The sequence below is a fragment of the Rhipicephalus microplus genome, chromosome 6 (assembly GCF_043290135.1).
Source record: "Rhipicephalus microplus isolate Deutch F79 chromosome 6, USDA_Rmic, whole genome shotgun sequence".
NCBI lineage: Eukaryota > Metazoa > Arthropoda > Arachnida > Ixodida > Ixodidae > Rhipicephalus > Rhipicephalus microplus.
In genome coordinates, this window is record NC_134705.1 from 68,146,301 (window position 1) to 68,218,389 (window position 72,089).

The window sequence follows — 72,089 nt, forward strand, 5'->3', positions numbered from 1 at the left end:
TTAGTTCGAAGGTTGGGCCTCACCTGGTGAGGTAAGGCCTTGAGACCTGAGGACTCCGGAGTCTCCGGTCTCTGTTTGGGAATAGGCGGTGTAGCCTGGACTACAGCCGCCTTGGGGGCAGATGCCACAGCCGCCGGCTCGGTATGCGCGGGCCGAAGGAGTGGCGAGGGCTGGAGCGGCGGTGCCCCCTGAATAGAATGTATGAGGCCATACATTTGAAACCCTCGTCGTTGCTTCCAATACCTCTGGTATTGGAAGCAACTACGAGGGTTTTGAATGTACGGCCTCATAGATGTCTTCGTGTACCCTGTTTGAATAGATTGTGGTAGTTTACTAGATGCAAACGTGAGTATTAAGTGTTTCGTCGGTGTTTCATTATTATCTCTTTTGATGATAATTCTCTGTACATTAGTGACATTTTGGCTCTTCCACCCCTCCAAAAGTTCAATTTTGGTCAGGTCAAGTAAGTCTGCGTCAGATACCACTCCGCGAGTTATGTTCATAGATCTGTGTGGTGTTACGGTGATTGGAACGTCACCAAACGTTGAGAGGCTGTATAGCTCTACAAATTGTTCTTTGTCACGAATTTCGAGGAGAAGGCCTCCTCTAGCCATTTTGGTTGTTTTGTATCCAGCCCCGAGAGTTTCAGTAAGACACCTGGCAACTACGAATGGTGATTCGGTCATGGCTTGCTTTCCAGTTTTCTCACACTGAATGACGTGGAAGTGGGGAAATGTTTCTTTTGACTGGTAGAAAAAATTTATATCATTGGTGCGTACCCGCTTTGAGTCGGTTTGATCAGACAGTAGGGGGAACGCTCCATGCATGCCTGTCTTATTTTGTTCAGCAGCGTTGGCGCCCACCCACCACGGAGCCCAACGAGGGGACGCTTCAAGTTTGTGGATGCTGAAACCTGCTGACGCCAGCCGTACAACGCCACTATAACCCAATGCGCCTGGGCCAAGGTAGGCTATCTTCACAGGGTTAACCCTAGCCGCCAGGAAGTTTTGAAGTAAATGGAAGTGACTAGAGGACAGGACAGATAAAAAGTGAGAGATAAAAACGAAGATGTAGTGAGAGAGAGATAGGAAACGGCGACTGCCGATTTCCCCTGGGTGGGTCAGCCCAGGGGTGTCGTCTACGTGAAGCCGTGGACAAAGGGTGTGTTGCCTCTGCCGGGAGGCCTTAAAGGTCCAATCACAAAGCGTCGGCTCAACCCCCCGAATCCCCTTTTCCCCGGACACGGCAAAGCCACGCACGGCTAGGAGTGGAAGGGAGTCAAACCCCCCCCCCCCGTTAGCTCGGGTACGTGGTGTCGCTACACAACAAGCGCCTACTTGCGCAGGCACCCCTGCGGGGACAATAAGGTCAGAGCATAATGACAAAATATCAGAGGTACATGTCAAACTGTGTGGGCGAGACAACAGCAGCAGGAAGCGATTATCTGAACGAATGCACTTGGCATTCCTAAAGTAACATACCTGCGTAAAAAGCAGAAAACGGTTCAGCATTCTGCCTGCGCTGCTGTGAACTTGCCCACTGAAGAAGGCAGGCGTCGACGTTGTCTTTTTATGCCTTGCCGACAATGTCACTGAGCCAGGCTGGTGAACGACTGAAGCAACTAGGTTGTCGTCATCATAGATGATGGCACGTAGAACACCAGCTGACGAGGCAACAAACAGGTCAGGAATATCTCTGGCGAGGCTGATAGGGGCGTCCACGCCACCAGGACCAGAGTTTCGCACGTGGCGAAACTCGGTCGAAGAACGGTAGCTCATGGTATTGCTTCCCAGGCAAAAAAATTCGGACGAGTCGGTGATAGGATCAGTGAGGCAGGCCAAACACTGCGTAAAAAGCAGAAAACGGTTCAGCATTCTGCCAGCGCTTCTGTGGACTCGCCCACTATATATATATATATATATATATATATATATATATATATATATATATATGGGAAAGAAGTGTATACCTAAGGGCTTGTTTTTCTGTGTTTTGACACAATATTAATGAGATCTAACACACAGTAATGTCGAGGATTGTACAGGGGAAGCTATTAGAACCAATGGAATGTAAATAAGAAGAAAGAAAAGTGGGTGAAAAAATAACCAGCCGTGAGCAGGAACGTACCTGCTCACGGCTGGTTATTTTTTCACCCACTTTTCTTTCTTCTTATTTACATTCCATTGGTTTGATTACCTTCCCCTCTACATTTCTTGGCATTACTGTCTGTTAGATCTCATATATATATATATATATATATATATATATATATATATATATATATATATATATATATATACATATTATGAGACCACGTCCGCTACGGCAGCAACCAGGTTATCCTTTTTTAATCCAGACGAACGAGCCAGAGAGCCAGCCCGCGTGACATACGATGATGATCACTACAATGGTTTGGTCATACAGATGAAGATGAAGTACATAGTCAGCGCTCACACTATTTTTCCCCCTTCGCGAAAGAGGGCAGCAAGTTAGAAAGGGTTGGGACGCCGAATATATCGTTTCAGTCGAGAGACGTGGGCGATCTCGGTGTGGCGGCGACGACGATCAGAAGCCGCGTTGACAGGAGCAACGCGATAGTTGACTTCAGATGTTCGTTCTAGGACGGTCTATGGACCGAGATACCGGTGAAGGAATTTTTCGCAGAGCCCAGGTACACGAACAGGTGTCCACAAAAGGACTTCGTCGCCTGGGCGGAACACAACAACTCGACGCTTCACATCAAGGTCGTTTTTTCTCTTGTCCTGAATGGTAGTAGTGTTGGCACGTGCGATTTTACGGCAGCGGGCGACGCGAACGGCGAACTCTTCCGGGAGACATGAAGATGGATTGGAAGATGTGGACAAAAAGGTGGTGTCCAGAACAAAAGTCGGTACACGGCCATACACGAGAAAAAAAAGGGCTGAAATTTGTTGTACGCTGTATGGCAGTGTTATATGCGAACGTGACAAAAGGAAGTATTTTGTCCCAGTTTTTGTGATCTAGTTGCACGTACATAGAGATCATGTCGGACAAAGGTCGGTGAAAACGCTCAGTCAGACCATTAGTTTCTGGATGATACGCTGATGTGGTCTTGTGAATAGTGTTAGAGGCCTTTAAAACTTCAGCAAGGACATGTGAAAGAAATTTCTTGCCACGGTCACTAAGGAGCACACGCGGTGCGCCATGTCGTAAAATAATGGCGCGAAGGAAAAAATCGGCTACTTCAGAGGTAGCACCAGATGAAAGAGCTGCCGTCTCCGCGTAGCGAGTAAGGTGGTCTACGGCAGTAACAATCCAGCGGTGACTGGCTGACGTAAGCGGAAGAGGTCCGTATAAGTCTATGCCCACAAATTTAAAGGGAGTGGACGGGCACGGCAGTGGTTGCAGTGGCCCTGCGGGAAGAGACGTGGTACGTTTTCGGTGCTGGCATGACGCGCAGGAAGCGACGTACTTGGCGACAGAAGTGGAGAGGCCAGGCCAAAAGCAGCGAGTCCTGAGGTGGTCGTAGGTCTTGTGGAACCCTAAGTGGCCAGTTGTCGCATCGTCATGAAACGCTTGTAGAACTTCCAGACGAAGTGAGCGAGGAATGACGGGAACCCATTGGTTACCGAGAGGATGGTAAATTTGCCGACATAATGTTCCCCCTTGAAGCTTGAAACGGGCAAGTTGTCGTCTTAGGCGGCTGTTTGGAGCACGCGATAAGCCAGTGAGCCGATCGATGATTGTGCGGCAGTAGGTATCGGCATGTTGGAGCGAGGCGATATCTGTGGACGAAAGAAGGTCCGCCGAGGCAACTAACTGTTTCGAAGGAGCAGCCGTTTGTTTGGTCACTTTGGCGGGCGGTGACGAACAGATGGAAGGTGACACTTCGGCGCTCTGCGAGAGCGGGCAACGGGACAAAGCGTCAGCATCTTGGTGCTCTCGGCCCGACCTATATGTGACGCTGTAGTCATACCCTTGCAATCGTAGTACCCAACGGCCAAGGCGTCCCGACAAATTTTTGAGAGACGATAACCAACACAGAGCATGATGGTCAGTCACTATTGTGAAATGCCGACCGTATAAGTAAGGACGAAACTTTTGTATGGACCACACGATGGCGAGACATTCTTGCTCAGTGATGCTGTAGTTTCACTCAGCATGTGACAGAGTACGGCTCGCGTAGGCCACGACTTGTTCTTCGGAAGCGTGGTTCCGCTGAAGAAGGACACCACCGATGCCAAGTCCACTTGCGTCAGTGTGTAGCACAGTAGGTGCTTCAGGGTCGAAATGGCGAAGCACTGGCCGTGATGTGAGGCATCGCTTGAGGGTGTGAAAAGCAGCTTCGCAGTCATCCGACCAGACAAAGGGTGCGCTCGTGGTCCGAAGTTTGTGCAGAGGAGCCGCAATAGTAGCGAAATCACGTACAAAGCGGCGGAAATACGACGCTAAGCCAAGGAAGCTGCGGAGGTCTTTCTGTGTGGTTGGTGTAGGAAAGTGCAGCACCGCGGCAACCTTGTCGGGATCGGGCTCAACGCCATGTTTACTGACGACGTGACCTAATACCTTGATGCTGTGACTGGCAAACCGACACTTCTTAGTGTTGAGCTGGAGACCGGCCTTGGCTAAACACGTGAGGACTTCGTCTAGCCGTTCCAGGTGCTGTGAGAAGCTCGACGAAAAAATGACAATGTCGTCCAGGTAGCAAAGGCAGGTCTTTAATTTTAATCCCCGCAGTACCGTGTCTATCATCCGTTCGAATGTGGCTGGGGCATTGCACAGGCCGAAAGGCATTACATTGAATTCAAAGAGCCCATCTGGCGTAGCAAACGCAGTCTTCTCTTTATCAGACTCGTGCATTGGAATCTGCCAATAACCGGAGCGCAAGTCAAGACTTGAAAAGTACTCGGCACCTTGTAAAGTATCAAGAGCGTCGTCAATGCGAGGCATTGGGTAGACGTCCTTACGAGTGATTTCGTTGAGTGACCTGTAATCAATGCAAAACCGTACCGAGCCATCCTTTTTTTTCACTAGTACGACAGGAGAAGACCATGCGCTTGTCGAAGGCCTGATGACGTTGCGCGCGAGCATGTCGTTGACTTGTTCTTCTATAAGCTTGCGCTCAGAAGCCGACACACGGTAAGGGCGGCGGCGAATCACACGGGATCCGTCGGTGTCGATACGATGGGCGGTCACTGTTGTTTGACCCAGACCTTCGGAAACAAACGTCAAAGCAAGTTTTGTGCTTCATTAATAAAGCTAGCAAGGCATCCGTTTGCGTTGGGTTGAGATGTTCACACAAAGTGGCCTTGAGAGCAGGAAATGCATCTTCCGCTGGCATACACTTTGAGGATGACGAAGAAGATGAACCAGTGATGACACAAAGTGGTGCTTCTTCTGTAATGCTGGCAACAGTGGTCCCCTCAGGCAAAATAAGTGGTTCTGGCGTCGTGTTGCAGGCCGTGGTGCTTGCATAACCACGGGAGAACCGCACTAAACAAGATGCGATGGTGATCCCTCGAAAAATGCAGCGCTGGCAAGGAGCAACCACAGCGTCACCATCTAGAATGTCACGTGACTTGATCGTAAGGACACGTTCTCGTCCGGGAGGCAGTAGGAAATCCGCAGCTGTCACAAGGTTGGACGACGAAAGGTCGGCAGCAGAAGAAAGCTCAGTGTCCGTAATACGAATGAGCGTAGTAGGTTTTGGGAACTCAGCGACTGCATGAAGTTTTGAAGGGTCGGGTAGAAGACCATGCTTGGACACGATGTGCCCTAAGATGAAGAGCGCTCGCGTGGTGAAGCGGCACTTTTGAAGGTTCAATTGGAGCCCAGCGTTAGTTAAACACGTTGAACCAGTTGGAGCCGAAGCAGATTGGTTGGTTGCGAAACTTTATTGAGGTCCTGCAAGGCGCGCGTCAGCGCGCAGCGGGCGTCTCCCACGTCGGGACCGTTAGGCCAAGCCTATCGGCCGCTCCGCGGGCCTGCTGGACGGCCCAAAGTTGGTCGGCCAGGAGGGAGCTGCGAAGGGCCGCCTCCCACCTGACCGATGTAGTGTTGGGGTTAGTGTACATTGCCTTGCACTCCCAGAGCATGTGTGCCAGCGTGGATACATCCCCACATTCGGGGCAAGCGTCATTGGGGAACACGTCAGGATAAATAGCGTGAAGGGATCTCAGGTTAGGGTACGTGTCGGTCTGCAGTAGTCTGAGCGTAAGGGCTTGTGGCCTATTAAGATTTGGATGAGGGAGTGGATATAGTCTCCGCGCGAGGTAAAAATATTTTGTTATTTCGTTGTACGTGGCAGGCGCGTCCCTGTTTTCCGCAACCCCGTTGGCCCCGAATCGTTGCCCGGAACCCGCGTGGTCGGTAAGTGCGCGCGCGGCCTCGTGGGCAGACTCGCTGAGGTTGGGGGGAGCGCCTTGGACCTCTCCAACATGTGCAGGAAACCAAATCAGTACGTGGTGCTTGATGCCGTCGCGGCCACCACTTTGGAGCACGCGCAGGGCTTTCTTGGAGATTACACCGCGCTCGAAAGCGCGAATAGCTGACCTAGAGTCACTATAGATGACCTCCCTCTCACCTTCCAGGATGGCCAGGGCGATGGCCACTTGCTCGGCAACCGCCGGATCGTCAGTGTGAACCGATGCGCAGTTGGTGATTTGTTGTTTGGAGTCGACGACGACGACTGCGGAGAAGGCGCGGCTCCCACGGTACGCGGCCGCATCGACAAAGCTGACGCCGTGCTCCTCACTGTGAATCTGCTTGAGAAGAGTGGCAGCTCTAGCCCGTCGCCTACCACGATTGTGCTCGGGATGGACATTCCTCGGTATCGGTGCCACGGTGATGAGGTCACGAATCTCACGGGGTACCTGTCTCATCTTCTCGTCCACTTCAGCCGGAGAGTGACCGAGCTCTCGGAGTATATGTCTGCCGGTCTGGGAGCTCGAAAGGCGCGCGAGCAGGGCCCGCTCCTGCGCTTCGGCAATCTCCTCCAACGTATTGTGTACTCCGAGCTGGAGCAGTCGCTCGGTGCGCGTCCTGATCGGGATACCGAGGGCCCGCTTGGTAATCTTTCTGAGCAAGACGTTGATCTTGTCACGCTCGGCACGCTGCCAATTGTGCATGGCCGCGACATATGAAAAGTGGCAGAGCACAAAGGCATTGACCAGGCGGATTAGGTTGTCTTCCTTGAGGCCTTGGTAGCGGTTGGCCAACCGCCGAACCAGCCGAACCGCGTTATCCGTCTTGGCGGCGAGCTTGAGTATAGTCTTGCCGTTGGAACCATTGAACCGAAGCAGATGTGTGGAAAAATTGGGACAGAAAACGACAATGTCGTCGAGGTAGCATAGACACACATACTACTTCAGTCCACGCAATGTGTTGTCCATGAGTCGTTTAAACGTGGCAGGAGCATTGCAAAGCTAAAAAGGCATTACGTTAAATTCTTACAAGCCATCTGGTGTAATGAACGTAGTTTTCTGGCGATCACCTTTTGCCATAGGAAACCGCCAGTATCCAGATCGTAAGTCTAAGGAGGATAAGAATTCGGCCTTGTCGATGCGCGGTAATGAATAGACGTGTTTCCGCGTCAGCTTTTTTAATCGCCAATGGTCGACGCAAAAACGAATTGACCCATCCTTAATTTGAACTAGAATGACACGAGATGCCCGAGGACTGTGCGATGGTTCATTAACGTGACGACGTAGCATCTCTTTGACCTAGTCGTTGATGACGTGACGTTCTGCAGTAGAGACATGGTACGCTCTTTGACGCAATGGCCGGTGCGAACCTTTGTCAAAGTAGTGGTGCCACTGCGGAAGTGCGACCCTATTGCGGCTGAGAAACGTCGAATGAATTCACGATGTGCTGGAGGAGATTAAGAAGCTCGGCGCGTTTTCTTGAGCACTTAAGGTGTCGGCGATGGAAATCGAGAATATTTCACTCAACCAGCACTCGAGGGAAAGGGCATGCAGTTCGGTCAAGGCGCTACTGCACGATTTGTCTGGCATGTTAAGGAAGAAGGAAGAAACAAGCTACTCCACTTGACCGAGACATTTACTTGACCGAGAGCGTAAGTGGTGCAGAAAGAAGGTTGTGGACGAAAATATTGCTTTGGTCAGCAGTGACGTCAAGTGTAGTGAAAGGCAAGAAAACGGCTCTGTGGCTCATGAATATGTCGGAAGGTGTACACATTACCGTAGCATCGTTATGGTCATCGTAGCAAACAGGGACAACGGCAAGAGAGACTGGCGTAATTTCAGTGTCCGCACGCACGACGAGTTTTGGCGACCGCTCAAGAGTTGCTTGCAAAGGTTCGTCACACAGGTGCGAAAATTTAACTTTAGCACGTGCGCCGTTGATGACGGCATAATCATGGGACAGAAAAACACATCCGAGCATAACGTCATGCGAGCACACCGAAAGGACAATGAACTCAACATTGCACATAGAGCCTTGGATGAATATGCGGGCTGTACAGGTGCCGAGAGGTCGAACTAGTTGTGCGCTAGCCATACGAAGCGATAATACAGAGAGCGGCGTGGTCACTTTGCGTAGGGAGTGGCAGAGCTGGGCGGCTATAACAGAAACGGCAGCACCTGTGTCGACGAGGGCAAAGGTAGAAACACCATCAAAAGATATGGCGACGACGTTTGCAGGTGAAGTGCGAGGACTTGGCCATTTGGACAACGGCGCCATTCTTACCTGTGTAACTACGGCGTTAAGTTTTTCCGGTTGAAGAAAATGGGTCGGAGACGCATTGGGGACAGTGATCGCCTGCGGGGAGACGGGGAGCGGGAAGAGTGAGTCTGAGATAGGAGTGGGGTGACTGAGACTCGGGAAGGTTGTGTAGCCGACGGTGGTGAGTGATAGGGAGCAGGTAGGTTCATGGGCTGTGGAACTTACGGGAATGGCCGAATAGCGTCGTGGAGTGGTTGGAAGCGATTACGACAATATCATTCCACGTGTCCTGGAGTACCGCAGCTGTAGCAGATCGGTCTATTGTCAGGAGTGCGCTGGAAATTGCTGACTCGTGGTGCCAACCAAGGTCTCGAAAGAGGGGCGGAGTGGGGAGCAACTGAAGCCAGGGGTGGCAAATGCTGCTGTCGTGGTCTGCTGCGTACCACCAGGGCATACGTAAGAGGTGTGGCCGTGGGCTGCATAGCCGGCACATAGGGAAAAGGCATAGCCACAAGCTGCTGGTGGGTAGCGACGGGAACAGCCTGAGCTAGCTCTTCGAAAATAACGTCACGGAGTGATGAGCGCAGACGAGAGGACGACGGTCGCTGCGTGGAGGGAGTCAACAGCAGTTACCGAGCTACTTCTTCACGCACAAAGTCTTTAATATCTTGCAGGGTCGAGTGATAGGCAACAGAAGTACGGCTGGTGAGCGAGTTGGCACGTGAGAAAAATGGCCGAGTCAGAGCGCGCTGCTTCCTCAACTCGTCGAAACTTTGACATAAAGTGACAAGTTCCGCAACGGGGGCAGGATTATGGGTCAGGAGCATCTGAAATGCGCCGTCATTTGTCTCATTGAGGATATGCTGACTCTTATCAGACTCAGTCTTATCATCTTATCAGACTCAATTTTTTCAGACTCAGTTCACAGACACAGCGGTGTTCACATGGTTACAAAGATCAACAACATCTTCGATGTAACTAGTAAACGATTCGATGGCTTCTGTGCGTGAGTCCGCAAGCGTTTTTCGGCCCTGGACTTGCGGTCAGCCGTTTCGCAAAAAACCTCAGCAAAGGACGTTTTGAAGACAGACCACGTCGTAATGTCATTTTTGCGGTTGTTGTACCACATTTCGGCGATGTCAGCGACGTAAAAGATGACGTTAGTCAATTAGTCCACGTCAACCCACTTGATCTTTGCGCTCACCAGTTCGTAATGGGTGAACCAGTCTTCTACGTCGGTCTCATCAGCTCCGCTAAATACCTTGGGCTCTCACATGTCAAGCATGCCGTGGGTTCAGGAGGATAGAGTGGAAGAGCCAGGTTGTGCGTTATTGGTAGCCATGCTGCTTGCCAACGATGCGTTTTCTTCTTCGCAATATATATATATATACATATATATATATATATATACATTGCACCTAGAAAACATAGCCGAGAAAGCCTTAAAAAAATTATTCTTCCTTAAGCGGACGCTGCGCCACGCTGACCGCGACACTAAGCTTCTAGCATACGTCACACTTGTCAGACCAATCTTGGAGTATGCGAGCATAATCTGGTTTCCATTCACGGATAGTGGTATCAGCACGCTTGAAAGAGTCCAGCGCAAAGCGATTAGATTTATTTTTAACCGGTATCGTCGCCTCGACTCCCCAACACAATTACTACGCCACGCAGATTTGCCGACACTCGAAAGTCGAGCAAAAATTCATCGCCTAAAGTTCTTATACCTGTTATTGCACAACTGTCTTAAAATAGACCACGCTAAATACGTGAAAACCAAGACAACAAGGCAAACACGTCACACACATGATCACACACTCCAAGAGTACTCTTGCAACAATAACACATTCTATTATTCTTTTTTTCCTAGATGCATTCGAGAATGGAATGCTCTTGACCGACTTATAGCCGAACAGCGTACAGTTGATGACTTTCTAGCAATGTTGCAAAATACACATAGCACTTAATCAAAACGCTGATTACATAGTATGTATTGTATTTTCATTTCCTTGTGTACTTCCTTGAATTGACTTGCTTGCCAACATTTGTATTTGCACCAACTTTTACAGCTATGATTTATTATCCTTCTTTTCTTTTCATCGGGTGTAAAATATGTATAATGCGCCCACTACCACTTTAACTCGTTCATGCAGCCTCCTTAATTTGAACTTGTTGAGAAAGGCTACTCGGTCCAAAATTGATTGTTACTATTGATGTGAATGTTTCTGTTTTTCTTTGTTCCCCTTCGCTCCCACTCCTGTAATAACCCTGCAAAGGGTTAACAGTATGTGAAAATAAATAATAAAATAAATATATTTATATATATATATACATATAAATGAAATAGATGACAAGAGTTTCTTCCTGCTACCATAATAAAAGTTGTAAATTTCAAAGAATAGTGCAGTATAGGAAGCAAAACAATAAAATATTTATTTATTCCTAACGATTTCGGCTGGTGGACCAGCCTTCTTCCGAGGATCTAATCGTAATGAGAGAAGACAGACAGACAGAGCTTAGATCTTCCGAAGAAGTGGGATCCACCAGCAGGAACTGTAAGGAATAAATAAATATTTTATTGTTTTGTTTCCTATACTCCTGTACTGCACTATTCTCGATATTTATAACTATATATATATATATATATATATATATATATATATATATATATATATATATATATATATATATATATATATATTTGCAGCAGGGAAGTAACGCTGGCCCCGGTAGAATAAGGAAAGATAGAGTACGACGCACGTTGGTTTTGCGCGGTATATTCTGACTGACCTTTCGGCTGGTGGACAAGCCGAAACGTCAGTCAGAATAGACCGAGCAAAACCAACTGCCTCGTACTCTATCTTTCCTATATATACTTATATACATATATATATATACACATATATATATATATATTATATATATGTATATATACATATAAATATATATATATATATATATATATATATATATATATATATATATTTTATATATATATATATTTTATATATATATATATATATTTATATATATATATATTTTATATATATATATATATATATATATATATATATATATATATATATATATATACTAAGATAAAGAAGTGTATACCGAAGCACTCGTTTTTCTGTGTTCTGGCACATATCAAGAGATTCAAGAGACAATAATTCCACGGAAAGTATAGGGAAAGAAGTTGTTAGACCAAATGGCACTGTATATGTAAAGAAAGAAAAGTTGGTGAAAGGTTAACTTGACATGTGCCGGAACCAATCCTGCGATATTCGAATAAAACGTTCGATGCTCTACCACTAAGCTACCACGGTGGCTATCCCTCCCGGCCAATATATTGGGAATATACGTGAATTTGAACATGGGAGTGTCAGTCAGCGCCACCAGTAGCCATGGTGGTGAGTGGGGCACACTCTTTATGAGCTTGTTTGGCATCAAATAGCACGTGAACTTATTACGAGATGTCAGCTGACAATACGTGAGACTATTGGTCAGCTGCCAACTAGCCGCAGTTTGGCGGCAGTGCGCAACGACTTCACATCGCCTGATACTGTGTATTTTAAAGACAGTAGTCTTTCTTGGGGACCTTTGACGCAAAAATTCTGGTCTGTCTGTCTGTCTGTATGTATGTATGTATGTATGTATGTATGTATGTATGTATGTGTATGTATGTATGTATGTATGTACATTTGTCTGTTTGTCCACTCTTAACAGCATCGGGTATTTCAAATGGTCGACCCCATCCGCAGCGCCCACCTATGTTGCTCAAAGTTCAGCGTTCATACTTGTGCAATTATCAAATAAAAAGCAATTATAGAGCATGTCTTGTGAACCATAACAACACGTATATATTCTGCATGTGCGCTTTTACTAGAAAAGGCATACATAAGTAGTTTTAAGGACCGTAGCGCTTATAACGCTGCGCTAACCATCCAACGCTTGCGCGGAAAGGCGAGTGTTTTCAACGCTTTGCTAAAACGAGATGGTGGTGGCCCCTACCCGTCGCCTTGCGTTCTACAGCTTATCACCTCTGAGGCGGGCGCGCATACCCGTCTCAGAGCCACGTGCTTTGTTTTTGAAAAAACAGCCAGATGGCGCTCCACTCTCACGTGTGACGTGACTTGATGCGCTTGTTCACCTCCGCTGCACGCTCGAAGCACTCTAACGCAGCGCCTCCAGAATACCATTCACCTATTTTATTGAACAGAACATCAAATAATGTTTTGTTACCCCTCTCCACCCGCAAGACTATCGTCTTTCGACGACATTTGCAGATTGAATGCAGAAGCGGGGTCAATTTTTTTCACCCAGCTTGACTGAGGTGTTCACTACGAAACTGCACTTTGAAGCGAAAAAACGATAGCATTCGTCGGTTGCCTGCTGCATCAGCCGCTGCGGGGTGGTGGAGGCAGAGACACTCTTCTTGCGCATGTCACGCGGCTTCTGGACCCTGCATATATAAACGGACCACCCACCAGGTGATCTTCAAGTTTGGCGGCAGTGTGCAACGACTTCACATCGCCTTATACTGTATATTTTGAAGCGCAGCTTGATTGAGGTGCTCACCGTGAAACGGTCTTATCAGAGTGCAGACTGGTGGAGGTGACTGACACTTGGCATCTGCTCAGGAATGAGGAAAACACACATGGGCAATTTAACGCGCGAGTGTTAAGAAATACGCGACGTCGGTAGCGTCGACCCGATAGTCCCAGCTGGAGTGGAACCCAAGCATTCTGGGTTCCCATAAAGCATTTTACCACGGAGCTACGCCAGGTCTTGGAACTACTTTTCGAGTAGACGCTAACTTTTATGAAACGTTAAATAGTGGTTTCCGCTCTCTAAATAAATTCTATAAATATTGTCACGATGAGTCACAAGTAATAGGGAAATTATTGAACCACCGGGTAGCTAGCTCTAGGACGATGCGTCAGTCGTGGCTGGCTCTCGAGCAGAGAAGATGCACGCGATCTTCTTTTTCCTCAAGATTGAGAGCCGCTCTTGCTGTCGACCCACTGCGTGCTGGCGGCATTATCCCCCCTTCCGAAAAGAAAAAAAAAACAATCCCAAAAAGAGGAAAGAAAAGTACATAGCAGCACCGCGATGCTACTACATAGGCACGTGAAAAAATGGAAATTCGGATAAAGTGAAAGTAGGAATTGAAGAGCGTGCCAATATAAGAAACGTCAATGAACGAGAAAGCGAGTTCACAAAAATAAACAAAAAACACAAAGAATCCTGTACGGTAAAGCTAAAGTTACGAGCAACGCACAATAAATGGTTTCATGCGCAACACATGAACGACGTCCGGCCTCAGTCGTGTCCTGCTCCGTGCATGGGGTGTTGAGTCCGGAAACACTTCGTAGTTCATGTCACTGACGCGGCGTAACACTTTATAAGGGCCAAACTACCGGCTCAGTAACTTTTTACCAAGGCCACGGCGGCAGACGGGCGTCCACACCCAAACTTGATCTCCGGGGTTGTAAAACACTTCTCTGTGGCGGGTGTTATAGCGTCGTGCGTCTGCCTGCTGTTGCTGGCCGATGTACAGTCACGCGAGCTGCCGGGCTTCCTCAGAAGGCTCTGCGAATTTTTCGGCGTCAGTTGCCAACTCGTCTTCGTCTTGACACGGTAGCATAGAGTCTAGCATGGTCTGCACATCGCAGCCGTAAAGAAGCCGAAATGGCGTGATTTGCGTGGTCTCTTGCACGGCGGTATTATACGCGAAGGTCACGTAAGGTAAGATCCGGTCCCATGTTTTGTGCTGTACGTCGATGTACACTGAGATCATGTCTGCGAGGGTCTTATTCAGTCGCTCGGTAAGTCCGTTGGTTTGCGGTTGGTACGCAGTTGTCCTGCGGTGTCTGGTGTTGCTCAGTTTGAAAACTTCGTCCGTAAGCTGCGCCGTCAATGCCGTCCCTCTGTCTGTTATTATACTGGAAGGAGCACCATGCCGTAACACGATGTGGCGCATGAAAAATTGTGCTACCTAAGAAGCCGTGGCTCGTGGGATCGCCTGCGTCTCAGTGTAGCGTGTCAAGTAGTCGGTCGCAACGATCACCTATTTGTTGTCCGCAGACAGGGAAATGGCCCGACAATGTCCATGCCGACTCGGCCGAACGGCGTGCAGGGTGCTTCGATGGGCTGAAGCAAACCAGCTGGTTTAACAGATGGTCGCTTTCGGCGCTGACATTTCCGACAGCTCTTGACGTACTTCTTGATGCTTGCTGAAAGTCCTGGCCAATAGTACCTCTCGCTCACTCTGACATGTGTCCTTGAGTAGCCCAGATGACCAGATGTGGGTTTGTCAAGGCAAGAGAAGAGGACGTCGTCTCGCATGTCTCAAGGAACCACCAGGAGGTAAGCACGGTTGTTCGAACGGGCGTTCTTCTTGTACAGCACACCGTCTCGCAGGCAGAATGACGTCAATGAGCGGGATAAATGACGTGGTGTGATAGCGCCCTGGCCCTCTTAATGATCAATGATTGGACGAATCTCTGCGTCATCTCGCTGCCGTTTGCTCAAGTCTCATGCGCTAACGGCGCCCAGGAAGCCTTTGTCTTCCTCTGCTTCCTGACTGACGACACAAAGGGGTGCGCGTGACAGTGTGTCAGTGTCTTCATGCTTGCGGCCGGACTTATGGACGATGGTGACATCAAATTCCTGCAGCCGCAAGCTCCTCCGTGCTAGCCGTCCTGAAGAGTCGCGCAGGCTTGCCAACCAACAGAGCGCGTGATGGTCTGTCACTATCTTCAAGGGACGACCATAAAGGTACGGGCGAAACTTGGTGATTGTCTACACGACTGCGAGCCACTCTTTCACCGTAGTAGAACAATTCGCCTCGGCACGGGATAGAGAGCGGCTGGCGTAGGCTATCACTCTTTCGGTGTCCTCTTGACGCTGAACGAGCACTGCACAAAGACCAATGTTACTAGCGTCGGTATGGACCTCCGTGTCAGCATCATCGTCGAAATGAGCGAGAACGGGCGCTGATTGCATGCGCTGTCGCAGCTCACCAAAAGCTGCTTGTTGCTCGTTTTCCCAGACCAACGGCGTGTCGTCCTTTGTGAGACGAGTCAGAGGTTCTGCTATCTGTGAAAAGCCATGAATAAACCGGCGATTGTAGGCGCACAAACCAAGGAAGCGCCGGACGGCTTTCTTATCCACAGGAGCTGGTACTTCGACAACAGCAGCAAGCTTGTCCGGATCGGGCCGAAATCCTTTGGCGCTAACTACATGTCAAAGAAATTTTAGTTCTTTATAGCCGAAGTGGCACTTCTGTGGCTTTAGTGTGAGGTCCGCCCATCGGATAGCCTCCAGCATGCTGCGCAGGCGGTGAAGGTGCTGCTAGAACGTGGTAGAGAAGACCACCACATCATCAAGGTAGACAAGACAAGTCTGCCACCTGAGCCGTGTGAGGATAGTGTCCATCATTCGCTGGAAAGTTGCTGGCGCTGAACACAAGCCCAAAGGGAGCACTCGAAATTGGTATAGGCCGTCTGGAGTCACGAAGGCTGTTTTCTCATGGTCTCGTTGGTCTACCTCGACTTGCCAATATCCGCTTTTGAGATCGAGAGAAGTGAAATAATGAGCACGACGAAGTCTATCCAGTGAATCGTCGATACGTGGAGCGGAGTGACATCCTTTTTGATCACGTTGTTAAGTTTTCGGTAGTCGACGCAAAAGCGTAGCGACCCGTCCTTTTTTTTGGACAAGTACGGCTGGAGACGACCATGGGCTGTTAGATGGTTCAATAACGCCATCACCAAGCATCTCGCTGACTTGCGTACGTATCGCCTCACGTTCTTTACCGACACGTGGTAGGGGTTCTGGTGTATCGGGCGTGCGTCCTCGTACGTGATGATCCTGTGTTGAGTGATAGAAGTCTGGCGGATCTTTGAGCAACTTGGAAAGCAAGACCTGAACTCGAACAAGAGCGCTCGTAGCGCAATCTGGTTAACGGTGGACAGATCAGGATTGATGTCAATATTACTCATTGACGTGTCGATGGTATCCACTAGTTCTGACGTGAGACAGTTGGTGACGTTTGCTACTTCGTGGGCAAACGCTATCAAGTGCCATACGAACAGATGTCGATATTCGTTGCTATAGTTGGTTACGAGCAATTCAGATCGGCCATCACGAAGGTGTAGTAAACTTCTAGCTATACGAATGCCTTGCTGCAGGAGGTGTTCTAAATTTGTCTCGGCCACCACATCGCCATCGCCCAAACCACAGCATGTTACGTCGACTAGAACATTGATTGATATGTGGGGTTTAACGTCCCAAAACCACTATATGCGTCGACTAGAACACTTCCTAGTGGAGGAAGCGTCACGCTCTGTTCAGATATATGGAGTACGTCGACACGCCTTCCGTCATCCTGCACGTTGATTGCTCGCTTGGCTGAGAACGTGACGTGGCGCTCTTGCAGATCAATAATAGCTCCATTTTCCTGTAGAAAGTCAACTCACAAAATGACGTCACGGGAGCATTCGCGTAGAACAAGGCAGCTTGCTACGAATGTATACCCTTGAATCTGTAGTCTAGTTGTGCAGGCACCCAGTTGAGTAACGACGTGGCCACCAGCTGTCCAAATCTGCGAGTTATGCTACGGCGTGATGAATTTTTCAGTTGCGTTGTAAGTTTCCCGCTCAGTATCGAACAGTCGGCGCCGGTGTCCACTAACGCATTAACCGCACAACCATCAATTGTAACAGTTATGTCGAGTAAAAGTCGGTCATCTTTTGCAGCAGTATGTGATGTCAGACCGGTTTCTGTACGGTTCTGCGTCAATAGGAGGTCTTCAGCGCTTCGACGTTCAGCGACGCCGCCCGCAGAGGTCGCTTGAGATAGTTTTCCCGACGGGGGCTGGGAGACCGTGTGGTAGAATACCGCTGGGGCGTTGATGAAAATCGCCTCGGTGATAGAGAGCGCAACTGGCGCCCGGCAGACGGTGGTGCATGCTGCTGGGAGAGGTAGTTTTCGATTTCACGCGGTCTCTGGCCGTAACGGGGCGGCGATGAGTACGCAGAGAAGCCGCGAAGCCCAAGACGGCAATATGGGCACTGGCGGTACAAGGGATCAGCTTCTTCGCAGTGAAAGCACACGGGTCGCCGATCAGGTGTGTGCCAAACCTCAGACTTCGGAGGAGACGTGCGCCTATCGTCGATGTACTGAACTGGTGGCACTGAACGATGGGCGACAAAAGCGCCAGGGACAAAAGATAAGGACGTTGGCGTGTACGTGCCTTCATAGTACGGTATGTGCTGCGCTGACTGGAGTGAAACAGCAGGAACAGGATGGACCAATAATGGCGGCGATGCAGCAGGGCGGTTCAAGGCTTCAGCGTAGGTTGTCTCATGGCGGTATTCAGCAGGTGCTGTCCCAGCTGTATCAGGAGACAAGGTTTTCCGGAGAGCCTGGTGCAGCTCATCCTTAATCACAGTTGCAATAGAGCTAACCGTAGGATGAGGTGTTACACCAGCTTTTTGCAACTCTTCACGTTCTATATCACGGGTTAGTTCACGGAGACAGTCGTTGCTGGTTCTAGTGGCGGTGAAAATGTCGGCAGTAGACATGCCACTGACTTGCCTGTCCCGTTAGTTGTATCGCTGCTGCAGCATTTTTTCCATTGTCACGGCCTCGGACAAGAACTCCGCGACCGTCTTCGGAGGGCTGCGCATGAGGCCGGCAAAAAGCTGGTCCTTGACACGGCGCATCAAGTGACGCAACTTCTTGTCCTCCGTCATTCTTGAATCGGCCTGTCAGAAGAGGCGCATCATGTCTTCAACGTACGTGGTGACAGTTTCGTTTGGCAACAGGACGTGGGCCAGAATGGCTCGTTCAGGTCGTTCTTGGCGATCAGCACTGGCATAGGTCTGCAGAAGTCTACGAGAGAATTCGGGCTACGTCGTCAGCTGCTCCTCTCGGTTTTGATACCATGTACGTGCCCCGTCTTCGAGATAGAAATAGACACGACCCAGTTTCGCCGCGTCGTCCTACTGATTCAAGGTGGCTACACGCTCGAAGTCCGCCAACCAGTCCTCAACGTCCTCGTGCTCCGTGCCGTAGAACGTCGCCGGTGCCCGTGGGCTTTCCAACGTATAGCGGTTCGACGTCGTGCTTCCCGTGCTGGTTTACGAGGTCTGCACCGAAGCGCTGGTCATGTTTGTCGACGTGGTTGGAGCAGTATCGTCAACTTCAAGAGGCAATGCCCTGATTCGGCGGCTGGTCCGATGCACGGGAGTATTTACTGGCACTAGACTCGTATCACGGCTTCCTTGGGGGGTTGGCAGCGTCCGTGAGACTACCCAGTAGTTCCACCAGTTTGTCACGATGAGTCACAAGTACTGGGAGGATTTATTGAACCACCGGGTAGCTAGCTCTAGGACGTTGCGTCAGTCGTGGCTGGCTCTCGAGTAGAGAAGACGCACGCAATCTTCTTTTTTCTCTAGATTGAGAGCCGCTCTTGCTGTCGACCAACTACGTGCTGCTGGTGGCAATATTACCTTTGTACTATTTTGATTTAGCCATCACGTCGGGTTAACGTCAGATGTGGTTAGTTGCCATGCGCTGACGTTGATTTATGTAGCAGCGTTTAGGGCAAGCATCTTCGCGAGCATCAGCGTTTCATATCAGCTTCTGGTGTTGCTAATACGCATGTTACAGTTAGCTTCGTTGCACACATGCAAACAACTGGTTGAATAAGCATATGCAACTCTTACATATGTCGGTGTGTGTGACATTCGAACAATAATTTAGCGTAATTTTATGATTGATTGACATGTGGTTTCTAACGTTCCAAAACCATCATTTGATTATGAGAAACGCCGTAGTGGAGGGCTCCGGAAATTTCGACCACTTGGGGTTCTTTAACGTGCACCCATATCTGAGCACATGGGCCTCCAACATTTCCGCCTCCATCGGAATGCAACCACCACAGCCAGGATTCAATCCGGCAACCTGTGGGTCAGCATCCGAGTACCTTAGCCACTAGACCACCACGGCGGAGCCATCATTTTATGACGTGTCGCTCAATTAAAAAATTGCAACATGGTCAAGTTTCTTCCGCATGCTTCGCATAACGAGGATTCCCAGGTACGTGGGATCCGCCGAATTTTTCTTTTTTAACGCAGCTTGATTGAGGTTCTCACCGCGAAACTGAATTTGATGCGATAAAAACGATAGGATCTGTCGGTCGCCGGCTGCATCAGCCACAGCAGACTGGTGGAGGCAAGGACACTGCTCGTGGGCATGTCACGCGGCTTCTGGACCCTGCATACATAGACGGACCACCCACCGGGTGATCTTCCAGTTTGGCGGCAGTGTGCAACGAATTCAAATTGCCTGATACTGTATATCTTTAAGCGCAGCTTGATTGAGGTGCTCGCCGCGAAACTGCATTTTGAAGCGAAAAAACGATCGGATCCGTTGGTCGTCGGCTGCATCAGCTGCTGGTAGTGAAGGCAAGGACGCTGCTCGTGCACATGTCACGCGGCTTCTGAACCCTGCATATATAAACGGACCACCCACCAGGTTAACTTTCATTTTGGCGTCAGTGCGCAATGACTTCACATCGCCTGATACTGTATATTTTTTTCACGCATGTGAGCGTTGTTATACTTGTGTTAAAACTATTAGAGTGGATTTTCTCATTGGTGCCAAACTACTATGCCTGTGTTTTCTGAACTGACGAAGAATATTAGCAAAGCGTTTGAGGCTTTTAATAATGAAATTTGGGCCAAGCACCGTGGTTTAAAACATAGCATTGATCACTGTAATGAGACTTGTGACAATGTTAATTTGCTCTCACAAGAACTGAAGGCTTTGCGCGAGGAACAAGCAGCAACGCGGAAGGCAAACGAGCAACTTGTGACAGAAAATCGACAGCTGCAAACAAAAGCGGAAGAGCTCGAACATTATACCCATGCCAACAACCTTTCAAATAAAGGTGCGCCAAATGAAGTAGAGCCACTTGACTTTGTGAAAAAATATGTGGTGCAATCAAGGAACCTATCACGGAATCTAACATTGACGCCGCTCATAGGACGGCATATCTAAGGAAGGATCTAGAAGCATTGTCATACGTTTTGTGTGACGTGACAAACGAAATGCCATTCTCATGAAAGCCAGAAAAGTAAAGCCCTCGGCTAAGCAAATTGGTTTCAAGACATCAGCACCAATCTTTGTCAATGGAAACCTAATCTGTCAGGGTGAACAGTGGCTTGTTGTGTCTGTGGCCAAAAACAAGAACTTGGCTGGCAATTTGTTTGGACGCAAGGAGGGAGAATATTTGCGAGGAAATTGGAAACATCGGTGAGACTTGCAATCTGCTGTCTGGGAGATATAGGTAAGATATAATATTAATTAACTCCAAATTCGGAATTTTTCTCAATATGGACAATGCTTCAGATTGCCAATATTGTGATCAAAATAAGCTTTTGTTCGTCTTCAAAGGGCTGTCTAAACAATTCACTGCAATACATAAAACCGCTCGTATCACTAGAAATAAAACACATGACATCGGTCTGTTCCTGAATAAATTTGAGAGCGGATTTCATGTTATCTGTATTACGGAATCCTGGATGACTCCGAAAAATAGCCCACCACAGTTCGCGAATTATGTTCTTATCGGCATTGTTCGTTCTTCAAATCGGGGTGGTGGCATCAATATGTATGTTATAAATACCCTCTCTCAAGACGTTATCGACAACTTGACCTGTATCACGCCTCATATCTAGTGTCTATCTATCTATCTATCTATCTATCTATCTATCTATCTATCTATCTATCTATCTATCTATCTATTTAGTCGCTTACGTTTCTGCGCTGTCGATGTCAACCCATTTACTTGGCGTGAACGAAATTTAGTATGAGAGGGTAAGATGTTTTGACGATTATGACGCGCTTGTCAAGACATGAATAATGTTCCAATACCGTCGCGTACGTCGTCAAACACTTCCCACCAGACAGTGGCACATACCCAAAGGAATCCTGGATGACTCCGAAAAATAGCCCACCACAGTTCACGTATTATGTTCTTATAGGGATTGTACGTTCTTCAAATCGGGGTGGTGGCATCAGTATGTATGTTATAGATACCCTCTCTCAAGACGTTATCGACAACTTGACCTGTATCACGCCTCATATCGAGTGTCTTACAATGTCTGTGCAAAATGAAATATATAGTTGCGGCTGTTTATCGACTTCCCACCATAGATATAAGTCTGAATTTTCACTTTTATAAAAAAGCTATCGCATGAACTTCATTCAAAGCTCTGTCCATTCCTTATCATGGCCATTGTAAATATTGACATGCTCAGTGGCGACGCATCTTGCCTGCAGCTGAAACCTATTCTAAACTCATTTGCTTGTTCCAATGTCATCACACAACCTACACGTCTTACCGACTACAGGGCAACTCTTTGCTCGATATTAGTATCACAGACGCCTCCAGTAATATTTGTACCAGCGGTATATTATCACTCGACGTCAGTGATCACCTGCCTATCTTCTCATTTTTGCCACTTGACAGTAAAAGGTGGAACTCTGATGAAAATCCACGTTATCGTAGAATGAACTCTGCTCACCTTAACAAATTTTATCATAAGCTTTAAACTACAATATGGAGCTTCGTTTACGCAGAAAAAGGCCTCGATAAAGCATACTATTTTTTAATGAAACACTTAGGGCTATATATAAAGAAATTTCCCACTTGTTCCAATACTTAGGAAGATAAAAAAACTCACAAGCCTTGAATTAGTGGGTGTTTGTACAAAAGAATACAACACTAAAACAATGTACCACGCATTTGTACAGACACGTGACGCCGTTCTACTAAGCGAATTTAAAAAATACCGTAGTAGGTTAAATGACGATTTGAAAAAAGCTAGGACCTGCTACTAAAAAATCATTCTTTCTAGTACACCTAATGAACCTAGAAAGATGTGGAACGAAGTAAACGATTTATCTAACAACTAGAGAGTGAAACGTCGTATTAGCATTACAGCTTTTGCCCATGGTAAAACGGAATCAGAAGCACTCAAAGAAATGAACGAGAACTTCACTAATGTGGGTGCACTACAAATGAATCTCAGTTCTGAGGCCTGTCATGTCATACATAAACGCGCATACTCTTCGTACTGAATTGGTTGATTTTCTAGAAGTCAACAAGAGATGGACACATAATTAGAAAAAATTAGAACCAATGTTTCTGCAGGAATTGATGAATTCTGTGCCTTACCCATTAAGTATGTACCGGCTCCTATCTCTTTACCAATCCCACTTATTAATAATAGGATTCTTGAAACTGGCATCTTCCCTTCAGATCTAAAGCTTGTTCGCATATGCCCAAGATATAAGGGTGGTGCTGGTAATGATATATGTAATTACAGGCCAACTTTTGTACTACACGTGTTATCTAAAATATTTGAAAATGTCATAAAGTTCTGTCTCTTCAATTTCATAAATAAGCACCACATAATAAATGACGCGCAGTATGGCTTGCAGGAAAATAAAACCACTGAGCTACCTTTATAACATGCTAAAGATAAAATATTGCATAACTTTGAAAACAAACTTTACAGTGCAGGTCTTTTTATTGATTCTAAGGAAAGCGTTGATTGCGTTATTCACGACGTTTTGCAACTGAAACTAATCATCATAGCATTCGTGGTATCGCCCTAAATCTTTTATAAAGTTACGTTTCTTGAGGCACACAGTTTATCAAAATTGATAACTTTACCTCCCCTTCTACCACCGTAAATTAAGGAGTGCCCCAGGTGTCGATCCTGGTACACTTGTTAATTATAACGTATCTTAACGACCTATTTGACATTCCAAACTCCGGAAAGTTAGTAATGTACGCTGACGACACGAACGTCTTTTTTTCAGCGCCCACACTTGAGAAAATGATAAACGAATATCTTGTTCAGCTGGATGAATGGCTTCATGCAAATAAATTAGGCCTAATTATAAAGAAATCTAATTATGTCTTCTTAGGGTCCCTAATAAATCATGCGACATCCAGATTACGCTAACGTTTTAGGACACTGTTTGAGAGCGCGTAAACCGTCAGAAATTTTTAAGCATGTGGTTTGAAGAAAGCATGTCCTGGAATACACACATCAATAAACTCACATAGAACTAAGCAAAGCTGTTGGTGTTATATTGAAACTTTCAGATTTCATTCTTCTACATCTAAAAAAGGCGATATATTAAGCGTGTTTCTACTCCCGGTTATCATATTGCACACTTTCTGGGGTACCACAACAACTTCTAATTACAAAAAACTGGAAACAATTCAAAAGAAAGTGCTACGTCTTTTTGAGATTTATTCTGGTGAGCCAAAAGACTTACCGACAATTGCCCTATTTATTAAGCATAGTTTGCTCAAAGCAAGCAATTTATGTGACCATAAACTCCTCATGCACATACATAAACATAATCTGCTAGGCATCGCACATAAAACGTGACAACGTCATCTTCGACGCCATAAGCAGACACCAATACCACGATCACATACAAATTATGGAAGATCGGTCCTCACTTATCAGATACCACCCTATTAAACCGTGTGTCTTTTGAAATAAACTTTGATGTTTCACTCTATCAATTCAAAAAACAAATAAAACAATTCCTTTTAAATTAGCACACAGACCTTACAGCATAAGCTCATGTATGTCGTCATACCATTTTTCCCCATTATCCAACAATATTATATGTTTCAAATGTTCCCATTTTCTGCAAGTACCTATCTTATTCACTTTCCTTTATATTGGTGTGTTGAACGTTATTGTGCATTTTCTGTAACATTCATTTCGTGGTATGGTTGCAATATGTTGTATCTTTTTATTAGTTTTTGTTTCGTACCATTGTTGTTTATATAACAAACTGTATAGGTCATATAGTTCTTTTTTCCTCTGCGAATATCCATTCACTGCTGCCTGTATGGTCCCCAAGGTCTTCACAAGCTGTTTTTAGCAGTTTGTTTTTGCCTGTGAAACCCCCAACTGTTTTGTGTTGGAAATAAATAAATAATAAATAAATAAATATATAAATAATTCATATCTACTCAATAGACTGGATGGAGCAATAGCTGCCGTGGTAACTCAGTTGTTGAGCGTCGAACGCGTCATTCAAATGTCCGAGGTTATGTTCCTGTCCACGGCAAGTTATCTTTTTACCCCCTTTTCTTTCTTCACATTTATATTACGATTTGGTGTAACAAATTGCAGTTGCATGTGCACTCTGTAACACGAACAATGAGCTCGGACATTTATACTGGATCGAATCCGATTCGGGTACTTTAGTGCAACATACACTTCAACGCATTCTGTTACCTTTGTAGTAATTATCGGCTTGCATTGCCCGCAGCACAAGAAGATACCGTTTTTAAAAGCCCGGAATCTCATTCTTTTAGGCACAGCAGCAATAGTCTGTTTGAATTATGCATTGTTTTGATTGCAGCAATGACGGATTTTTTTCTAACAACGAAAGAGGAAAAAAGAGTCATCGTGTTGTCACTAAACTGGGATTTCCGATGGCTTCTGCTGCAGTCAGAGTCGTAAATCAACCGCACATAAAAAACCGGCAACAGATCTGCCAAACAGACCAAAAGTTTTGGGACGACCAAGAAAACCAATCCGTGCGAATAGAACACGTGGCCGGACCGTTGGAGATGGTAAACAGACGTTTCTGCTCATGTTCCCTGCCGTTTAAGTTTCTCTAATCCTGGACTTAAAGGGGTGCCTACCTCTTGTGTATTAAGCACGTGGCGCTCCTCTGTACCCTAGGAATGATATGTTGCTTGCTCTTAATCCTCTTAGCACGAGGAATATAGTGCACGACGAGGTGCTGGAATGCGCAATGTAGAGCCGAACACCAAGCGCAAGAGGATAGAAATAATATTTTAGGCAATTACGAATACGTTTTTTATACGATTACATAATTCACGCACTTCTAAAGTTTCAGCAAATCTCAGCACTACGCAAAAGTCCTGCACGTATGTGTACACGTTCAAAAATTTTAAACGAAGCCTTCGCATGCTTACTTCAACGGCGCCAGTAAGAAGACATTCAGAATGATACGCTTTGTAAAAAAAACATTTATTCAGCAAGTATTTCTACGATTCGATTGTCTATACTTGCAAAATACAGTTTTAGTTAAACAAACACCATCCTAAGGAGCGTCTAGAATTTCTAGGTTCAAAAATAAATAGCTAAGTACTAATTCACAGAGATAATCTCTCTAAAGCAAGTTACACACTAATTTAAAAAGCCAAACAACAACGTTCGCTTGAAATTGTATTCACATCGATGTAAAATGTTAGCGCAAATCAATCCCACTAGCGGCCAGCTGAATATTGCGTTGAGAAGAACATCAAGTGAGCTAAGGTAATACAATAATTAGGTGCCCCAGATATTATGAAGGAAACTTCCCTAGTATCTGCGTTTGTTCGAAGAACATGTCGTTTTTTGCGTAATTAGTTGTATTGAATACTACCTGTAATAGTGTTATCTTAGCAAAGCACTTACTTTAGCCCAAATGCTTGTGTAGATAAAAAGAAAAGCCCACTTCTTGCACGTTAGCGTTATAAAGCTCGTTTCCCCGAAATTCCGGCGCCGGCGTCATTGGTCATGAGCGAAAGATCGTAATCTTATGCGTAACCGAAAAGAAGCTGTACTAAAATGGGCATCGAACCCAGGTCGTTTGCATGGCAAGCGGCCGATTTACAACACAACCACGATTCCGTTCTCAAGTAAAATGCAATGCAAGTAACTTTCATGCTTAATAAACACACACGTCCTGAATACCTGCTTCACAATACAACATGAAATATTGCAGCAATAATGCGCATTACAAGTGTCCGTTGCCAACGGGTGTCACAACATGTGATTATCTTATTGGCCTTGTGGTTTAAAGCCGGTCACCCACTACAAAGTGCACACACAAGCTACTGCGCCCACTTTGCTAAGGTCACGTGGCGGGTGCATAGAAACTTTGAAAAGGTTCATGCACTAAGTATTTGAAGTACACAGTAAGGAAAGGATATCGCTATCGCGTTCAACTCCTAAAGGCAAAGCATAAGAATTCCTGAATGTTCGTCTTCTAGTGCACACATGACAATATATAAATGTCTTCTTTGTTTTTGCTACAATATTCTAAAATAATTGTAATCGCAGGTGTTGGGCGCAGATTCACCTTCAACGTATAATGTTCGAGGCATTCAACTGGCCCCGCCGCGGTGGTCTAGTGGCTAAGGTACTCGGCTGCTGACCCGCAGGTCGCGGGTTCAAATCTCGGCTGCGGCGGCTGCATTTCCGATGGAGGCGGAAATGTCGTAGGCCCGTGTGCTCAGATTTGGGTGCACGTTAAAGAACCCCAGGTGGTCAAAATTTCCGGAGCCCTCCACTACGGCGTCTCTCATAATCATATGGTGGTTTTGGGACGTTAAGCCCCACAAATCAATCAAATCGAGGCATTCAAATGATATTCAACGTGAGACATATTCACCGTACCTGGAAAAACTATATCAACTTAACATTTTGATAAAAACTTCAAAGTACATCCAAGCATGACCGCCAAGTTTATCTTGACGTCATTTTTGATAATACTGTCGGGTGGCTTGGTTCATGGTGGCTTTTATTTTTCCTCTGTGAATACAGTTTGTGCATATCAGCCAGCGTGTATTGCACACACTGCACTGCCAACCAAATCAGTCGGTTGCCTTCAAGTTTTAGGATTGATTGTTTATTATGAAAGAGGAATATCAGGACAACCAGAATATCCTCGTTACAGGTTGATAGTTGTGGCACTGTGTCAATTTTTTTCAAACTTTGCCCGCCTCATAAAGGAGAAACCACCTAACAAATAGGTCGGGTGCTGTGGATACTAAAACAGAGTAGACTTAGACAAATCTATTTCGATTGTTTGAGTTAGACCTTGCTAAGGTACGAGTCAAAAACACCAAAAAAATCAGACACAAACGCAAGAGCTGGTGAGATGAGGAAATTAAGAGAGCCACAGTAAGACGTCAGGAAGCCTCTCGAGAACACAGGTATGCAAAACAGACGGGTGAACCGGAAAATGATGTAAAAGGAAAATGGGATAACTTTTTGAGCTGCAGAAGAAAAGCGCCCGATTTCATTAGTGACAAGATCAGAAGGGGGCCCAATGGATGGCGGAAGTAAACAAAAAGGATAGAAAGGCAGCTGCAAAGTTTTGGAACCATCTCAATTCTGTGAGTAATAAGACAAGCATGAAACAGAGGTCTATAACTACAGCTTAATGGGCCGGACTAGAAGGGGATGAGGCAATGGAATATATTAAAACAATGATGACAGAAAAATTGAAACACCAAGAAAACGCTGCATGCACCGTACCAGATGAGGATCGACTTAGCTCAGTAGCTCAGTCGGTTCACTGGGACAACAAGAGTGGGAAAGGGCAGAGAAAAGGGGTCCTAATAGCACAACAACAGGCCTTGACGACATCCCAATCATGCTAATAAAGAAACTAGGACCAAACTCTAAGCAAACAATAACAGAGGCACTGAGCAAAGCAATCATGAATGGTGAAGCTCTCAAAGGGTGTAAACTAAACAGGATAAGCATAATCGATAAATGAAAAGAGACAAAGCCGATATAAACAACTACCGTCCTATAACAGTGATATCAATAGTTTACAAGATGGTGATGCAGGTAGTAAAATAAATACGACAGACATGGGTTGAGAATGAGGGGTGCTAAAAAACTACAAAATGGGTTCCGTAAACAACGGAGGTTGGAGGACAATCTGTTTTCATTTCTGCAGTGTATTGAAATAGCGGAAAAAGAACACAGGCCCCTCTGGCTGACATTTGTAGATATCAAGGGAGCTTACGATAGTGTTATACAAGGAGACTTGTGGGGAATACTGAACACACTAAATGAGGAAGATGGAATAACCAATCTTCTAAAGGATTTCTATAAAAGTAACAAGGTAGTTATCCAACGGGAAGAACAGGTATCTGATACCATAGAGACACAATGCGGGCTTCGACCGGGATATCCTTTGTAACATTTGTTATTTATGCTGTTTCTGCAGGAACTAGAAGCCAAACTAGAGGAAATTCGACTCGGCTTCAGCCTCTCTTGTGACAAGCAAGGAAAACAAAAGGAACAGTTATTACCAGCATTGATGTATGCCGATGATATAGTATTAATAGCTGACAAGAAAGATCTGCACCAATTGATAGACATCTGTGGTAATGAGAGAGATAGAATAAATGATAGGTTCAGCAGTGAAAAATCGGCCGTCATGATTTTCAATGATAACGAAGACAGTGAGCATAACGTACAGAAAGTCACGCTAGAAATTGTGGATAAATACAAATATTTCGGCATAAGAATAAAAAACGGGGCTGAGTATCTAAGGAAGCACGAAAGATACCTAATGACTAAGGGCACCAAGAATGCAGCTGTAATGAAAAATATTGGGGAGCTGGGGAACTATAACTGCAACACTGGGGAACTGCAATAGGTATGACGTTGTGGGAGAGATTTGGAAAGGTGTCATCATTTCAGGTTTTACGTTCGGCAATGCGATCGTTTGTATGAAATGAGAGGTTCAAGCAAGATTGGAAATAAACAATGGGTCATATGTCGTCTTGCTTTGGGAGCACATGGGAATACCCCACATCAGGGGGTACGGGTTGACATGAGATGGACGTCGTTTGAGGGCAGAGAAGCTAGCAGCAAGATAAAATTTGAGGAGCGATTGAGAAAAAAGGGAGAGGAGCGTTGGGCTATGAAAGCTTTCAGCTACTTCTGCATGAAGAATGTTGATACTAAATGGAAGAAGCGAACTCGAAAACTGTCAAGCAAGTATTTAGTCAACAGCAGAATAGCAAGCCAAAAGGAAACATGGTTAAGAGTAGGGTGAGGGAGACAGAGAGTGACATGTGGAAGATGGGATTGCATAGGAAATCATTACTAGAGACCTACCGAATTTTTAAGCAGGAAATGGCAAGGCAAAATACCTACGATAATTTTCATGGTGGTTCTCTGCTCTTTGAGGCTATAACGTGAGCATTGCGGACCAAATCGTGCCGAGCAAACTACGAAGTCACAGACACGGTATTTCGTGCTTGTGGAGAGGAGGAGGAAACTGCTGAACATTTGATAATGTTCTGTAAAGGGCTCCACCCTATACTCAAAATAATGGCGCCGAATTTTTAAAGCAGTAGTACCATCCGTCCGTCCGTCCATCCATCGATCCGTCCATCCATCCGTCCGTCCGTCCGTCCGTCCGTCCGTCCGTCCGTCCTTCCATCCATCCATCCATCCATACATCCATCCATCCATCCGTCCGTCCGTCCGTCCGTCCGCCCGTCCGTCCGTCCGTCCCTCCCTCCCTCCATCCATCCATCCTTCCATCCATCCATCCATCCATCCCTCCATCCATCCATCCATCCATTCATTCATCCATCCGTCCGTCCGTCCGTATGTCAGTCCGTTCGTATGTCTGCGTTCCGGCTTCAACTCCTGAAGTGGATCTACTAACGCCTCCGTTAGGCAGTGCTTGGAGGCTGCCATTCGCGCTATTGCACTTTCTTGTAGGGGCGCCCTCTTCGAGTTCAAGTTTCAATTCTAAAACAATCATATACTACATTTTTGCGTAACGCTACACATAAAAACAATTTGTTCTAATAGCAAGTAGTTTTTTTTGATGTGCGTGGCGTCATCAACATTTTGTAGTAGTTTTTGCTACAGCTGACTCGACAGCAGCAGCCTATCGACATCATTATTCCCATTTCCAAATATACGGCGAACAACAGCAGTGACGGCAGGTCGGCAGGTAATAGCATGCGGTACATTCGGACGTGCCTCACACTCTTTCGTTTCGCTGTAAATATTTCGAGCCACTGCCAGCAGACAACTCTCTTTCATTCTGTTTATTTCCACTCGTTCAAATGCTTTCGCGATGCGAATTCAAGTGACTTCAAGAAAGTGCGCATCGGAGAAGTACAGAGTCAACCTCAGGCTATTAATTTTTGACGTCCCGCGAGACAGCGTCTTGTCACCGCTTCTCTTTACCAGCGTACTTGCAGGACTTCCAGGCCGATTACCGCCAGAGTGTTACATTCTTATAGGCATAGCGATTTATGCTGATGACATCGCACTCTGTGCGTTGTTGTTCCTTTTTTTATTCAGCATACCGAGTTCCTCGCTGTGTACTGCAGGGGAAATTATTGTTTTTTTTTCATTCCCTATTCCGTAGTCTATATATATATATATATATATATATATATATATATATATATATATATATATATATATATATATATATTGAAACGAAGATGCGCGAGCCTACGGGGCGCGGAAGAAGAAGAAGGGTAGTGGAGCGGCGCCTGGACTGTGTGGTTGGGTGGAAGCGTTCTTGGCCTGTTTCAGAAGTACGCTGCTATTTCACAACGCCTTTTCACCTCATCTGTAAATAAACACAGTCACTCGCAACAGTTTGGTGGAAGGTGCCGGGTACATCGATCTGGACGACCCAGCTCTACCGATTTTGCGACGGAGCAGACGCTTGGCAGGCTTGCCACCGCAGCTACCAGACATGGAGGACGCGGGAGCAGGCCATAACAACCTCGTTGCTGATGAGCAACACGCTCACCCGCCAGGACAAGATCGCTGCGGCATGCCGGAACGTCAGCCGAGGACCTTTTCGGGGCAGCCGGATGACGATGTTGACGACTGGCTCAAGCACTACCAAAGAGTGAGTCGCAGCAACCGCTGGAGCACTGCTAAGCAGCTCGAAAACGTGGTCTTTTTTCTCGTCGGCACCGCGTCTCTTTGGTTCGACAACCATGAGAGTGCATTGACCACATGGGACATTTTCGTGGACGAGCTGAAGAGGTGTTTTGGTGACTCAACAGCTAAGGTCAAGCAGGCGGAGCAAACGCTTTCACGCAGAGCTCAGTTACCTGGCGAAACATGCACCACCTACATCGAGGCCGTCTTGAAGCTTTGCGGAATCGTGAGTGCGACCATGTGTGACGAAGATAAGGTAGGTCATCTCCTCAAGGGAATCGCGGAAGACGTGTACAATTTCCTTATCACTAAGGAAGACTTACACACACCTTCCGACCTAAGGAGACACTGCCGAGCGTTTGAAACCCTAAAGAGGAGGAGAGTCCTACCAAAATTTGGACGTCTTGACAACGTGCCCACGATTGCAAGTGTCAACCTTCCATCGCAGGACGAGATCTCTTCTCTTATAAGACGAGTGGTTAAGGAAGAACTTGCTCAACTGCAAGCTGTGGACACCGCTAGTGTCTGCCATCAGTGTGCATTCGACCAACGGCCCCGTGAACCACTGGTACCTCGGATGCGACAGAGCTACTTTGAGCCTCGCCCGAATTACACCGATCGGTTCGAACGGAGGAGTGAACGACCACTCGGAAACCAGGAACGCACGCAAGCTGCGTCACAGCGATTCACTCCTCGACCACCATCGCCCGGCTTTTATCAACCGACGAGGTTTACTTCGCCGGGGACGACTAGACGCGACACCCGTACTTGCTACAACTGCGGGCTACCTGGACACATCGCTAGGTACTGCTACCGTCGCCAGCAGCGAGCTCCACGTTTCAACGTGTACGCGCCCTATGTACCTGCTGGCGAGTCTCGACCATTTCAGGGCTCTTTCCAACAGCAACACGCCGCACGTGCTGACTCGCCTTGCTCCGACCGCAGCGTTACCCCACCACCAGCACGCCAACAGCGATCCCCGTCTCCGCGTCGCCGCTCGGGGACGCCACCACCACTGTGAAACTAACTGGTGCGACCAATGGGGGCGAGGCCGCAAAATCATCTTCCGCAAGACCCCCTTGTGTTGTAATGGTTGAGAACAAAGTGAGTGTTTTTGTAGACAATGTGAGTACTGTTGCACTAGTTGATACCGGTGCTGCCGTTTCCATAATGAGCATGTCTTTTAAAAATCGCCTAGGGACGAAAGTAATGTTTGCTTGGAATCGGAGTGCTACGTTCCGCGGCGTAGGGGGAGAAACGTTGAACCCGGTTGGAGTTTGTACTGTTTTACTTTCTATAGGAAATCAAACGTTTCGAGCGGAACTAACGGTGCTTGCACGAGCGACCCATGACGTCATTCTAGGTATAGATTTTTTGCGGGAATGTGGTGCAACTCTAGATTGTGGTAGTGGTGGGATTATTTTTCGTCCCGTGTTGCCGCCTCCATTGACAAAAGATACCGTTGATGACTGCTTGGAAGTGTTTTCCGTGTCTGAAGACGTCTGCTTGGCCCCACATACCGCAATGTTTGTGCGTGTAAACTCTTCGCGTTCTTGTGCGGGTTCTTACTATGGTTTAGCCGAGCCGAACTTCAGTAACGCCCTTAAGAAAAACGTTATTGTGCCTCGTTGCCTCGTGCTCATCGTCGATGGTTGTGCCGATTTGTGGACTGTGAACGTTTCCGCGCAGCCCATATATCTGCCTGCAGGACTTAAATTGGCAAGCTTTCAAGAGCAAAGTACTCTTACTATACGGTCACTCCAACTGTCGGTGGATGTAAAGAAACCCCACGCCAACTCGTACCGCGACTATTCTGCCAGCATTGACCGTACGATTAACAAGTCACTTCCATCAACTGAACGGTCGCTGCTGCAGGAGGTGATCACACGCTACGCCTCAGTCTTTGATTTTGCCCAAGACGAGACGTCTACCGTTACGCCACCGTCTTCACGTACGCAACACCGCATCTATACAGGCCAAGCACCACCAATACGCCAGAAGCCCTATCGTGTCTCGCCTTCCGAAAGGAAAGTCATCGCTGAGCAAGTTGAAGACATGCTAAAGAAGGGCGTCATACAAGAATCGTGTAGTCCATGGGCAGCTCCTGTCATTCTAGTGAGGAAAAAGGATAATTCATGGAGATTCTGCGTAGACTATCGTCGCCTAAATGCCATCACAAAAAAAGACGTCTACCCTTTGCCACGTATAGATGACGCCGTGGACTGCCTGCATTCTGCCTCCTATTCTTCTTCTGTTGACTTGCGTTCTGGGTATTGGCAAATTCCTATGCATCCCTCAGATAAAGAGAAGACGGCCTTCGTAACACCAGACGGTCTCTTTGAGTTCAACGTTATGCCCTTTGGTTTGTGCAATGCTCCAGCGACATTCGAGAGATTTATGGATACAGTACTCCGTGGACTAAAATGGGAAATTTGCATGTGCTATTTAGACGACGTGATTATCTACGGCAAGACTTTTCAAGAGCATAACCACCGCTTGTCACTTGTGTTTGAATGCTTACGCGAAGCTGGCCTTGTTTTAAACTCAAAGAAGTGTCATTTTGGAGAACGTCAAGCCCTCGTATTAGGCTTTCTCGTGGATAAAGAAGGCGTGCGACCAGACCCACAGAAGACCGCAGTGGTTCGCAACTTTGAACCACCACGAACAGTGAAGGACCTGCGAAGTTTTCTGGGTCTGTGCTCATATTTCCGCCCATTTATTAAGAACTTCGCACAACTTGCCTCCCCACTGACGTCCCTTCTTCATAAAGACACACCGTACTTGTGGGATGATAAATGTGAGGCTGCATTTCAACAGCTGAAGTTTTTATTGACTTCAGGACCCATCCTAAAGCATTTTGATCCTGATGCTTTGACTGAACTTCATACTGATGCTAGTGGGCTAGGTGTTGGTGCTGTGCTGGTCCAACTCTGCAACAGTCGCCAGCACGTCGTAGCATATGCCAGTCGGACACTGACCAGAGCAGAGACGAACTACACCGTCACCGAGCTCGAGTGCTTAGCAGTCGTCTTCGCCATTCAGAAGTTCCGACCGTATCTACATGGCCGCGAGTTCACAATAGTGACCGATCACCACTCACTATGCTGGCTTGTGGGACTTCGTGACCCGTCTGGCCGGCTGGCTCGTTGGGCGTTGCGCCTCCAAGAGTACAGCTTTTCTGTTACCTATAAGAGCGGACGATGTCACACAGATGCCGACTGCTTATCCCGCCTTCCTTCAGTACACACCAATGCTGACGACAATGACATTGATGACTATTTAGTTTCTGTCTCGTCCGACTTCCCAGATACCAGCAGCTTCAAACGTGAGCAGCAGCGCGACCCTACTCTGAAACCTTTGCTCGAAGCTGCACATAACTCCGTCGACAAGCACTTTAAAATTTCAAATGGCTTGCTGTATAAAAGAAACTATTCAGCCGATGGCCTCCCGTTGCTTCTAGTGGTGCCGGAAAGCCTGCGCCAGGTCGTCCTTCGTTCTGCGCACGATGACATAACATCCGGTCATCTCGGTTTCACACGTACGCTGCATCGACTACGTGAGAGGTTCTACTGGCCAAAAATGTGGAAGACCACAAAACAGTACGTCACCAGCTGCGCTATATGTCAGCGCCACAAGCCATCCACCACTGCCCCGGCGGGTTATTTGCAGCCCATCCCTCCACCGACATCCCCTTTTGAAAAAGTCGGCATTGACTTGCTCGGACCCCTTCCTAAGACTCCATCGGGCCACCGATATGTTATAGTGTGCGTGGATTATTTAACGCGTTATACGGAAACGGACGCACTGACATCGGCCACAGCAGCCGCTGTTTCTTCTTTTCTGTTACAACGGGTCATACTGCGTTACGGTGCTCCACGGGTTGTCATCAGTGACCGTGGACGACAATTTATGGCCGATGTGGTTGAAGAAATTTTGCGCCTCTGTGGCTCCTCTTATCGCCACTCCACCCCTTACCATCCGCAAACTAACGGTCTCACTGAGAGAACAAATCGAACTCTCACGAATATGTTATCGATGTACGTTGATGCTGACCACAGGAACTGGGACGCCGTCTTACCGTTTGTTACGTACGCGTATAACACCGCCAAGCATGAAGTTACTGGACATTCACCCTTCTTTCTGCTTTACGCACGAAATCCACAGAGTTTTCTGGACACTCTATTACCCTTCTCGCATCGGGAAGATCTGTCCATCGCTCAGACGTTGTGTCGCGCTGAAGAAGCACGTCAACTAGCGCGCCTTCGAACATTGTCTTCGCAAGAACACAGCAAGAGTCGCTACGATGCCAAGCATATCCCCGTAGAGTTTTCTCCTGGTGACTACGTGTGGCTGTGGACTCCTGTTCGTAGAAAAGGATTGTACCGGAAGTTTCTAGCAAACTATTCCGGCCCATTCGTGATAGTCACTCGTCTCAGTGACGTGAATTACGTTGTCAGCCGAGTCACAGCCAATAACCGGCGTTCGCGCACTACGCAAGTTGTTCACGTAGCCCGCCTCAAACAGTACCATCATAGGCCTATTTAACTCGCTCGGCGAGCTTCGTCTGCCGCCGGGGGAAATGAAACGAAGATGCGCGAGCCTACGGGGCGCGGAAGAAGAAGAAGGGTAGTGGAGCGGCGCCTGGACTGTGTGGTTGGGTGGAAGCGTTCTTGGCCTGTTTCAGAAGTACGCTGCTATTTCACAACGCCTTTTCACCTCATCTGTAAATAAACACAGTCACTCGCAGCAATATATATATATATATATATATAATCTTACAAGAAAACGTATATTTACAGATATTTACAACGATTACACGCGATGACAATGCCTGGCGCACTGGCGGGCTGGAACCAGTCTATATCCACTTCGTAGTCTTCTCTTTTAGCCAGGGACCCTCTACCGCTTTATGCCCCAATCCCACTACTGCCTTGTGGCACTACCCCGCGGCGTTAAAGCGCCGACCCGGCGCTTGTCACGAAAGGGGAGTGTTGGGTGACACATAAGGCTTCAGTCTTACGACGTGCACAACAGTGGATGGTGGTGGCATTGAGTGCGCTTCGTCGACGACTCGCTGTATCTCGTAGGTGAGGTTGCTGATCTTGCGAAGGACTTTGTATGGTCCGTCATAGCGAAATAAAAGTTTTTCGGAGAGGCCGATGTGACGACATGGGGTCCACAAGAGTACGAGAGAACCTGGTGCATACGAAACTTCACGGTGGTGACGATCGTATCGATCTTTCTGAGAGGCTTGAGAAAGCATGAGTCGTTTTCGGGCAATCTGTCGTGCTGCGTCGGCTCGCTCTATGGCATCGCGGACGTATGTGACAGGGGAGCTTGAACCAGCCGGAAGGAGTGTATCAAGAGGCAGAGTGGGTTCCCGTCCATAAAGAAGGTAGAACGGGGAATAGCCTGCGGTGTCATGTCTGGAGGAGTTGTAAGCGAAGGTGACGTAGGGTAACGTTGCGTCCCAGTCACGGTGGTCTGGAGAAACATACATTGACAACATGTCCGTGATAGTGCGATTCAGGCGCTCTGTAAGTCCATTAGTTTGTGGATGGTATGCCGTTGTGAACTTGTGGTTCGTGGAACAGGAACGTACGATATCCTGGACGACGCGAGATAAAAAGTATCGGCCTTGGTCAGTAACGAGCTGTCGAGGAGCGCCGTGATGCAATATGATGTCATGTAGCAGAAAGTCGGCGACATCGGTAGCGCAGCTGGTTGGAAGAGCGCGGGTGATCGCATAACGTGTCGCGTAGTCGGTCGCCACGGCAACCCATTTGTTCCCGGATGCAGAAGTGGGAAATGGCCCGAGAAGGTCGAGCCCTACGCGGTAGAATGGTTCAGCAGGGATCTCAATAGGGTTAAGAAGGCCAGCTGGAAGTGATGTTGGTCGTTTTCGACGTTGACAAAGGTCGCAGCTGGCAACATACTTTTGCACAGAGCGATATAGGCGTGGCCAGAAAAAACGGCGCCGGACGCGATCATAAGTGCGAGTGACTCCCAGGTGACCAGCGGCAGGTTCATCGTGAAGCTGTCGGAGAACATCTACACGCAAATGGGAAGGCACGACGAGAACGCGGTCAGGGCCGTTAGGGCGCATGTTGTGGCGGTAGAGAACTCCTTCATGAAGGAAATACAAGTTCAGAGAAGTGGGTGGAGTAGCGGAACTCAGGCTTTCTATGATGGGAAGTAAATCCGGGTCGCGGCGTTGCTCAGAAGCGATATCAAGAAAGTATGATATTGATAAGACGCAAGCCTCCGTAGCTCTCTCTGTGGCGTCTTGTGGATCCACTGGATACCGTGGCAGGCAGTCGGCGTCTTGATGGAGGTGACCAGATTTATACACGACCGAGAAGGTGTATTCTTGGAGGCGTAGAGACCAACGACCGAGACGTTCCGTGGGATCCTTTAGCGAGGAAAGCCAGCAGAGTGCATGGTGATCAGTTACAACAGTAAAACTGCGGCCGAAGAGGTACGGGCGAAATTTAGCGACAGCCAAACAAGAGCAAGACACTCTCTTTCGGTGATTGAATAGTTCCTCTCGGCAGGGGATAAAAGGCGGCTGGCGTAGGCGATGACACAGTCACGTCCATGCTGACGCTGAGCTAAAACAGCACCAATTCCGTGGCCACTCGCGTCCGTACGAACTTCTGTCGGGGCAGTCTGATCGAAGTGGGCTAATATTGGCGTAGTCGTGAGGGCTGCAATGAGCGCCGAAAATGCAGCACTCTGAGGCGAATTCCAAGTAAATGGGACGTCTTTTTTAAGAAGCTCGGTGAGAGGCCGCGCAATATCGGCGAAATTCCGGAAGAAGCGGCGAAAATAGGAGCACAAACCAAGGAAGCTCCGGACATCCTTATGAGAAGAGGGCACGGGAAATTGAGTCAATGCGCGAATTTTGTCCGGATCGGGCTGTACCCCAGATGCGTTAACGAGGTGACCAAGTACAGTTATTTCGCGACGGCCGAAACGGCATTTGGAAGAGTTCAGCTGGAGACCAGCGTTGCGAAATACTTGGAGAATACTGGACAGTCGCTCTAGATGGCTTGCGAACGTCGGTGAAAAAACAATTATATCATCCAAGTAGCATAAGCAAGTGGACCATTTGAAGCCGTGCAGAAGGGAGTCCATCATGCGCTCAAAGGTGGCCGGCGCATTACAAAGCCCAAACGGCATTACTTTAAATTGATATAACCCATCTGGGGTTACAAATGCTGTTTTTTCTCGGTCCCGTGGGTCAACAGCGATCTGCCAATAACCAGATCGAAGGTCAATGGACGAGAAAAACTTTGCGCCTTGAAGGCAGTCAAGGGCGTCATCTATTCTTGGTAAAGGGTAAACGTCCTTCTTAGTGACCTTGTTGAGATGTCTATAGTCGATGCAAAACCGCCATGTGTTGTCCTTCTTCTTGACAAGCACTACCGGGGATGCCCACGGACTAGATGAGTGTTCGACGACGCCTTTGGCGAGCATTTTCTCGACCTCTTTCTGGATGACAGAGCGTTCGGCGGCGGAGACGCGGTAAGGGCGGCGATGAATTGGGTTGGCATCGCCGGTGTTGATGTGATGGGTCACAACTGATGTCTGGCCTAAAGGGCGGTTGTCAAGATCGAATATGTCCGCATAGGATGTCAACAAACGGTGGAGGTCTTGTGCTTCGGAGGGCGAAAGATCTGGCGCTATCATTTTGGCAATGTCAATGCTTGACAGGTTGGGCGCAGTGAGCAAGTTGACATGCGGAGTAGGTTGCTGAGCCGACAGTTCAGAAATATCACACTCTTGCAGCGACGACATGACGCCTAGTTTAATACCAGCAGGCAGCACATGCGTGGAGAAACCAAAGTTCAAAAGAGACAGATGGGTCTGATTGTGGCATACTCTCACCACGGTGTGCGGGACAGCAATGGAGTGCTTTAGCACAACGTCGGTAATAGGTGAAACGACATATTCACCATCGCGCACAGGCGGATCACACACGAGCTGCACGTAAGTCGCGGCTTGCGGCGGAAGATGCAGGAACTCGGTGGCACAAAAGCGACTTTGAGCGTCATGGGCAACAGCGGCGTCAAAAGGCAGTTCCAACTGAAGAAGACCTGTCGAGCAGTCGATAAGGGCGGAGTGCGCAGAGAGAAAGTCGAGGCCAAGAATCACGTCATGTGGGCACTGCTCAAGCACGGTGAACAATACGACGGTCTGGCGCCCAGCAATACATACGCGAGAGGTACACATGCCGAGAACGGCAGATGTGCTCCCATCGGCATGCATTACTGCACACTTAATAGGAGGCGTGATCACTTTTCGCAGTTTAGTACAGAGAGCAGCGCTCATGACTGAAATTTGTGCACCAGTGTCTATCAGGGCTGTAACGGTAACGTCATCCACCAAAAGGTCCAAAATATTGCGGCGTGTAGGAATCGTCAACAGAGGATTTGCAGAATGGGTCGTTAATGCAGCGTCACCTCCGGGAGCTGCATGGTCTAGTTTCCCGAGGTTGAGGGCCCAGGTCGTGCAGGGGACCTGGATCGAGAAATCATCGGCGAGAGAGATCGGCGGCCTTGGGGTGATGGCGACCGGCTGAACCTTCGGCCCTGAACGTTAGTAGGAACAGGCTGTGGATCGTACGGAGTAGAAAAGCGGCGAGAACTGCCTTCGAAGCGACGCCATGTCCCAGTGTTCCAAGATGAATTGGATGACCAACGATTGCGACAGTAGCGTGCAATGTGGCCGGCGCGAGAGCAGTGAAAGCAGATTGGTCTATCATCCGATGTTCTCCATTCAGCAGGGTTCCGGTAGCGGGAAGGGTAGCGTGAAGGGTACACCGGAATCTGTTTAACAGAAGCCGAGCTCTCGGTGGTGCGAACAGCGCAAACAGGTGTGATGCCGAGATTTGCTATTTCTTGGCGAACGACGGCTTGGATGAGGGAGACGGTGGATGCGTTGTCTTGAGGACCGTCAGAGGCGATGGCTGCAGGAGCCATTGCTTCGAGTTCGCGACGAACGATTCGGGTGACATTTTCGGACGATGTAGCCTGCGTGAACTTGGGGCTGTCTTCACAGGTCGAAGTGGCTGCAGTATTAGGCAGACGCGCAAACTGGCGGGTTATGCGACGGTTCTTGGCGTGCTCGAAGCGCTGACACTCCTTCACAACCGCGTCGACGGTGGCGCAATCTTTAACGATCAACACATTGAACGCGTCATCGGCAATTCCCTTCAATATGTGAGCGATTTTGTCAGTTTCGCTCATGTTCTCGTCCACCTTTCGACAGAGGCCCAATACGTCCTGTATGTAAGATACATACGATTCTGTCGATGTCTGCACGCGACATCCCAGGTCTTTCCTCGCGGCCTGCTGTCGCCCAAATGGCCTGCTGAATAACTCGAGAAGCTTCAGTTTGCAAACGTCCCAGCTGGTCAACTCCGACTCATGCGTCTCATACCAGGTGAGCGCCGTATCCCGCAAGTAAAATACAACGTTGGCCAGCATCAACGTAGGGTCCCACCTATAGTATTCGCTCACGCGCTCGTACAAAGCGACCCAATCTTCAACATTCACCTTGTCCTTGCCTGTGCCCGAGAAGGTTCCGGGGTCTCGTGGAGGCAGGAGAATCAGAGGAGGCAGCTGCTGCTGCTGGTGCTGGTGCTGCTGCTGCTGCTGGTGCTGCTGGTGCTGCTGCTGCTGCAGCTGCGGCTGCAGCTGCGGCTGCTGTTGCTCTTGTGGGTGGGCCTGTTGAGCCATTGCAGAAAAATGAAGGTGGCGACCACTCCGAAGTTCCGTGTTGGTTTGCCGGAAAAGCCAGGTAGGCGTACCCCGCACCTCCACCAATAATCTTACAAGAAAACGTATATTTACAGATATTTACAACGATTACACGCGATGACAATGCCTGGCGCACTGGCGGGCTGGAACCAGTCTATATCCACTTCGTAGTCTTCTCTTTTAGCCAGGGACCCTCTACCGCTTTATGCCCCAATCCCACTACTGCCTTGTGGCAATATATTGCCACCTTCCATTTCTCAAGTTTTTGTTATCGTCCCAAAACACCACACGATTCTCAGCGCAAACCGCGCCTGCAGTTTTCGAGAAGGTTCCGGACTGTAGTAGATCATTTCGATAAGATCACGCCCACTGTGCGAACGGTACAGATTGTTCTGGAACCTACGCCACCGCCAGCGATAACGCTAGAACATTCGACAGCAAGAGTATAAATGCCGACGCGCTTCGCCGCTTGTCAGTTGTTGATCGAAGGCCGACGCTCCGTTTGCCGCTATCAGTCCGAGACTGCTATCTGTGCAAGACTACTGCTGCAATTGGACTTTCCGTTTACCGGGCACAGGTTCGCCCAAATAAACAGTTAAATCCCAACACGAAGTCTCCTGTCTTCGGCCACGTCACGACCCCGTGACATCTGGTGGAGGTGCTGCTTCGTTCATGTACCGGACGCCCCCCGTCAAGCCGTGAACCCAGCCCACGTTGCGGAGAAGACACCGACGCCAGCCAAGAGCAGCGAACAAGCCGCCGACAGCAAGGTCTCCCACCGGAGTACGGGCTTCTACAAGACAAGGCGCGGAAGGCCAAGGCCATGACCTCTACTGCAGCGACAATGACAACCGTAGCGTCCCAGCCCGCGATCGTCATTCATCAACCCAGGGAACCACCAACAGTTCATGGGTCATTGTTTGAATACCCGGAAACCTGGCTAGAAACATACGACCGTGTGGCCGCCCTCAACCACTGGGACAACGAAGAAAAGCTCCGTCGTGTGTACTTCTACCTGGAAGACACAGCAAGGACCTGGCTAGAGAATCGGGAGTCAACGCTCCGAACGTGGGATGTCTTCTGCGGCGCATTTCTGCAAACGTTCGCAAGCGTCGCTCGCAAAAAGAGGGCCGCTGCTCTACTAGAGACCCGGCTTCAGCTACCAAATGAGAAGGTTGGAATTTTCACAGAGGAGATGACCCGCCTATTTCGTCACGCTGACCCAGACATGCCTGAGGAGAAGAAAGTTCGTTTCCTCATGCGAGGGGTCAAACAGGAGCTCTTCGCGGGACTAATGAGGAATCCACCGAACACCGTCCAAGAATTTGTATCCGAGGCGACCACCATCGAAAAAACCCTTGACATGCACACCAGACAGTATAATCGTCGCCTGACTCCAGAATGCGCTGCTGCTCGAACCAGTGACTCCGAAAACCTGCGTGAAACGATCCGAGCGATCGTGTGGGAAGAGCTGCGCAAGCTGTTGCCTTCGGCGCACCATCAAGTGAATTCGATCGCCGACATTGTTAGAGAAGTTCGGCAATCACTTCAAATTCCCCAAACACCACTGCCCGAGCCAGAAACTATGAGCTACGCCGCTGCAGTGCGCCACAACGCTCCTCCCCGTCAACGCCAAAACGCCACCTCGGCGCACTTCCGTCGCCAGACACCACCGCCGCCACCACCCCCACCGATGACCTACCGGTCACCAGCGGGCCAGCGCAGTGCGTCGAGGAAAACCGACATCTCGCGCACCCATGACCACCGCCCACTGTGCTACCACTGCGGCGAGGCCGGGCACAATTACCGCCGTTGCCAGTACCGACAGATGGGACTGCGTGGCTTCGCCGTCGATGCACCACGTCCGCAGCCAGGGGAACGGCCACGTGACATCGCCGAATACCTGCCAGGAACTCAATGGAGACCCCGAAGTCCTTCTCGTTCGCCGTCGCCCAGCCGCCGCATGTCACCGCACCCCCGGCAGTACTTCGGCCCAACGCGGGGCCGGTCTCCTAGCCCGTATCCGGGAAACTAAGGGCAGCAACCGGTGGAGGTGCGGTTGCTGTGCGACGAACTACCTAAGATCCTCCGACGACGACGACGCCGCGATGGAGCTTTCCGAACACAATGCCAACCAGGCAAAGCCCTGACGGCGAAAGCTCATTTACCGGAGGTGGCCTGACGACGCAACATGGAAGCAGCGGAACAAGCCGACGCCACCGTGACCCGACGCCACGCCCTAACTGGAATGCGAGACGGCGAACTAGCGACATCGACGTCCTTATCGACGGCCACAGTGTGACCGCTCTCGTCGATACTGGAGCCGACTATTCTGTCATCAGTGGGTCGTTCGCCGCGAAGTTAAAGAATGTTAGGACAGCTTGGAAAGGCCCTGAAATCCGCACAGCCGGAGGTCATCTCGTAACGCCTGCAGGAATCTGCACAGCGAGAGTCACCATTAACGGCCATATTTATTCTACAGACTTCGTAGTCCTACAGCGTTGCTCGAGAGATGTCATCCTTGGCATGGACTTCTTATGCCTCCATGGTGCTGTCATCAACCTAAAAACAAAGTCGATAACGTTATCCACAGAAGCACTACCACTGCGCACGCCGTCAGGACACCATGCCTTGAATGTGCTGGAAGAACAACTCACCATTCCGCCTCGCTCAAGCGTCATTATTTCAGTCGGCGCTCCTAAATCACCTGACTTGGAAGGCGTCGTTGAAGGCAGTCAGCATCTGTTGGTAACCCGAAATATTTGCGTCGCAAGAGGAATTGCAGAGCTGCGGGGAGGCAAAGCAACGGTTATGCTCACGAATTTCAGTAATGAGTACAAACATGTAAACAAAGGAACAACGGTCGCATACATCGAAGAAATTGTCGAAGCCACCAGTGCTTTCGCCCTCGCCGATTCTGCGGAACCTGCTCAGAGGAACTAAGCCCCTCCCATAGCTTTCGACGTCAATCCCAGACTTCCGAACGATAAGCAAGAACAGCTCAAGGCCCTGCTCCTGCAATACGAAGATAGCTTTTCGTCGTCATCGAAAACTCGGCAGACCCCAATCACGAAACGTCGCATCATAACCGAAGAAAATGCCAGACCACTCCGTCAGAGTCCGTACAGGGTTTCGACGCGAGAACGTGAGGCCATGAAGAGACAAGTTGATGAAATGCTGCGGGGTGACATTATCCAGCCGTCCAAGAGTCTATGGGCATCCCCCGTGGTGTTAGTGAAGAAAAAGGATGGGACCCTACGTTTCTGCGTCGATTATCGCCGCCTGAACAAAATCACAAGAAAGGACGTGTATCCTCTCCGACGAATAGACGACGCACTTGAACGGCTCCATAACGCCAAGTACTTTTCGTCAATGGACCTCAAGGCTGGCTATTGGCAAATCGAAGTCGACTAAAGAGACCGAGAGAAGACGGCGTTCATAACACCGGATGGCCTCTTCGAGTTTAAGCTGATGCCCTTCGGCCTTTGCTCAGCGTCTGCAACTTTTCAACGCGTTATGGATACAGTACTGGCAGGGTTGAAGTGGCAGACTTGCCTTGTGTACTTGGACGACATCGTCGTGTTTTTCTCAAGTTTCGACGAGCATCTTCGGCGCCTTGAAGCTGTACTTCAAGCCATCAAGACGCCCGGACTTACACTGAAGCCAGAAAAGTGCAGATTTGCGTATGAGGAGCTCTTGTCTCTGGGACACGTTATCAGCAAGTCTGGAGTACGTCCCAATCCACGGAAAACAGCCACCATCGCCGACTTCCCACCGCCCACTGACAAGAAGGCCGTGCGCCGATTTCTGGGCCTGTGCGCCTAATATGGGCGGTTCGTGAAAAACTTCGCCCGCATCGCCGATCCTCTCACTAACCTTACCAAGGCCGACGTGGAGTTCAAGTGGGAAACGCCACAGGAACACGCTTTCCAGGAGCTTAAACATCACCTTCAGACGCCTTCGTTACTTGCTCATTTCGACGAATTCGCCGCGACAGAAATACATACTGACGCAAGCAGCGTAGGTCTTGGCGCCGTTCTTGTGCAGAGGGCTGACGACTCTAAAGGGTTATTAGTCACGCCAGCCGATCGCTATCCAAAGCAGAAGCAAATTATTCCACAACAGAAAAGGAGTGCCTCGCCATCATCTGGGCTACGTCGAAATTTCGCCCCTACCTCTACGGCAGGCCCTTCAAAGTTGTGAGCGACCACCACGCCTTGTGTTGGCTAGCCACCTTGAAGGACCCTTCAGGTCGCCTCACACGATAGAGCCTGAGACTTCAAGAGTATGACATTACTGCCATTTACACGTCCGGCAAAAAACACTCCGACGCCGACTGTCTCTCTCGTGCGCCTGTCGACCAACCGCTACCTGACGACCCGGATGACGAGTACTTCTTGGGAACGATAACTACCGACGACTTCGCTGAACGACAGCGGGCCGACCCGGAACTTAAGGCCCTAATAGAATACCTCGAAGGCAAGACCGCCGAAGTCCCGAAGGTATTCAAGCGCGCACTTGCGTCGTTCATTCTACGAAACGGCCTTCTACAAAAGAAAAACTTTTCACCGCTTCGAGTTAAGTACCTCCTTGTGGTGCCTTCAACTCTGCGATCAGAACTCCTGCAGGCCCTGCACGACGATCCGACGGCAGGGCACCCCGGTGTTTCTCGCATGACCGCGAGGATACAAGAAAAGTACTACTGGCCACGTCTTACCACCGACGTCACTCGTTATGTGAGGACATGCCGGAACTGTCAGCAATGCAAGACACCGCCGACAAGGCCAGTGGGACTTCTGCAGCCAATTGATCCACCTTGCCGACCTTTCCAGCAGATTGGTATGGACCTACTGGGGCCGTTTCCGACGTCGGCTTTCGGAAACAAGTGGATCGTGGTAGCTACCGACTACCTCACCCGCTACGCTGAGACAAAAGCCCTGCCAAAAGGCAGTGCATCCGAGGTAGCTAAGTTCTTCGTCGAAAATATCGCCTACGTCACGGCGCTCCGGAGGTCCTTATCACCGACAGAGGAACGGCATTCACTGCCCACTTAACTCAAGCGATCTTAGCATACAGCCAAACAAACCACCGCCGGACGACAGCGTACCACCCACAGACCAACGGCCTCACCGAGCGGCTTAACAAGACGATCGCCGACATGTTGTCAATGTACGTCGATGTCGAACACAAGACGTGGGACGCCATTCTTCCGTATGTGACCTTCGCATACAACACGGCGGTGCAGGAGACGACGCAGATATCTCCATACAAATTGGTCTGCGGAAGGAGCCCGGCAACGACGCTCGATGCCATGTTACCCAACGTCACCGACGAAGAAAACATTGATGTGAGCGAGTACCTTCAACGCGCCGAAGAAGCCCGACAACATGCGCGTCTCCGTATCAAGAATCAACAGACGACCGACAGCCACCGTTACAACCTTCGACGACGCTTCGTGGAATACCAGCCCGGTGAACGTGTTTGGGTGTGGACGCCGATACGCCGACGTGGACTAAGTGAAAAGCTTCTGCGACGGTACTTTGGACCGTACCGGGTGGTTCGACGCCTCGGCCCACTTGATTACGAGGTTGTCCCCGACGGCAACACGAACTCTCAACGACGCCGATCGCGACCTGAAGTCGTACATGTCGCGAACCTCGAGCCGTTTCATGCGCGTTAACAAACTGAATTAGTGTTTTTTGTATTATTGTTGTATCGTAATTTATTCATTGTGCTTTCTTGCAATATTATTGTACCTTCATCTTTAGTTAAAGCATAGGGACGATGCCTTTTTTCCAAGGGGGGCAATGCCACGTTCCATTTCCCAAGTTTTTGTTATCGTCCCAAAACACCACACGATTCTCAGCGCAAACCGCGCCTGCAGTTTTCGAGAAGGTTCCGGACTGTAGTAGATCATTTCGATAAGATCACGCCCACTGTGCGAACGGTACAGATTGTTCTGGAACCTACGCCACCGCCAGCGATAACGCTAGAACATTCGACAGCAAGAGTATAAATGCCGACGCGCTTCGCCGCTTGTCAGTTGTTGATCGAAGGCCGACGCTCCGTTCGCCGCTATCAGTCCGAGACTGCTATCTGTGCAAGACTACTGCTGCAATTGGACTTTCCGTTTACCGGGCACAGGTTCGCCCAAATAAACAGTTAAATCCCAACACGAAGTCTCCTGTCTTCGGCCACGTCACGACCCCGTGACAATATATATATATATATATATATATATATATATTGTAATGATATTAAATAGTGGGGCTCAGGCAAGGGCGCAGGCGACAGGATTACGGAAGACGACGAAGAGGAAGCAGATAAAGAACAGCCGGCCTGCAGCAAAGGCGTTGTCTCTTTGTCTTATTTCTCCGCGTTACAATGGCGCAGTCGACGAAGAAAACGGCTTACGTCTCGGTTTCGTCATCCACAACGCCCGCCGACGTGCAGCCGCGGTAAGCGTCGCTTGAGGACGGCGTCAAGCCCTCCTCGGCAGCTGTTTACTGACACCACCGTTCGGGGACGGCGTCAAGGCCTCCTCGGCGGCTCCAGCACCCGTTACCGGTACCAGTTCACCATAAGGAACGCCGTCACGCTTCTTCGCTGATGGAACCCGCAAGGCGTCCGTCGCGGCCAGCATCGATCCCAGTACCGACGGATGGCGTCCAGGCCTCCGTTGTGGTTCCGGGAAACTTGTCCTGGGACGCGACACGTCGCGGCAACCATGCGCACGGGCCTCTCTCACCTAGGGATGGCGTACATGCCTCCTCCATACCTGGCAACCTGTCGGCGCTTCAAGCACCCACCGTGTACGGCGTCGAGGCCTACCCGGCGGCGCAAGACCGCTTCATCTACGCCACAGTACCAGGTCACAACTCATCACATGGGTTCCGCTTGCCTGGGAACGTCGTTGACGCTTCCAGCGCCCTGGAACCCATGTCCACGATTCCTACCACAGCTGGATTTCCAAGGGACGCCGTCCACGCGTCCTTGGTCAGCAATTGTACCACCTCGAGTACCGCAGTCACTGTATCCTCCGCAGAGGCGGGCCTTGGCTCTTCGTGCGGATCGCACGACAGCGCAGCGGAGCTGCAGCATACCATCGCGCAACTCCGCGTCACGACCAACGCCCTCATAGCGTCGAGCTCCCAGCTACGTCCTGCCATCTTGCCAACATTGTGCGCACTCAATGCCATGTTGGCTGCGGCCGCCTCACAAAACTTCGAGGTAAGCTCGCCCGAGAACCGTCGCAATCTCGGACGTTCTCTCACGGAGGTATCAGAGCAAGTGAACTGCTTGGCGTGGGCACATTTCGGAGTTTTGCCCGCAGTCCCGCCATCGCCGATTTCCTTCGAGCTACCGGAGTTTCGCGGCTTCCAGGACGATGCCAAGGAATGGGTGGCAACCGTCAACGCTGTCGGAGATCACGCAGCGTGGACGGACCAAAAGAAGTGGGGCATGGCCATAGACCGCCTTCGGAATGCTGCCGCGGCTTGGCATCGATACGAAGGCGTGCGGCAGACGTCCTGGGTGGACTGGAGTGACAAGCTCATAGCTGCTTTTGGACGGAGTCACCATCACCTCTCCACGACCACCCAGTCTTACGCGACCGCTACCGAGAATAGATCCGAGAAGGAGACCACCCTCGCGGCTTCAGCTGTATTTTGCAGCCTCCCGACAGCCAATTTAACCACCTACCCTGGGACGAACAACCCTACAGTGCTGACCCTCACTTCGAAGCGACATCTCCTGATATCACGTCAGTCTGTGGCCGAGTGTGCGGACGTCTGCCACACGCTAAGCGCCGCTTCCTTCAAAGTCACTGTCAGCAAAGACCTACCAGAGAAGGTAATACTTCCGGTTAGTGACAGGTCATCTGACAATGAAGGCTCTACTGCACGTGAAACTATAGGAATAAGCAGCTTGAGCATGAGTCCGACAAAGGCAGTGCTGCAAGAGCACGCGTTGCCTCTCAAGCTGCAACCTGAACTCGGCTCTCAGATGACTACAAAGACACCCCGACGCCCCTTGCCACACCGCAAGCAACGCAGGCGTCGACGCTCAGTGCAGCAGGTGACGGTGCAGCGTGGACTATTTCCAGCATTTGTAACACGACTGCGACAGGATGCTCAAACCGACGAGATTAAACCAACGCGGCCACTTTGCAGGAGTCTGTATCTCCTGCTAGCGGCATCTTGTCCAAGTCAACAGCGTTGGCCCCATCGTGGACGACGCCTGCACCGACCATCACGTCACAGCCAGTGTCGTCCTCCGGAATCTCCTTCAACAAACTTCCATGGTAAATATCAGCTTGGCCGAGCCCGGCCACCCCGGAATAGTCAATGCCGCCCACCGGAGACATTGTCGGTAGCCCACGAGGCTCGCAGTCGGGGCCGAGTGTAATGATATTAAATAGTGGGGCTCAGGCAAGGGCGCAGGCGACAGGATTACGGAAGACGACGAAGAGGAAGCAGATAAAGAACAGCCGGCCTGCAGCAAAGGCGTTGTCTCTTTGTCTTATTTCTCCGCGTTACAATATATATATATATAAATAAATATATATATATATATATATATATATATTGTAACGACGAGAAATAAGAGACAACGCCTTTGCTGCAGGCCGGCTGTTCTTATTCTGCTTCCTCTTCCTCGGCTTCCGTAACCTAGCCTGCGCCCTTGCCTGAGCCCCACTATTTATTATCATTACACTCGGCCCCGACTGCGAGCCTCGTGGGCTACCGACAATGTCTCCGGTGGGCGGCATTGACTATTCCGGGGTGGCCGGGCTCGGCCAAGCTGATATTTCACATGGAAGTTTGTTGAAGGAGATTCCGGAGGACGACACTGGCTGTGACGTGATGGTCGGTGCAGGCGTCGTCCACGATGGGGCCAACGCTGTTGACTTGGACAAGATGCCGCTAGCAGGAGATACAGACTCCTGCAAAGTGGCCGCGTTGGTTTAATCTCGTCGGTTTGAGCATCCTGTCGCAGTCGTGTTACAAATGCTGGAAATAGTCCACGCTGCACCGTCACCTGCTGCACTGAGCGTCGACGCCTGCGTTGCTTGCGGTGTGGCAAGGGGCGTCGGGGTGTCTTTGTAGTCATCTGAGAGCCGAGTTCAGGTTGCAGCTTGAGAGGCAACGCGTGCTCTTGCAGCACTGCCTTTGTCGGACTCATGCTCAAGCTGCTTATTCCTATAGTTCCACGTGCAGTAGAGCCTTCATTGTCAGATGACCTGTCACTAACCGGAAGTATTACCTTCTCTGGTAGGTCTTTGCTGACAGTGACTTTGAAGGAGGCGGCGCTTAGTGTGTGGCAGACGTCCGCACACTCGGCCACAGACTGACGTGATATCAGGAGATGTCGCTTCGAAGTGAGGGTCAACACTGTAGGGTTGTTCGTCCCAGGGTAGGTGGTTAAATTGGCTGTCGGGAAGCTGCAAAATACAGCTGAAGCCGCGAGGGTGGTCTCCTTCTGGGATCTATTCTCGGTAGCGGTCGCGTAAGACTGGGTGGTCGTGGAGAGGTGATGGTGACTCCGTCCAAAAGCAGCTATGAGCTTGTCACTCCAGTCCACCCAGGACGTCTGCCGCACGCCTTCGTATCGATGCCAAGCCGCGGCAGCATTCCGAAGGCGGTCTATGGCCATGCCCCACTTCTTTTGGTCCGTCCACGCTGCGTGATCTCCGACAGCGTTGACGGTTGCCACCCATTCCTTGGCATCGTCCTGGAAGCCGCGAAACTCCGGTAGCTCGAAGGAAATCGGCGATGGCGGGACTGCGGGCAAAACTCCGAAATGTGCCCACGCCAAGCAGTTCACTTGCTCTGATACCTCCGTGAGAGAACGCCCGAGATTGCGACGGTTCTCGGGCGAGCTTACCTCGAAGTTTTGTGAGGCGGCCGCAGCCAACATGGCATTGAGTGCGCACAATGTTGGCAAGATGGCAGGACATAGCTGGGAGCTCGACGCTATGAGGGCGTTGGTCGTGACGCGGAGTTGCGCGATGGTATGCTGCAGCTCCGCTGCGCTGTCGTGTGATCCGCACGAAGAGCCAAGGCCCGCCTCTGCGGAGGATACAGTGACTGCGGTACTCGAGGTGGTACAATTGCTGACCAAGGACGCGTGGACGGCGTCCCTTGGAAATCCAGCTGTGGTAGGAATCGTGGACATGGGTTCCAGGGCGCTGGAAGCGTCAACGACGTTCCCAGGCAAGCGGAACCCGTGTGATGAGTTGTGACCTGGTACTGTGGCGTAGATGAAGCGGTCTTGCGCCGCCGGGTAGGCCTCGACGCCGTACACGGTGGGTGCTTGAAGCGCCGACAGGTTGCCAGGTATGGAGGAGGCATGTACGCCATCCCTAGGTGAGAGAGGCCCGTGCGCATGGTTGCCGCGACGTGTCGCGTCCCAGGACAAGTTTCCCGGAACCACAACGGAGGCCTGGACGCCATCCGTCGGTGCTGGGATCGATGCTGGCCGCGACGGACGCCTTGCGGGTTCCATCAGCGAAGAAGCGTGACGGCGTTCCTTATCGTGAACTGGTACCGGTAACGGGTGCTGGAGCCGCCGAGGAGGCCTTGACGCCGTCCCCGAACGGTGGTGTCAGTAAACAGCTGCCGAGGAGGGCTTGACGCCGTCCTCAAGCGACGCTTACCGCGGCTGCACGTCGGCGGGCGTTCTGGATGACGAAACCGAGACGTAAGCCGTTTTCTTCGTCGACTGCGCCATTGTAACGACGAGAAATAAGAGACAACGCCTTTGCTGCAGGCCGGCTGTTCTTATTCTGCTTCCTCTTCCTCGGCTTCCGTAACCTAGCCTGCGCCCTTGCCTGAGCCCCACTATTTATTATCATTACAATATATAATCTTACAAGGAAACGTATATTTACAGATATTTGCAACGAATACACGCGATGACAATGCCTGGCGCACTGGCGGGCTGGAACCAGTCTCTATCCACTTCGTAGTCTTTTCTGTCAGCCAGGGACCCTCTACCACTTTATGCCCCAATCCCACTACTGCCTTGTGGCACTACCCCGCAGCGTTAAAGCGCCGACCCGGCGCTTGTCACGAAAGGGGAGTGTTGGGTGACACATAAGGCTTTAGTCTTACGACGTGCACAACAGTGGATTGTGGTGGCATTGAGTGCGCTCGTCGACGACTCGCTGTATCTCGTAGGTGAGGTTGGTGATCTTGCGAAGGACTTTGTATGGTCCGTCATAGCGAAATAAAAGTTTTTCTGAGAGGCCGATGTGACGACATGGGGTCCACAAGAGTACGAGAGAACCTGGTGCATAAAAAACTTCGCGGTGGTGACGATCGTATCGATCTTTCTGAGAGGCTTGAGAAAGCATGAGTCGTTCTCGGGCAATCTGTCGTGCTGCGTCGGCTCACTCTATGGCATCGCGGACGTATGTGACAGGGGAGCTTGAACCAGCGGGAAGGAGTGTATCAAGAGACAGAGAGAGTTTTCGTCCATAAAGACGGTAGAACGGGGAATAGCCTGCGGTGTCATGTCTGGAGGAGTTGTAAGCGAAGGTGACGTAGGGTAACGTTGCGCCCCAGTCACGGTGGTCTGGAGAAACATACATTGACAACATGTCCGTGATAGTGCGATTCAGGCGCTCTGTAAGTCCATTAGTTTGTGGATGGTATGCCGTTGTGAACTTGTGGTTCGTGGAACAGGAACGTACGATATCCTGGACGACGCGATATAAAAAGTATCGGCCTTGGTCAGTAACGAGTTGTCGAGGAGCGCCGTGATGCAATATGATGTCATGTAGCAGAAAGTCGGCGACATCGGTAGCGCAGCTGGTTGGAAGAGCGCGGGTGATCGCGTAACGTGTCGCGTAGTCGGTCGCCACGGCAACCCATTTGTTTCCGGATGCAGAAGTGGGAAATGACCCGAGAAGGTCGAGCCCTACGCGGTAGAATGGTTCAGCAGGGATCTCAATAGGGTTAAGAAGGCCAGCTGGAAGCGATGTTGGTCGTTTTCGACGTTGACAAAGGTCGCAGCTGGCGACATACTTTTGCACAGAGCGATATAGGCGTGGCCAGAAAAAACGGCGCCGGACGCGATTATAAGAGCAGGTGACTCCCAGGTGACCAGCGGCAGGTTCATCGTGAAGCTGTCGGAGAACATCTACACGCAAATGGAAAGGCACGACGAGAAGGCGGTCAGGACCATCAGGGCGCATGTTGTGGCGGTAGTGAACTCCTTCATGAAGGAAATACAAGTTCAGAGAAGTGGGTGGAGTAGCGGAACTCAGGTTTTCTATGATGGGAAGTAAATCCGGGTCGCGGCGTTGCTCAGAAGCGATATCAAGAAAGTCTGATACTGATAAAATGCAAGCCTCCGTAGCTCTCTCTGTGGCGTCTGGTGGATCCACTGGATACCGTGACAGGCAGTCGGCGTCTTGATGGAGGTGACCAGATTTATACACGACCGAGAAGGTGTATTCTTGGAGGCGTAGAGACCAACGACCGAGACGTCCCGTGGGATCCTTTAGCGAGGAAAGCCAGCAGAGTGCATGATGATCAGTTACAACAGTAAAACTGCGGCCGAAGAGGTACGGGCGAAATTTAGCGACAGCCCAAACCAGAGCAAGACACTCTCTTTCGGTGATGGAATAGTTCCTCTCGGCAGGGGATAAAAGGCGGCTGGCGTAGGCGATGACACAGTCACGTCCATGCTGACGCTGAGCTAAAACAGCACCAATTCCGTGGCAACTCGCATCCGTAGGAACTTCTGTCGGGGCAGTCTGATCGAAGTGGGCTAATATTGGCATAGTCGTGAGGGCTGCAATGAGCGCCGAAAATGCAGCACTCTGAGGCGAATTCCAAGTAAATGGGACGTCTTTTTTAAGAAGCTCGGTGAGAGGCCGCGCAATATCGGCGAAATTTCGGATGAAGCGGCGAAAATAGGAGCACAAACCAAGGAAGCTCCGGACATCCTTATGAGAAGAGGGCACGGGAAATTAAGTCAATGCGCGAATTTTGTCCGGATCGGGCTGTACCCCAGATGCGTTAACGAGGTGACCAAGTACAGTTATTTCGCGACGACCGAAACGGCATTTTGAAGAGTTCAGCTGGAGACCAGCGTTGCAAAATACTTGAAGAATACTGGACAGTCGCTCTAGATGGCTTGCGAACGTCGGTGAAAAAACAATTAGATCATCTAAGTAGCATAAGCAAGTGGAGCATTTGAAGCCGCGCAGAAAGGAATCCATCATGGGCTCAATGGTGGCCGGCGCATTACAAAGCCCAAACGGCATTACTTTAAATTGGTATAACCCATCGGGGGTTACAAATGCTGTTTTTTCTCGGTCCCGTGAGTCAACAGCGATCTGCCAATAACCAGATCGAAGGTCAATGGACGCGAAAAACTTTGCGACATGAAATCAGTCAAGGGCGTCATCTATTCTTGGTAAAGGGTAAACGTCCTTCTTAGTGACCTTGTTGAGATGTCTATAGTCGACGCAAAACTGCCATGTGTTGTCTTTCTTCTTGACAAGCACGACCGGGGATGCCCACGGACTAGATAAGTGTTCGACGACACCTTTGGCGAGCATTTTCTCGACCTCTGTCTAGATGACAGAGCGTTCGGCAGCGGAGACGCGGTAAGGGCGGCGATGAATTGGGTTGGCATCGCCGGTGTTGATGTGATGGGTCACAACTGATGTCTGGCCTAAAAGGCGATTGACAAGATCGATTATGTCCGTATAGGATGTCAACAGACGGTGGAGGTCTTGTGCTTCGGAGGGCGAAAGATCTGGCGCTATCATTTTGGCAATGTCAATGCTTGACAGGTTGGGCGCAGTGAGCAAGTTGACGTGCGGAGTAGGTTGCTGAGCCGACAGTTCAGAAATATCACACTCTTGCAACGACTACATGACGCCTAATTTAATACCAGCAGGCAGCACATGCGTGGAGAAACCAAAGTTCAAAAGAGACAGATGGGTCTGATTGTGGCATACTCTCACAACGGTGTGCGGGACAGCAATGGAGTGCTTTAGCACAACGTCGGTAATAGGTGAAACGACATATTCGCCATCACGCACAGGCGGATCACACACGAGCTGCACGTAAGTCGCGGCTTGCGGCGGAAGATGCAGGAACTCGGTGGCACAAAGGCGACTTTGAGCATCATGGGCAACAGCGGCGTCAAAAGGCAGTTCCAACTGAAGAAGACCCGTCGAGCAGTCGATAAGGGCGGAGTGCGCAGAGAGAAAGTCGAGGCCAAGAATCACGTCATGTGGGCACTGCTCAAGCACGGTGAACAATACGATGGTCTGGCGCCCAGCAATACACACGCGAGAGGTACACATGCCGAGAACGGCAGATGTGCTCTCATCGGCAAGCATTACTGCACACCTAATAGGAGGCGTGATCACTTTTCGCAGTTTAATAGAGACAGCAGCGCTCATGACTGAAATTTGTGCACCAGTGTCTATGAGGGCTGTCACGGTAACGTCATCCACCAAAAGGTCCAAAATATTGCGGCGTGTAGGAATCGTCAACAGAGGATTTGCAGAATGGGTCGTTCATGCAGCGTCACCTCTGGGAGCTGCATGGTCTAGTTTCCCGAGGTTGAGGGCCCAGGTCGTGCAGGGGGCCTGGATCGAGAAATCATCGGCGAGAGAGATCGGCGGCCTTGGGGTGATAGTGACCGGCTGAACCTTCGGCCCTGAACGTTAGTAGGAGCAGGCTGTGGATCGTACGGAGTAGAAAAGCGGCGAGAACTGCCTTCAAAGCGACGCCATGTCCCAGTGTTCCAAGATGAATTGGATGACCGACGATTGCGACAGTAGCGTGCAATGTGGCCGACGCGAGAGCAGTGAAAGCAGATCGGTCTATCATCCGAAGTTCTCCATTCAGCAGGGTTCCGGTAGCGGGAAGGGTAGCGTGAAGGGTACACCGGAATCTGGTTAACAGAAGCCGAGCTCTCAGTGGTGCGAACAGCGCAAACAGGTGTGATGCCGAGATTTGCTATTTCTTGGCGAACGACGGCTTGGATGAGGGAGACGGTGGATGCGTTGTCTTGAGGACCGTCAGAGGCGATGGCTGCAGGAGCCATTGCTTCGAGTTCGCGGCGAACGATTCGGGTGACATTTTCGGACGATGTAGCTTGCGTGAACTTGGGGCTGTCTTCGCAGGTCGAAGTGGCTGCAGTATTAGGCAGACGCGCAAACTGGCGGGTTATGCGACGATTCTTGGCGTGCTCGAAGCGCTGACACTATTTCACAACCGCGTCGACGGTGGCGCAATCTTTAACGATCAACAGATTGAAGGCGTCATCGGCTATTCCCTTCAATATGTGAGCGATTTTGTCAGTTTCGCTCATGTTCTCGTCCATCGTTCGACAGAGGCCCAATACGTCCTGTATGTAGGATACATATGATTCTGTCGATGTCTGCACGCGACATTCCAGGTCTTTCCTCGCGGCCTGCTGTCGCCCAAATGGGCTGCTGAATAACTCGAGAAGCTTCAGTTTGCGAACGTCCCAGCTGGTCAACTCCGACTCATGCGTCTCATACCAGGTGAGCGCCGTATCCCGCAAGTAAAATACAACGTTGGCCAGCATCAACGTAGGGTCCCACCTATAGTATTCGCTCACACGCTCGTACAAAGCGACCCAATCTTCAACATTCACCTTGTCCTTGCCTGTGCCCGAGAAGGTTCCGGGGTCTCGTGGAGGCAGGAGAATCAGAGGAGGCAGCTGGTGCTGCTGGTGCTGGTGCTGGTGCTGCTGGTGCTGGTGCTGCTGGTGCTGGTGCTGGTGCTGCTGGTGCTGCTGCTGCTGCAGCTGCGGCTGCTGTTGCTCTTGTGGGTGGGCCTGTTGAGCCATTGCTGGAAAATGAAGGTGGCGACCACTCCGAAGTTCCGTGTTGGTTTGCTGGAAAAGCCAGGTAGGCGTACCCCGCACCTCCACCAATAATCTTGCAAGGAAACGTATATTTACAGATATTTACAACGATTACATGCGATGACAATGCCTGGCGCACTGGCGGGCTGGAACCAGTCTCTATCCACTTCGTAGTCTTTTCTTTCAGGCAGGGGCCCTCTACCACTTTATGCCCCAATCCCACTACTGCCTTGTGGCAATATATATACCGTGATGCAACGATGAAGGCAACCTTTACGGGAATATATATATATATATATATATATATATATATATATATATATATATATATATATATATATTGATACACAATAGCCGGCACAGCCTGGCTGCAAGAAAGAGAAAGACGACGTTGGTGGCTGGTTGTTAATGAACTGTCGCCATCCTGTTCGCCGAGCACGGTGCATCGTATTTCATTTATTAAATAAGTTACCCGTAACATTATTGGTGGAGGTGGACGATTACCGTACCTCTATGGAGACGCGCAGCGGTCGCAACACCGGAGACTCTTCGGCTACTTCAACTGCCAGTGCCTCATCCCCACCGGTCTCTCGATCCGAGTCGACAACCCACGTCACCCTGCCACCCCTGCGGGATCCTGAAACTTTCTCCGCTGACGGCACCATCGACGTTGACTCCTGGCTGCACTGGTACGAGCGAGTCTGTGCTACCCACCGCTGGGATCCCACGCTCATGCTCGCCAATGTTGTGTTCTACCTCGACGGCACGCCGCGGACATGGTTCGAAACCAACGAAGCCGAAATCACAAGCTGGGATCTTTTCAAATCGAAGATCCGTGATCTTTTCGGCGATTCATCTGGTCGTCAGCTCACTGCGAAGAAGACTCTTGCCACTCGCACCCAGACGTCTGCTGAATCGTACGTCTCATACATTCTTGACGTCTTGGCGCTTTGTAGCAAGGTCGACCAGCACATGTCAGAAGAAGAAAAAGTTAATCACGTCCTAAAATGGATTGCTGACGATTCCTTCAACCTGCTGGTTTTTTAATAATGTCATGAACATCGACACGATTCTGACAGAATGCCGCCGTCTAGAACAGGCTAAAGCCCGCCGCGTCACCCACGGCATCACGCGCCTGCTGAACACAGCTGCTACTTCCTCTTGCGATGGGGCCTTCTGCCCAGTTCCCCGATGTGACAACCTAACCCGCATCATTCGTCGCGAGGTCGAACCAGTAGCTACTCCCTTTCGAACGCCTGATCCTTCACCGACCACTATCTCACTGATACAAGCCGTCGTCCATCAAGAATTATCGAACGTCGGCCTTCACCCCATTGAACCAGTCTACTCTGGCGAGCCTTTTTATCGACGTCCCTCCGCTCCTCGATTTAGTTCCAACTACTCTCGACTGCGCAATTTGTCCGAATGGCGTACACTGGAATATGCTTCAACTGCCGACGTGTCGGTCATATTGCTTGCCACTGCCGCAATCACTGGGCTCCGCCGGCACACTATGGGCCTCTTACCCAGGCTACTTCTATCCACCAGTCATCCTCGACATCTGATTTTGATTCCCCTATGCCGAACACATCCTCTGATTCTGCCGCACCTCTGAAGAGACCTTGCTATGCCCGCTCTCCATCCACTGCTCGCCGTCAATCTCGTTCGCCCCCACAACGCCGTCCTGTCTCTCCGACCTATTCGCAGCGCCCCCGACCGAAAACTAGGCAGTGCAGCTTCTGGAGGTGGAGCTGACGACCTCGGCAAGAAATCCTCGTGGAACATTACCGACCACACGGAATCTGTTGAATGTTACTTTAGACAATGTACCTGTGCGCGCGTTGATCGATACCGGCGCGCATGTGTCCATAATGAGTGCTGCTCTTCGTCACCGCCTAAAGAAATTTATCACACCCGCCTTGAACCGAGCCGTTAGAGTCGCCGACGGGGGAATTGCCGCGATTATTGGCATGTGCTCTGCCCGTGTGACTATCGCCGATAAAAGCACTGCTGTTCTTTTCACCGTTAGAGAAAATTGCCCTCATGAAGTAATTCTAGGCATGGATTTTCTAACCGCTCACTCGGCCTTTATAGATTGTTCAGCCGGCTGTCTTGACCTTGAAATGCCTCTACTTTCTGATTTGACCAACCCACCCCAAAGTCGCCTTGGCTGCATTGATTTCGGACGCCTTCCGCCTAACTGTGTCTCACATATCGGTCTTTTCTCTACACCACCTGTACCTGACGGCGATTACATGGTGGCCCCAATTCATGCCGTGATGCTTACGCATGGCGTCGCTGTTCCGCACATCATTTTGACAATCGCTAAAAACTGCACATGCCTTCCTATTGTCAATTTAGCCCTCACTGCCCAAATTCTTCCACAAGGTATCTCCCTGGCCGAAATTACTGCTCTACAGGACCATACGGTTGAACCCTACAGAGTGGATGATTGCTGCACCTCAGACCATGAACCAACTTTATCACGTCCATCGGGCATCGACGTTGACCACATGGTACCATCAGACCTCGTTCCTGATCAAGAGGAAGCCCTTAGTCACGTCCTGGAGTCCTACAGTGACATGTTTGACTTCGCCAGCACGGCTTTAAGCCGAATAAGTGTTGTTACTCATGGCATCAATACTGGTGACGCGAGTCCCATTCACCGACGTCCATATCATGTTTCCGCGTCCGAGCGCACAGTCATACAAGAGGAAGTCGAAAAGATGCTTGCAAAAGACATAATCGAGCCTTCCTGTAACCCCTGGGCTTCTCCTGTCGTCCTGATTGGAAAGAAAGATGGAACATGGCGCTTTTGTGTAGATAATAGGCATCTCAACAAAATTACGAAGAAAGATGTTTACCCGTTGCCTAGAATCGACGATGCCTTAGACTGCCTTTACGGTGCTACGTATTTTTCCACTGTCGACCTTCCATCTGGCTATTGGCAGATCGCTGTGGACGAGATGGACCGTGAGAAGACCGCATTCGTCCCTCCTGACGGGCTTTATCACTTTAAAGTTATGCCCTTTGGTCTCTGTAAAGCGCCGGCCACATTCGAAAAAACGATGGACTCATTGCTCCAAGAGTTTAACTGGTCAACCTGCTTAGGTTATTTAGACGACGTTATCGTTTTCTCGCCCACTTTCGACTCCCATCTCAAGCGTTTATCGGCGATTCTTGAAGTTTTTCGCCGAGCCGGACTTCAACTGAACTCGTCGAAATGTCGCTTGTCTCGTCGTCAAATAACCGTACTTGGCCACATCGTCTATGCCGCAGGAGTCCACCCGAATCCCGAGAAAATTCGCGCCGTCACGGACTTTCCTGTTCCGAAGGCAACAAAGGACGTTCGCAGTTTTGTGGGCTTGTGCTCCTTCTTTCGACGGTTTGTTAAGGACTTCGCCATCAATGCACGCCCACTCACAAACCTTCTGAAGTAGGACACCCCGGTTTTCTGGGGCGCTGATCAAGCCTCATTTTTTTCCCATATCACGACGCTCCTTACAACTCCACCGATTTAAGCTCATTTCGATCCATCAGCTCCAACCGAGCTTCGAACTGACGCTAGTGGGCATGGCATTGGGGCAATGCTATTGCAACACCAACGCGGACATGACCGTGTTATAGCATAAGCAAGCCGACTGCTATCTACAGCCGAGCGCAACTATTCAATCAAGGAGCGCGAGTGTCTCGCTCTTGTGTGGGCAGTCACCAAATTTCGCCCATACTTATACGGGCGTCCATTCCGGGTAGTCACCGACCACCACGCGCTCTGCTGGCTGGCCTCACTCAAGGAACCCACAGGACGCCTCGCTCATTGGTCCCTACGATTACTAGAATACACGTTCACCGTATCGTACAAAACAGAGCAGTCACATCAAGATGCGGATTCTTTATCACGCTACCCTGAGGAAAAGGCTGCCCATACTGACACATTTCCGGACCTTCTGTCTGTGACGCAGCTACACAACCTTGGCCACGAACAACGCCGGGATGCTTCACTGCGAACCATCATTGACAATCTTGAGTCAATGCCTCGCGACGCATCTCTACAAATGTTCCTGGTAAAAGACGGCATCCTGTATCGCCGTAACCTCGATCCATATGGATCGAGGTTACGGCGGTATGACTTGGTCCCCGTCATACCAGCACATATTCGTGCGAATGCCCTCAACCAACTTCATGACGCTCTTTTGCCGGGCCACTTGGGCGTCCCTCGCACATACGACCGTGTACGTCGTCGTTTCTTTTGGCCTTGTCTTGCCCGCGATGTTCGGCGCTACGTCGCCGCTTGCGAGCCCTGCCAGCGCCGCAAAAAGCCATCTTCCCTACAAGCTGGATTCCTTCAGCCGATCGACATTCCCATTGAACCTTTTTTTTCGAGTTGGCCTCAACCTGCTTGGCCCATTCCCGATCTCCAACTCAGGCAACAAAAGGATCGCTGTCGCCACTGACTATGCGACACGGTACGCTATCACACGAGCACTTCCGACGAGTTGCGCAACCGAGGTGGCGGACTTTCTGGTATATGATATTATTTTAGTACACGGAGCTCCACGCCAACGTCTCACTGACCGGGGCCGGCCGGACCTTCCTATCAGCTGTCGTTGATAAAATCCTGCGCTCTTGCTCTGCTAAGCACAAGTTTGCCACTTCGTACCATCCGCAAATGAACGGTCTTACGGAGCGCCTCAACCGCACCATAACCGACATGCTTTCTAAATACGTGGCGGCCGACCACCAGGACTGGGAAGTTTATTTGCCATTTGTGACGTTCGCATATAATTTGTCACGTCACGACACTGCCGGCTATTCACCATTTTATCTTCTATGCGGCTGAGAACCCGCCCTACCATTTGACACCTTCCTGCCCTCGTTCACTGAGTATGCCGGTGAAGCCATCGCGCGAGCCGACCACGCACGCCAACTCGCCCGCAGCCACCTGCACACCTCACAGGAGCACCAAAGACAGCTCTACAATTCCCATCATCGAAACGTGCACTTTTCACCGGGTTCCCTTGTCCTCCTCTGGTCCCCCACTCGGCGTGTAGGGCTTTCTGAAAAACTGCTGTCACGCTACACTGGACCATACCGCGCCGTTCGCCAGGTGACTGACGTTGCATACGAGATCGTTTCAGCCGATTCAACGTCATCATCGTCACCTTCGAGTGACATCGTGCACATAGCTCGACTCAAGCCTTATCACCCTCCTTCTACCGCATCCGAGTTGCTCAAGCACCGAGACGGTGCTTCCACCGCCGGGGGGATATGATACACAACAGCCAGCACAGCCTTGCTGCAAGAAAGAGAAAGACGACGTTGGTGGCTGGCTGGTAATGAACTGTCGCCACCTTGTTCGCCAAGCACGGTGCATAGTACTTAATTTATTAAATAAGTTACCCGTAACATTATATTGACGTTATCAACACGGAGGACAACATAAAAGGAGGCCCACGGTAATTGCAGGGCAGGAAGGTATACAAACCACTTCATTCTGACTTGACGAATTTAATACTACGATGCTCCAGGACCTCGCGAACCAGGGTGTATTTACCACCAAGCTCTGCCAACCACAAACGTCTGCTCGTTCCACACCTCGACGTTCCTACGCTCTGCCAACGGTATAAAAGAGGGGCAACACTGAGAGGCATACTAACAGAAACGGGAACAATTACTGATTCAATATGTAGCTACATTGATTTCTTGATAAGGAACTTCCCGCTTCAACATTCATTGTACGCTCTGGATACAAGCCACTTCTTCAGGAAAATTGATAATCTTGCAATATTCTTAGGTGCTTTTTTCGCCACTGAATACGTGAAATATTTCTGTTTAAAAATTGATACCGTGGTAAAAAAAGCTGATTCTAGGCTAACGGACTCATTAGTCGGCTCACTCGGTCTCACTCAGAGAGAGTGTGTGTGTGTGTGTGAAGGGGGGTGCATGCGTGAGTCTATGTAACATTATCGTCAGTCATTTCATATGCAATGATAATATAATGTTTGTTATATGCTCCCACAAGAAGTCAAACTGCAATGTGCGCTAGAATTCGTATCTCCATTGGTGTAAAGCGTCAAGGCATGTCAATTCCGGATTGAGTAAGCTAATGATTGTGTTTAGGAGTACACAGAGTAAGCAAATTCAATACAATGCTTGAATGCCTTCACAACTAGGAAGAAAACTCAATCCCTAATTCGTGTGCTTGTTCCGCGACAGTGTCGCATTGTGCATATGAGTTTCATTGAATACTACATGTAATAATGTTCTAGGTGAAATGCAAAGCGTGTTTTTTTCTAGTGCATGCACGTAAATAATTCATCATCCTGCTCATCTTAGCTAAAATAAGATATTTCTCAAACAGCGCATAAAGTCCAAGACGTTCAAGTTATATACAACACGAAGCACATTCACTGTCTGTGGCAGACGTATTTCAAGCGAACTTTGCAATAAGTGCACTTGAGTGCTTACTAATTAGGGTCCCAAAGGTCATGATCACGTCACTTCTACTAAAGTTATCAGGTCTTATAGTCGGGTTACTCGGGTACAACTTTAGAAGACAGGATATGTTCCGCTCAGATGACTGAAGTGCAGCATCCAATTCGCTCTGTGACTAAAAAATTAGTCCCACTCGAAAAATTGTGACAGTTTCCAAAACGAGTCTTTGACAGTGTGAATAGGATTTGTGTATTGTGATGAGTGCTTTCGTAAAATTCTAATGATTGAAATGCTACAGCGAATGCCCAATCACACATACCAATAAGCACCGTTCCTCACACATCATGTTCAATTTGAGAAGTGACATGGCAGCGAATTTAAATGCGGGCATATCTCAATTGAAACACTATTGTTCCCCGATTATAGTTGGCGAGCTCAAAATTGTCATTCGGGCAGCGTGACGCTCAGCTGTCTTATCCCACTGCTGCCAACGATCAGTCGTTTGCGCGCTACGCTGGAAAAGACGATGGCAGCATGTTCTCCGTCAGCAGGGTCACTGGCTGTTTGGCTCATGAGGTCACCTGAAGTGCACGCCTCTCGGTAGAGGCTCCTGTGCATCCGCCTTTTAGGGGAAAATGTCACTGCCTTCTAAAATTGTGCACGACTATAGGTTTTCCAAGTTTTTTTTCCCTCGGCAAATGGCGTTTGTGCACAACAGCCAGTGCGTATTGCACGCACTGCACTGCCGACATTATTAGAAATTAAGTTTTTTTTTCATTGAGGGGGTGTGGTAGGGTCACCAGATTATCTTGGCTTCAAGTTCATATCCATAGAATGGGGTCATACTTGTTCATAATATTTTCTGTGCTTCATAAAAGAACTTGCAAGCTCCAATCTTAAATTTGGAGCCTCTAGCTCCACTTGCTTCTGAACGAGCACCGAATTTCAGTTTAGTGCCCAAAACTTCTTGTATCTTTTTGGTCATTCAAAATCAGCATGGACATAATATTTCTACGCTTATCAGCATGAGTTTTGTATTCATACAAACCTCTAAAAACCGACGTTCTTGTTTATGTCACAAAAGTTATTGTCCTCACTTCTCACGTGGCATAGAGAGACTTTCGAGCCTATCCTTTTCGCAATTAAGTCTAACAGTTTTCTAAAATTTTAGATCCAGACTATTTAGATGCGATTGAGGTATACTCTGAGAAAATATGTGCGCTATCGGTTTGCTTGTTTTCTAGGAAAGGTACGTTACGTGTGAGGAATGTTCACTTCTGCGCGTTTTGCTGGTGTATACCTCAGGAACACGCCCACAACGTACTTAAAACACAAAAATATTTCCGCTTAGAAGAATTGTGGTGGGACAACTTGCTAATAAAACGCATAAAAATAGTAGTAGGTAAAAATATTCTACAGATTTAGCCACAGTTATCAATAAAAAATGCAAACACACGGACACAACAATAGAAAAAAAGCACGCGTATACTTTAAGAGGCGTCATCTGAGGCGCCATTTTGAAGAACTACAGGCTACTCGCCAATGCACGGTTTCATTCCTTAGAGTGTGCACTATGCTTTGCTAATAAAAAAAGAAAATTGGCCGCGTATCTACGTGTTTTTCTGGAAAGGCGTATGACACTACTGCCTGGAGAGAGAATGAACCTTTCTTTTAATTTCTATGCTAAAGCGGGGAGTGTTGCGTGAATTGTCTTCATCTGGCAGTAATGTGAACAAATGAGAGCATTCTAGAAAGGAGACCTAACGATAGGTGGCATTACCATTTCTTTTAGGCTAAAGCCCCCTAGTTTAGGCAAAGCTTACGAAACGTCCACTCTTTTGTTCACAGCGTCGCATTGTCAGTGCAACGTAATGAATATTGTCGTGTTTAGAATAACGTATCTATGCATTTTCTGAATAAATAAACACACGGCGCAACATCAATACGTTAGTATTGATGTTGTGCTTAGAATTCCATGATATTTGCTTTTTGACTAACAATGTTCACAAGTCTGAATGCAACAACCAGATCAAGATAGGTGGCCGTTGAGCACCGGCTCAAACTTTCACCGGGTGACTGAATTTTTAGACAGACAGACGAACCGGGCGACAGAGATACCAAACGTTTTGTGTCAGTGTGCCCCAAAAACAGTATCGTCTTTAAATGTTAATTTTTTGTCACTCCAGCCTACCTTTAACCCTCAAAAAAAATGAACAGCTTCGCACTGGCGCTGTTTGAAGGAACAGTGCAACTGGATGGCCTTGCATAGCGTTCCAGTCAAGCCTAGCTTGCAGATAGGCAGTTAACCCGAGACATAACTACAAGAACCAAGAGATGAGCAGTTAAATCTTCAAATTCAATGTTGAGGCTTTTTATGTTTCTCCTTGATTTTTATTGTTTTCTTGTTTTCTATCTCTCTAACTCTCTTTTAATTTTATTTTTTCTTTTTTTCTTTTTCTGTGCCGCATTTAAAAATATTCTTCACCTTCCCTGGCCCATAGTAACGCAGTCATACGGGTGGCATGACTGTTTCTTGTGTTAGCCTACCTCCATAGCAGACTAATCTGTTTCTGCACAAAGCCAATTATACCATTCGCACTTATTTGACCAATTTTATCACTACAGCTAAGGAGTTTGCGGGCGCATCTGTATACAGTGACGACATGGGTACTTTTAGAGCCTTCTTTTTTCCTGAAATAGCTATTAGGCGGTTGTTAAAACGTACCACACGCTGCCTTGCTCGGGACTGCAAAGGTAGCAGATATTCATGTGGACCTTGAATACGTGCAGGAAGGCTTACGAGCATCGAAGGTCGTCATCCTAACAGACTGCCATGGTACCCTTCACAGACTCACCCGAAAAAGGGTCAACAGCCCCATTCAACGCACGCACTGTGAAATCCGCCAACGAAGTTCAATCACATGAGTGGTCCCTGGCTTCCTAGCGGGTACCTCCGCACTTGAGGATTGCTGGCATTGTAGAGACGAATTGCGTTGTGGTGTGTTGTATTCATGATGATTCCGGCTGCCCTGAGATTTCATCTATGGTGGACAAGACTTTTCTGCTTGCATTGGACACCTTCCAAAGAAGCACTTATACTAGCGTGTCGAGAATGGACCAGTACCATTACCAAGCGTGGGTTGCCTCATCGTTCCAGAACACCGTTGTTTGAACTCAGAGTTGGCTCTGCGTTGGCGCGAGGACCTTTATTTCGAGCGAGTGCGACCACTGGAGAGGCCAGCGAAGCAGTCGCTAAGAAGTATTAAACGACATCAAGTGACACGCCACTGCGGTCGTCAGTAGAGCACGCTTGGTTTCAAATCAGAGTCAGTTCATTTTCTAACATACAGGTTTGTTTCTACGCTCAATGCCAACGTGCCGGACGCATTCGAGAAAACCTTAATGTGAATGAGGCATTCCAAGACATCGCGGCACCGATGCACTTCACTGATCAAACTGAAATTTGCGAAACAACTCGGCATTTATCCTTAGCTGCACAGCTCACTCAGCGGCCACTTTTTTTTTAGCGTGCGTGAGTTCGGAAAGACTTTGCGTCTAGAATTGGAAAGAAAAGGTTCGGTATGTATGAACGTGTATTTCGCGGATCTCTAGGCGTAAGAATTGATTTCTTTCATTTGTACCAGGCTATAAAAAGAACGATTCCCGAAGCGCGGAATCACAGCGACCATTCTGTTCGGCCCTTCTATGGTTAAAGGAACACATGATGCGGTATCGACTTCACGCCCTGGTGCGACTTCCGTGCTGAAATCAAGATGATGCATGTTCGATAACTTTTCAAAAAAAAAATAAAGCAACCCGGTATTGATGATCGCGTGTGCAGCGAGCACTTTCGCGAAAATGCTTCTTGTGCTGCGTTTGAGTTGATATCTGATGGCTGCGATGAGGGGCTTTTCAAAAGTGTATACATATGAATTTGCAATTTATTCCCGCCAGGCTGACAGGCTTTTTCCAGCTGTCTGCAGCTCAGGGCGACGAGAATGATTCTGTCCTTATGCTGTCTTTTTGCGTTGCATATTCAGACATTGGTTGATGCCACACACAAGCAGAATAACTGAAAACAAGATACGATAATTGTAATTCATAGTCGAGGAAACGATGCGAGCAAGTATGATCACAATGTTCACGAGTCACATCAGACAATACACTCCACGCAGAGAAGCGCGTGTAATGAAAGCGAGGATTAAGGAGACAAAATATACTCGTGTAAAGTTGCACGTATTGAAATATATTACCTTTAAAACGTTGCCCAGAAATAATTCTGCTGAAAGTAGCAGGCCACACAAACCACGGTAGTTGTGACGAGTAATGTTATTACTGAATAAAAGTTCTAGGTAATGTTATGAATGATCAAGTGAATTCAAATAATGTCAAAGCATCACCGTTCCCTATGGCCACTTGATACAACTCTAAAAACTATGAGGCAAGGTTTTGCCAAAATTCTGACGTTGCCAAACTCTGACCAAAACGTTAACGTCTCAGCCGCGCTCTTTCCACGCGAAAACATGAGACAGGTGCGCGCCACTACGCTTGCATCAGCAAACATACATGTTTGCATAATGTTATGATGCTTCAGTTTAAAGATTACGACTTGATTTTCTTAGCAGCCAATTTTTTACCAGAGCACCTATTCGCGTTGTGCGCTCCATTGAATGTGCACGGTGTGGCGATGACCGTACGGTGACTCGCTAAAAATACTTTGGCATACACTCTCGATTGTTTCACAGCTGATCGAAACACAACGGACGCGTGCGAAACGAGAAAAGCCATGGCAGAGCAGCCTGAGCCACAGGAGTTGTCAAACACGTCGCACAGCCGCTACCACGTAATGTCATTTTATATTTCACAGAATAATTCCAGCAAATGGCGCCAGGTTATGTCCTCGCCCACTATACTGTCAGGATTGTTGATTGAATAGATATGTTGGAGTATCCCGAAACCACTTAATGAATATGAGAAATATTGTTGTAGAGGGCTCCGAAAATTCTAACCACCTGGATTTTTTTAACGTGTCCCAAGTCTGAGCACATGGGCCTAGAGCATTTTCACCTCCATCAAAAATGCATTTGTTGCCACTAGAATTCACTTCCGTGACGCACGGGTCAGCAGCCAAGTGCCTTATCCACTACAGCACGACGACGGGGCTTTGAAGGGTGTGTTGACAATTTGTTTTGCTCGTATTGTGGCAACCGTGAAACACTTAAGCATCATTTAGCACACTGTCCCACATTTGCTACGGAAAAGGGTTTGCTGAATAAGGAACATAAATTCATAGGATCTCAGTGCATTATCATAGTAGGTCAACCTCCTTCTGAGAGGTTGTCTTTCTTGACACCACCAGGCCCGTCGAGCTCTGCTGACTTTGTAGAACAAACAGAAGTTGCCATCCGTTTATACACATGTTTTGTGAGTGCTTACTTATGCTTGCACAAGTCTTCGTTATTTTTTTCACTTTCCTCTTCTCTGTCCTCCTACCGTTCATTTCTCCATCTCTTCCATCCTACTCAAAAAGTAAGCAGGTGTTGATTCCTCCGTGTTTCAGTTGCCTTTAGTTCCCACTGTTATTCACGCTGCACATGGTGAGGACAGAAAAAGCGCTAAAAGGTAGCAATATCAAGTTTGATCTATCGCACAAACAGGCCAGCGTGATGATTCCGGAGAAGCCTAATGTTCTGTTTTGTGCTCACAACATTCTTTTGTTGGTGTACTGTCGAGACTATATACAATGGCTCGCAGATATATGCGAAAGGGAAGGCGAAGCTCCAGGACTAAGGATTATTGCTACAAAAAGTAGATTCATGGTATGCAATGATCGCGAAGACCAGGTGGTCGCAATACATGGCTAAGGAATACCGAGTGCCAGTGCGTAGAAGTATTTCGGAGTATGAGTAAAGGAGGGAAGTATACATATGAGATACAGGAAATAGAAAAGAAGAAAAAGCTAAAGTTAGAATGCAGGGAAAACTGTGGCTCTGGATTTTCGGAATGGTTTCATCCGGTTTATTTAGTTGTTTCGGTGAGTATAGTTTGTTAACAACGAGCGCATCAGACGAGGGTTACGCGATACTAATTTTTGTAGCCAGTGGGTGGACTTTTTTACTTTTATTCGCCTTCGCCCGACCCCACCTAAGGGAAGCTAGGCCTGACCAAACCAGAGCGCACCATGGCATGATGCTGTTCTTTGCGACTATTTCATGCTAGACGAAGTCATTTCGAAATTATCTACTCGTCATGGAAGTGGTCTGGAAAAAGAAAGATTTACTCCCGGAGATGCTTTCGGAAGATTTTGGCTGGCAGGCTGCCATTGCAAGACGCTCGTGTAACAAGGCTACAATCACCAGGAGTCGTGAGACCAAGACAGTAGGGTCTACGACTAATGCCAGGGAGTCTGCCGGATATGCAGAATAAGGAAGGAAATGCAGAATAGAGAGAGAGTTAAGAGGTACATAATCAAGGCAGCACCGATGCCCCCACTTCCTAAAGAAGACGAAAAGATCGTACTTCGACTGGAGGTTGGGCTTGACGTTTTCAAGTTCGAAGTGACCACCGCGGGTAGAACAATAATGAATGGGTCGGGGATTGACGAAACCAAGGCTGCCAGGGACGTCATCTGCCCGAACTTGCAGTAGAATATGCACCAGACAGGGAGAACACAAGGAGAACCCGAACTTGCACCAGACAGGGAGAACACGTCAAGGTATACCAGGATTAAAACGATCGAAGCGGAATGCAAAATACACGAAGTCAACGCTTATGAGGCTGCCCCACATTCGCCGTGCAAGGGGGTAATCAGGGGCATTTCGCTGAGCGACGGCCCGATAGACCTGGAAAGTAACAGCGTGATATCAAAAAACCCTTTGCTTAAGGGGCGATGAGAATCAATATACCGGCAACACTATTGTGGTTTTCGATGGTTCAAATGTGCCAAACTTTGTGCGTTACAGCCCAGCGTTAGTGCGAAGCTTTCTTTATCGCAAGCAGGTTGACAACTGCTACACCTGTCGAAAGCTTGGTCAACAAGCTGACGTTTGTCCAAGTCACAACGAAACGGTGTGCAGAGGTTGTGGGGCTTCGAACCCGGGTGATGACCATCGATGCACCCCAAATTGCTAGTTGTGTGGAGGTCCGCACATAACGGCACACAATATCTGCATGCAACGATACCAAATTCCTTATGTCGTGAGGAGACGATAATGGAAGAAGGCGGCGAAAGCTTCTGGAAGCAAGGACCGTGGCGACATGGCCTGGCACCCATCTTCACAAGAATGCAGGGGGCCCCGCCTTTGCAGGCGCTCCTGTAAGAGACGCCCGAACTCCAGGAGACGGTCCTACACCACACGCGGGTCCAAATTTCCGTTCACTGGGCAGCCCCGAGCTCCCTCAAAACAACCACATTCAGGTATTGATCCAAGGGACGCTCCAGTTGCCGTTATCGAGGGCAGGTGTCGTTCCCGACGAAGAGATCTCGGTTCCGGGATCAGCAACACCGCGGCAAGCCATCATAGGCCAATCGCGTCCGTCAAGGTGCATTGGAAAAGGTAACGTGGGGTCCGTCCCCAGAGTATCAAAGAGATAACGAGAGACTAGCACAACTGAAACGCGAAAATAATGAAATGAGGATCACATTAGCTAGACCTATGGCCGAGATATCTGAGATCAGGAGTGGAGGAGGCCAACAGACTGAGGAGGCCGTCACCCTGCTGACTCACTCAACGAAAAGGGCCATAGTTGAGGTGTGCGAGGTGAAATGACCGGATAAAAAGAGGGCGATAGTTGGGGGACGGGACAAGGCCTCGTTTAGAGCTAGACCGGAGATCAAGAAATTGCTGTCTTCACCAAGCGAGAGTATGAAACAGCTGGGCAAGTCAGTCTCGCACATTCAGCGCAACATGCTAGCCATGAAGGAAAGGCACAATTAGCGGGTTTCCAAAATAGAGTCATTTCTGGAAAACGTCGTTTCACCTGTCGTAGATCTCAAAACAATGCCACTTTTGGCAATGGCTAATGCAATGGCCGTGTCATTACAGCAACAGGATGACTGCAAAAACTTGAGCATTCTTATTGGGACAGTGGAACTGCAGGGGTTTTCTTCAAAAGAACCCTCTGGAGCAATTTATCCTCTTACATTTGAAAAAAACCACATGTCAATCTTGCAAGATACTCAAGCCATTTACTCTTTCAGCTCTGTATTTTTCATTTTGGTAGAATACACTTTTTATGCACCTTTTTCTCGTAGTTAGGACCTCAGAAGGCCACAAACAAAAAATTGAGCCACTGCTACAAGCATTGTTAGAATAATTAACGTGGCAACCATTTAGGTGATTAGGGCCCAGTGATTGCAAAAAGAAGAAAATGGCTTCTTTTTTCCTTCTAATCATTGGTGTACACAAAATGGAAACCATTGTCTTACTTTTCAGCCTAATACTCACTGAAACAGCTTCGGTACCTCGTCCCGAAAATGGCGCACCCGCCTCAGCTTACATGCCTCTGCTTCACGAAAGACCTCGGTCGCGCTTCTTCTTTGTGGCTGCTACTTCCA